Genomic DNA, 72,089 nt, shown 5'->3' with positions numbered 1-72,089 from the left:
ATCCTTAGTCCCTCCAGTTTCTTACGTTTCAGACTCATTAATTTTGCTTTTATTTGCCTCAAGTCTTTCAATCTTGTAGAAACTGCATCTGTCTGATCATAGAGTTCCCTTAGCATGCTATAGTAGAATTCTACAGTTTGTTTCCTTTCTTTGGCCATATCTATACTAAAAGATATTAAAACTTTCCTTAGCTTCGGTTTCCCCCGTCGGGTTCAGCATTCTGGCGCACTTGGAAAGATGTTCAGAGAACGGAGACACATTTCCCAAGCTCTAGTTAGGGTATCTTCTAAGTCTTTCTCTGATAATAACGATATATTTAAATTCCATTGGCTTTTTACGCCTCAGATAAGTTGTGCTGTATTTTAACATCCGACAGTATCCTATTAATGTTTAACGTGGTGATTGTATATGACTGTAACGTAGGTGAGTGAACTTTCCTTTCCCTAGTCTATCATTTCACGCCATTCCATGCCGGATCCTTCCTGAGAATCTGATGGGAGTGGGCTGCTGCACTGCTTGCCTACTGGGGCAGACACTTGTGAGATAAACTTTCGCGAAACTGGACTTTGTTTACCACTAAAAACTTCGTTCGAGTTACAAAGTATCAAAAACTAATAATGACAATGTTTCTTCACAAAAATATTACATAAAATATTAATTAAATGTATCATGACATACAAAGAACTTGTGCATGTTGGAGAAAGCAATTCCTTTATTCCCACATATATTTAGCAATAACTTAACAGTACACACATGAATGAATTGTGTAGACATGAACAGCACGGAATAACTAACAAAAGCTAAGTGAAAGAATAACTATACCACTGCACGTAAATTAACACTTCACGAAATGTTTTTGAAGCACTGTACACTTGTAGGGATCGATTGTCAGAAATAGGTCACTACATGACTCCCCCCTTTAATGCTAACGATACCGCACATTAAATTTCACACGCCGTCCAGCTCTTGTAAGTACTTCTTTCTTGAAACCGGGCGGTGCGTCACGTGTGTCAGTGGTTGTGTCAGGGAGTGGTGTAGTAGCCTTCGACGTCGGTCTTTGTGTTGCAGTGACTGGTGTTCGCTGAGCGTTGTGGTGTTCATGGGGTGCAGGAGCACATCTTGTAGCTCCTCCTGTCTTCTCTGGTTTGTGTTCAGTGGTAGCTGTGGGGTCTGATGCGTCCAGAAACGCTGGCTTGATACGGTCCACTGCAACTGTGATCGGTGTACTGTTAATCATTTTGCGGAAAGTATTGGCATCCCTGCTGACTACCTGATATGGTCCGTCATATGGTGGCTGCAGTGGTTTACGCACAGTATCATTGCGTAAGAATACATGCGTGCACTTGTCTAGCTCCGCTAAAACGAACGAGTGTCTTCCAAGCTGGTTTCTAGGCGTTGTTGGTCTCAATTGGCGTGCATGCTCTCTTAATCTTGTGGCGAATTCTGAGTCTGTGATTGTATCATCTGCCATGCTGTGCAGAAATTCTCTAGGTAGGCGTAACGTTTGTCCATACACCAGTTCTGCTACTGTTGCTTTCAGATCACTGTTGAATGACGTTCGTATACCCAAAAGTACGATAGGTAGTGTCTCTGTCCAATTCGGTGTTGCGTGACATCTCAGTGCTGCATTTAACTGTCGATGAAGACGCTCAACCATGCCATTTGATGCGGGGTGGTATGCCGTGGTGCGTATGCGTTTCGTACCTAATAACGTAGCCAATGCTTTGAAATCGTAGGCTTCAAATTGTCGTCCTTGATCAATTGTAATTCTCAGTGGAACTCCAAACCGGGCAATCCAACCACGAAAAAATGTTTGAGCTATAGCTTCTGCCGTGATGTCCTTCATTGGAAATGCCTCAGGCCACCTAGTAAATCTGTCAATCACCGCGAGGCAATAACTGTAGCCTTCCGATGTCGAGATTGGGCCGATGATGTCAACATGCCCATGGTCAAAACGCTGATTTGGTGGAAGATATGTGCCTAATGGTGCCCTGACGTGCTGTGTAATTTTATTCCTCTGGCACGCCAAGCATTGCTTCACAAATGTTTTACAGTCTATGTGCATACATGGCCATACAAATTTTTGTTTGACCAATCTGAGTGTGGCTCTTACTCCTTGGTGTGACAGATTGTGCTTTGATGCAATTGCCTGTGTTCTGAATTGCTGTGGCACAAATGGACGTATCTTTCCTCTTGCTACGTCACAGTACAGCTCAATGCTTGCTTCAGGAAATGTTCCGAGCTGTAGCTTCAATCATTTCTCTTGTTGAAATAGATCACGCAACACTATCACATTGTTGCGCATGCGCGAGGGCGTCGTAATCAATGGCCATTGTCACTGCTTCCACCTGTGCGACGTCATCTGCTACTGTGGACACTGCTTCTATGCGAGAAAGTACATCAGCTGGAACATTTAGCTTCCCTTCCACATACACAATGCTAGTCGTGAACTGGCTGATATAATCTAAGTGTCGCAGCTGCCTGGGCGATGCTTTCTCTGGCTTTACCTTAAAGGCATAGGCAAGCGGTTTACAATCTGTGTAAAACGTGAACTGTCGCTCTTCTAATGCGTGTCTGAATTTTTTTACTGCTGTATAAGCGGCGAACAGCTCACGGTCATATGTTGCCCAACGTTGCTGAGATGGTGACAACTTATGGCTATAAAATGCAATGGGCTGCCATAACTGATCAATTTGTTGCTGAGGTACGGCACCAATGGCAGTGGACGAAGCATCAACCATGAGAGCGAGTGGAGCATGCGCGACCGAGTGTGCTAATTGTGCGGCCTCTGCTATAGCTTTTTTTATAGCGTGAAACGCGGTGTCCGCCTCGATAGTCCAATGCACACTGTGGTTAGGGTTAGGTGCGCCTTTAAGTAGTTCATTCAATGGTGCAGTTATCTGTGCATGATTGCGAATAAAGCGTTGGTAGAAATTCACTACTCCAATGAATCGTGACAGGGCGGCGGTATTTGTTTATGGTCTCTACTTTACTGTGTGGCGGTCGAATACCCTGTGCATTCACCAAATATCATAGAAAATGGACGTCTTTCTCACCAAAAACACACTTGGCAGGGTTAATTGCTAGTCCATGTGTGCGTAGGCAGTCAAGCACTTGTGCCAATTGCTGTAAGTGCTCCTCTTCCGATGTCGAAATCACCAATAAATCATCTATATACACATAGAAAAAATCTAAATCTCTTGTAACCTCATCCATAAAACGTTGGAAGGTCTGGACGGCATTACATAGTCCGAATGGCATTCGGGTGAATTCAAATAGACCGAATGGTGTTGTCACCGCTGTTTTAGGAATGTCTTCTGCAGCTATAGGAATCTGATAGTAAGCTCGAACTAGATCAATGGTAGAAAATATAGTCTTAGCGTGAACATTTGCAGAAAAGTCTTCTGTATGTGGAACTGGGTATCGGTCTGGAATGGTCCATGCATTGAGTTGGCGATAGTCACCGCAGGGGCGCCATCCATTCTTCTTTTTAGGCACGATGTGAATTTGGGATGCCCAACTGCTACTAGAAACTCTGCAGACACCTTGTGACAGCATGCTGCGAAATTCCTGCTTTACCACTTTTATCTTTTCGGCCGTTAAACGTCTAGGTCGAGTGTGAGTTGGCGGCCCTGGCGTGGTCAAAATGTGGTGGACGGTTGTATGCTTGACTGGCGGGAGAGCAGGCGATTGCTGTGTGGTCTCGGGGTATCCTTTCAGTAATCGTATATATGGTGTGTCGCCTGTGACTGTGGTGTGATACAACGGACTTTTCCTGTTGTATGCAGACTAGTAGTCAAACCTATTAGTCGCTGACGTCGCAGATCTGTCAGTAAGTCGTAGAAGGACAAAAAATCTGCTCCGATAATAGGCTGTGATATATATGCCACTGTAAATTGCCACTCAAACACACGGCGTAGCCCAAAGATAAGGAATAGTGTTACTCGACCGTATGTTCTAATTTTGGAGGCACTGGCGGCGAATAGATAACAGTCGTCGCAGCTCCGGCGTGATAGGCGGTTTGCTGGATATACGGACACTTCTGCGCCTGTATCGACGAGAAACTAGTTTTGTTTCGCGGTCTGTCACAAAAAGTCGGCGAGTGTTTGTACTGGAAGTTATCGCTGCTACGGTGTCTGCTTCATGTTTCCCCTTGAAAGGTGGCGTACACTTTCGTGCATCATTACCAAGTGTCTTGTGGTACCAGCATAAGTTCTGTAGTGATGGTGATCGATTGCGAATTCGTGACCGTCGGCGGCTTGGCCGTTGGCGGTTGTGCGTTGTTTGTAATGCAGCTACCTGTGCGGTCAACTCTGCCAGTTGTGATTGTATGGAGACTAGCGTCACTGTGGGCGAGTTTTCTTGTTGTGGCGTTAATTTTGAGACACTTGATGTGGGATACATTTCAATGCGATGGAGTTGCGATGGAGTGCGATGGAGTGGGATCTCCGAGTTCTTCAGTACGCAGTAGCTTCTGTAGCCGTTTTGCCTCTGATTGTGACAAACGCGTTATTTATGCGTTTTTAATGGATGCATAACGATCGGTATCTGGTGGTGCGGCTAGGATATCTTGTACTTCTGCTGCAAGATATTCTGTAAGTGCTGCAACCACATAGCCGTACTCAGTTTCGTCCGCCGATGTTTTTGCGAGGACGAACTGGCTTTCTAACTGGGCAAACCACTATAGAGGATTATATAACCAGAAAGGTGGAGGTTTTATCGTCACCCTGTTAATTGCACTGCTGGCTTCAGGTTGAATTGAGACTGGCGAATCGGTCATTATCGTGCTGAAACTGTAAGTAGGCTGTTTAGGTTTTTATATTGGTCACGCCACGTAGCGCTCTGTATGAAAATCACTGCCTGTGCTGTGTGCTGTCTGTGGCTGGTTTGCATTGTTGTTGGCTATTGTAGTGTTGGGCAGTTGGCTGTTAACAGCGCGTAGCGTTGCGCAGTTGGAGGTGAGCCGCCAGCAGTGGTGACTGTGGAGAGTGAGATGGCGGAGTTTTGAGAGCGGATGACCTGGACAGAGACAGTAAATTTGTAAGACTGGATATCATGAACTGATATATATACATATATTATGACTTTTCAACACTATTAAGGTAAATACATTGTTTGTTCTCTATCAAAATCTTTCATTTGCTAACTATGCCTATCAGTAGTTAGTGCCTTCAGTAGTTTGAATCTTTTATTTAGCTGGCAGTAGTGGCGCTCCCTGTATTGCAGTAGCTTGAGTAACGAAGATTTATGTGAGGTAAGTGATTTGTGAAAGGTATAGGTTAATGTTAGTCAGGGCCATTCTTTTGTAGGGATTTTTTAAAGTCAGGTTGCGTTGCGCTAAAAATATTGTGTGTCAGTTTAAGCACAGTCATGTATAATTTTTCTAAGGGGACGTTTCATATGTCGACCCTTAGCCGAGGATACCTCACTGGAAGCTTCTCATTTTTTTTTCTTGTAGTTTGTGTAATTAGTGTAGCTTTTGTTTATTGCTAGCGCGTAATTGTAGAGAGAATCTCCTTTTGAGAATCTCCTTTGTAGTTGCAGTCTTTCATTGTTGTACAGTAAAACAGTTGTGGCATGCAGGTAGATTTGCACAAAGTATTTCGCAGCTGCTCTAGCAATTAACGAGATATTATTTTCAATGCTATGTTAATGTGTTTTCTTATTTTGCTCTTCAAATTGTGCTTTTCTGTGTTGTCGTGTAAAATATTGTGACAATAATGGCGTGTGAAAAACGTAATACTAGGCTCCAAAGTAAACTGAGAAATGACAGTGAAATCCTCAGGGGGTACACGCTTACTTTGTGTACCATGTGTGTGGCAAGCACAAGGAGCCCTAGCTGATATGGTATTTGCTTATACAACAGAATTACACAGCTACCTGATTATTTAACAGAGAAACAAACATTTTTTTTACTACGTCAGTGACAGATGTTTACGCAATCACACAGTTGGATAACTTCACACTTATGAAATTGTATTTTGTCTAAACTTTGTGAACTGTACATATTTTTTCGGAACCATGGTGATATTATGAGAGCTTTGAATGATGTATTTGGTATGGGGTCATGATTTTTAAAGTACGATTGAGGTAGATGACACGATTGAAATGAGCAGAGAGTTTTTTTTTAGGGTTTGAAATTATTGCAGAAACCTACGACGATTTTGAGATTTGGCTGAGGTTTTATGATGTTATTATTACGATGACAATGTGTATTATGCTGTTGAGGTATGTTTATGATCAATAAGCTGATGCTATATGAGGAATTTGATTATGCTATGTATTTATTATGATGAAATATTCAGGTGTCGACGAATATGTATATAGGTAATAAGGTAAGGAATAATGAGTAATGGTTAGGGACTCTGACTTGTGAAAAAGGGTGTTGGAAACCAAGAATCGTACTTTAAGAGTTATGAAATGTGTGTAAATGCGTGAATGTCTCACAATGCCGGCGAAAATTTTTTGGACACTGTTATATTTACAGGATTTTGTTTCTAGTCATTTCTACTGTAATTTCTCGACTTGTGAAATTTTATTTGTATCAAACTGTCACTGTAGTGGAAACTTATGTTGTAAATATTTCGGTAAGAAAGTTAAGTGAACTTCACGTAATGCATCGTGGGTGCCCAACTGTGCCACCTGCCTGGAGAAAAAGCCATTAGAAGAAAAAAAAAGGCCATTTTCCTCGCTATTGACATTTCTTTGTAGAAAGCATCGCAAATACAACACGCTCAAACTTGAAAACATATGATTACACTGTGGAGCTCTTAATTAATGATATTTACTAAAATGCCTAATGAAATGATGAGAAACATTTTACATCTATTGTCTTTCTAGTTGACAAATTTTTTGCTGCCTTTGGAGACGCTATTTGCCTAGTGAATGACGTTTAATGCCTTGCTCTATATAAGCTATATATATTTGCTCATTTCGTTTAATATCTAGTTTCTAGCTGCACTGCAGCATTGGTTAAAATAAAATTTTATAGATGTACTAATATAAATATTTTATACCTGCAGATCCAGTAAATAATAACTTTATGATGTACTTAAAAAAAACGAAGGAGCACAAAAAGACATTTCCCTTCACAGGAATTGCATACAGAATTTTCTTTCCAAGTACTTGGTAATTTCTTTTGTAGAATAAGTTGTGGTGCACCACTTTAATTACATAGACATTAAGATGTGAATATACATTTCCCTTAACTGCATTGTTGTCTTTAGTGTAATATTTTTTCTGCTTGAGCTTTGTCATGTTTAGGTTTAAGTTATAGCATTTGCTGCTGCTATTTGACAGGCATAGTGCTACTGAATCTGACTTTGCATTACTCTGTTACGCCAGTTTTACTACGGATTTATTTTTCTTGTTTGCTGCACATTCCCTTATATTAGTCGTGAAGAAGTTTCGTGATCATACTATTGTAATAGGGGGAGACTTCAATCTACCAGGTATAGAATGGGATAGTCACACAATCAGAACTGGAGCCAGGGACAGAGACTCTTGTGACATTATCCTGACTGCCTTGTCCGAGAATTACTTCGAGCAGATAGTTAGAGAACCAACTCGTGAAGCTAACGTTTTAGACCTCATAGCAACAAATAGACCGGAACTTTTCGACTCCGTGAATGTAGAAGAGGGTATCAGTGATCATAAGTCAGTGGTTGCATCAATGACTACAAGTGTAATAAGAAATGCCAAGAAAGGAAGGAAAATATATTTGCTTAACAAGAGTGATAGGGCACAAATCGCAGAATATCTGAGTGACCACCATCAAACGTTCATTTCTGAGGAAGAGGATGTGGAACAAAAATGGAAAAAATTCAGAAACATCGTCCAGTACGCCTTAGATAAGTTCGTACCGACTAAGGTCCAAAGCGAGGGGAAAGATCCACCGTGGTATAACAATCATGTACGAAAGGTACTACGGAAACAAAGAAAGCTTCATCATAGGTTTAAGAGTAGTCGAATCATAGCTGATAAGGAAAAGCTGAACGAAGCGAAAAAGAGCGTAAAGAGAGCAATGAGAGAAGCATTCAACGAATTCGAACATAAAACATTGGCAAACAATCTAAACAAGAACCCTAAAAAGTTTTGGTCATATGTAAAATCGGTAAGCGGATCTAAATCCCCTATTCAGTCACTCGTTGACCACGATGGAACCGAAACAGAGGACGACCGAAGAAAGGCAGAAATACTGAATTCAGTGTTCCGAAACTGTTTCACTGCGGAAAATCGTAACACGGTCCCTGACTTCAGCCGTCGCACGGACGCCAAAATGGAAAATATTGAAATAAACGATATCGGAATTGAAAAACAACTGCTATCACTTAGTAGCGGAAAAGCATCCGGACCAGACGAGATACCCTTAAGATTCTACAGTGATTATGCTAAAGAACTTGCCCCCTTTCTATCAGCAATTTATCGTAGATCGCTGGAAGAACGTAAAGTACCTAGCGACTGGAAGAAAGCGCAGGTCGTTCCCATTTTCAAGAAGGGTCATAAATCAGATGCGAATAATTATAGGCCTATTTCGCTTACGTCAATCTGTTGTAGAATAATGGAACATGTTTTGTGTTCTCGTATTATGACGTTCTTAGATAATACAAATCTCTTTCATCATAACCAACATGGATTCCGCAAACAGAGATCATGTGAAACTCAGCTCGCCCTATTTGCCCAAGAAATTCACAGTGCCGTAGACACTGGCGAGCAGATTGATGCCGTATTCCTGGACTTCAGGAAGGCATTTGATACGGTTCCGCACTTACGTTTAGTGAAAAAAATACGAGCTTACGGAATATCGGACCAGGTTTGTGATTGGATTCAGGATTTCCTAGAAGAAAGAACACAACATGTCATTCTTAACGGTTCAAAATCTGCAGATGTAGAGGTAATTTCGGGAGTACCGCAGGGAACCGTGATAGGACCTTTATTGTTTACAATATACATAAATGACTTAGTTGACAACATCGGTAGCTCCGTGAGGCTATTTGCAGATGACACGGTTGTCTACAAGAAAGCAGCAACATCAGAAGACTCGTACGTACTCCAGGAGGACCTGCAGAGGATTAATGCATGGTGCGACAGCTGGCAGCTTTCCCTAAACGTAGATAAATGTAATATAATGCGCATACATAGGGGCAGAAATCCATTCCAGTACGATTATGCCACAGGTGGTAAATCATTGGAAGCGGTAACGACCGTAAAATACTTAGGAGTTACTATCCGGAGCGATCTGAAGTGGAATGATCACATAAAACAAATAGTGGGAAAAGCAGGCGCCAGGTTGAGATTCATAGGAAGAATTCTAAGAAAATGTGACTCATCGACGAAAGAAGTAGCTTACAAAACGCTTGTTCGTCCGATTCTTGAGTATTGCTCATCAGTATGGGACCCTTACCAGGTTGGATTAATAGAAGAGATAGACATGATCCAGCGAAAAGCAGCGCGATTCGTCATGGGGACATTTAGTCAGCGCGAGAGCGTTACGGAGATGCTGAACAAGCTCCAGTGGCGGACACTTCAAGAAAGGCGTTACGCAATACGGAGAGGTTTATTATCGAAATTACGAGAGAGCACATTCCGGGAAGAGATGGGCAACATATTACTACCGCCCACATATATCTCGCGTAATGATCACAACGAAAAGATCCGAGAAATTAGAGCAAATACGGAGACTTACAAGCAGTCGTTCTTTCCACGCACAATTCGTGAATGGAACAGGAAAGGGGGGATCAGATAGTGGTACAATAAGTACCCTCCGCCACACACCGTAAGGTGGCTCGCGGAGTATAGATGTAGATGTAGATGTAGATGTAATATTGCAATTGCTTTGCTAATTTATATTTATTGCTGCTTGCTTTGCCAATTTGCATTTTTTTGTCATTGCTGTTTGTGTTAATTGTTTTGTGCTGCTGCATTGCCTCGTCCCTTAGTTTATGCATCTGAGCTCAGTAGATTTAAGTTAGCTTAAGATGGGGTAGGCTATATAAGAGAACGAGTTGTGATGAATTGGAAGATATGCATTGAGAACCTATAAGAAAATGGTTTGGCCAAAAAAGTATTTTAAAAGAGGATATGAACAAAAAAGTAGGGTTTAAGGACAACAGGTTTAGGTAGGATTATCTTGGTAATAGATGATGAGGTAAGATAATGGAAAATAAATAATGAGGTAAGAAGTATGTGCACATATAAATACAGACAGCATGCTTGGATAGGATTTTTTTTGGTGTAAACAAATGTTAAAATAAGAGGAAATATCTATGGAATGAAGTTTTGGGTTGGAGTGCAGTACCAAATGTCACACTGAAAACAAACCCTGTCCTTTCCTCATGTGTTATTCTGCTATGTGTTTGTGTACTCTTGTGTATTTGTGTTTTTCCTGTCTTTATGTGTTTAGCTGATAAGAGTTATGTTGTAGAATTTTTCTAATGATATGTTATTTACTTTGTAAAGATGTTTAGACATTATTTATTCTGTTTTGTTTTAATGCTCATGTGTGAAGTTGATGTTTCAAAAGTTATTCTGATCTTTTATGTATGTATTTATGTCATAATTCCTGTAACAGTGATGTAGATGTTATTTCGATTCTTTTGTAAAGTCCATATTACTAAAAATGTTATCTGTATTGCTATGTTCCTTAATGATGTACTTTGTACCTTTGTTATTGTATTCTCATGTTATAAAATTGTAATTGACACTAGTTTATCAAATTAAGTAACTTCTAAGCATTCATTTCACTGCACACATTTCTGTTGGTCATAGTATATGCACAATATGTGAAAAAAAAAAGAGGACTGTTAGTGTTTGCACTCGTGTTAATAATTCAGCAAGGGACTGGATAACAGCATTGCTGGTTCGAAGGACATTTCAAAAAAAATTTTGTGAGTGCACAAGTGGTGGTTCATGGACTTGCTATATTGTCCACAAGACTCTTCGATGGTGATTGTGCACCTGCACACTCGCAACGGATGGCTGCTAGCCATCTCTACAAGGACTACAGTGGGTCTACACCTTTGATGGCCCACCAATACCATTATTTCTACAAGGACTACAGTGGGTCTACACCTTTGATGGCCCACCAATACCATTATTTCTACAAGGACTGCACTAGGTCTGCACCTCTGGTGGCCCACCAATACCGTAATATCTAACAGGACTACAGTGGTCTGCTCTGTGATGACCTACCTACCAATATTCTTAAACTTCGACTGACTCTGCTATGGGTTTGCTCTGTTGTGGTCCATTACCTGTCTGCATGTCAAGAGTCAGCACTGTCTTTCCATTGGAAGGACAACACTACTTCTTCAAGACTGCATGGAGATCCACTACTTCCGTGTGCATTCTCTTTTACTGCTCAGACTTTGAGAGAAAAAAAAAACTGTAATTTTACTGTGATTAATGATCAGGACTGTCTTTATAGACTGTGAGAAAATTTTAGCTTTTGACCAACATTGTATCGATAAGTGTGTGCATTTTATTTCTTGGTTTTTGTAATTATGAATTTTTTTTTCAAATCTGTATTGGCCACTGCCCAAAACAATTTGTAAAATTTTTTGTGGGGAACATGGGGGATATGTAAGTAGGCTGTTTAGGTTTTTATATTGGTAATGCCACGTAGAGCTCTGTATGAAAATCACTGCCTGTGCTGTGTGCAGTCTGTGGCTGGTTTGCATTGTTGTTGGCTATTGCAGTGTTGGGCAGTTGGCTGTTAACATCGCGTAGCATTGCGCAGTTGGAGGTGAGCCGCCAGCAGTGTTGATTGAGGGGAGTGAGATGGCGGAGTTTTGAGAGCGGATGACCTGGACAGAGACAGTAAATTTGTAAGACTGGATATCATGAACTGATATATATACATATATTATGACTTTTCAACACTATTAAGGTAAATACATTGTTTGTTCTCTATCAAAATCTTTCATTTGCTAACTATGCCTATCGGTAGTTAGTGCCTCCAGTAGGTTGAATCTTTTATTTAGCTGGCAGTAGTGGCGCTCGCTGTATTGCAGTAGCTTGAGTAACGAAGATTTATGTGAGGTAAGTGATTTGTGAAAGGTATAGGTTAATGTTAGTCAGGGCCATTCTTTTGTAGGGATTTTTGAAAGTCAGATTGTGTTGCGCTAAAAATATTGTGTGTCAGTTTAAGCACAGTCATGTATAATTTTTCCAAGGGGACGTTTCAAAACGAGCGCGACACGGCTGGCGCGGAAGTTACAAACGTGAACCTTGCGGAACTACGTTAAACGCTGGGGTCACCAACTTTATTCCCACATATATTTAGTAATAACATAACACTACACACATGAATGAATTGTGTAGACATGAACAGCACGGAATAACTAACAAAAGCTAAGTCAAAGAATACCTACATCACTGCACGTAAATTAACACTTCTTGGAATGTTTATGAAGCACTGTACACTTGTAGGGATCGATTGTCAGAAATAGGTCACTACAAACTGTTATATGGGAAACTTAATATCTATGACCATTGTCATTCTTAGAACAAATGTTCTGATGGTTCTTTTGTTCTCACTTCTTCATCTTCGATTTCTGATGTGGTATCTTGAGCGTGCTGGAGGACAGACGTGATTGCAGTAAGTTTAATTTGGTAATTTCAAGCAGTAGATGAAATTTTACCTAATTTTGTACTCTCTTATTGTATTATTTGCTAACCCCACCAGCGCACGCTTTAAGAAGTGTCTGTGAATATTTTAAATAACGCGCGAGAGGTGCTGATACTGTTTATATTGTTGTCGGCCATCTTAAGACCAATAACGTTATTTCACTATATTTCTCAACTGACTTGTTTTTCTTTAAGAAATACTAATATACTCCTTCAGGATGGATAGGTATTTACTTAATTTCAAGGACTGTTACAGAAAAACATCGTGCTTGTGTGTGCCCATAGAATCTATGACAAAGACGATGTTTTATCATCATTTAAAAAAGGAAATCTTTATCGAGATAAGTTTCATATATTCAGAGATGATACATACAGTTGTTCATCCTAGGACATAATTCATGATAACTGGATATTTTATTAAAGAACTATACTTTGTATTTAATAAAAAAATTCCTGCGAGCTTACTAGCTAGAACTTATAGCTCTACCCACCAAAAGCAGTTTAATACCGTGTGGTTGTAGTTTGTGAGTGTAGGTGAGATGTATTTTCTGACCAAGCAGATGCACAAACAAGCTTTATCAGATTCGTACGATACATTTTACAACATGTGCATGTCTTTACAATACATTAATACAAATACACGATTCATACAGACAGATATTCTACATGCCATGACACGGTACACATCACACTTCTACTTGTGTTGCTGTGTGACAGTCTAAGCTGTAGGTCGTGAGTGGACGATGGGATTTAGGAATGCGTAGAAAGGTGAAATACTCATGATGTATGGAGAGTGTAGGAAGAACGCAGTTAGTTCTTGTATGATGTTTCCTGCAAGATATCCCAATAGACTTCAAACATCTCGGCAGTTATATACCAGTCTCTTCAACCAGTTGTGGGCCCACTGTGAGCGACTAAAGGTACCTAGAACAACGATTTCTCCCTCCAAGTAGGAGGTCCAAATGACGGGCTTCGCCTTAATGAATGTAGCCCACATAATACAACTGCCACGCACTTCCTTCTGCAGGGCAATTACCAGCCGCACTCTGCAGTCGCAGTAAAGACGCTCCTGCAGCCTTTTCGGTGGGAAGTCTTCGATCACCGACAACAAAGCCCTAATTGGCCTATCCTGAGCATCATCTATGTTCACATAAAACGGTGGATACGAAGACAACACTTAGGTGCAGGTTAAGCACTATAGACCAGCGTGGAGAATTATCGGAAAGCACAGGCTGCTGCCTTCTATGACGATGGTGTTGGAAATTTGGTATAACGCTCCGAAAAATGTCTAAGTCGGAGCTGCGGCTATGTAGCGAAGTACCTGGAAAGTGTAGCTAACACTTGCAAATGAAATGTTTCTGATTTTCACTGTGGTCTCGATTTAGGGATCGATCGGAACTTACTTTCTGGACAACCCTCGTATATACTTCCTGAACTATATCTGAACCACGTTATGCTGTAGCGATACTTAGTAGCATTTTCATTATGTTAATTAATAAGTGTTTAATGGTTTTTATAGTTTCCTGTTTCTGGAAATTATGGTGCATGTTGTGTTATAATTGCCCTAATTTAGTAACAAGCTCCCCTTTGGTTGGTATCAATGGCGATATGTCTTCTCTAGATTGTCAAAGTAACACTGCAGGGTGGTTAGGACTCTAATTAAGAGTCTTGGTTCATCGTCTAGGCTGAAGGAGAGATGATCAAATAAATCTACACTCAGGTGTCTTCTATGTTGCCATAAATCACTTCAATGGAACCCAGATTCTTTCCTTAGTTATGTGCATGCCACAATTGATTCGAAGGGACGCCCCCGACATTGTGAACGGTAACAATATTTTCATGCACCTCTCCTTCCTTTCATAGTACGAAGCAGCACTACTAACACATTATAATTTTTTTTCCTTTCCTTTGACAGTGTTCTACCAGAAAAGCTACAAAACTCAGCGTAAAATAAGTAACTGAGTACCGGTATGTTTAACGAATTCAGATTGTCTTTTGTGACCATTGTGAACAGAGAGACTATACAATGTATATAGAAAGATACACTATGTGATCAAAAGTATCCGGACACCACCAAAAACATACGTTTTTCATATTAAGTGCATTGTGCTGCCACCTACTGCCAGGTACTCCATATCAGCGACCTCAATAATCATTAGACATCGTGAGAGAGCAGAATGAGGACCTCCACGGACCTCACGGACTTCGAACTCGGTCAGGTGACTGGGTAGCATTTGTGTCATACGACTGTATGCGAGTTTTCCAGACCCCTAAACGTCCATAAGTCCACTGTACCCGACCGATGTGATAGTGAAGTGTGAAAGGACACGTACAGCACAAAAACCTACAGGCTGACCTCGTGTAATAGGCAGACATCTCTCCAGACCATCGCACAGGAACTCCAAACTGCATCAGGATTCACTGTAAGTACTATGACTGTTAGGTGGGAGGTGAGAAAACTTGGATTTCATGGTCGAGCGGCTTCTCATAAGCCACACATCACACCGGTAAATGCAAAACGACGCCTCTTTTGGTGAAAGGATTGGACGATTGAACAGTGGAAAAGCGTGTGGAGTGACGAACCACAGTTCAAAATGTAGCAATCCGATGTCAGGATGCGGGTACGGCGAATGTCCGGTGAACGTCACCTGCCAGCGTGTGTAATGCCAATAGCAAAATTCGTAGGTGGTGCTGTTATGGTGTGGCTGTATTTTTCATGGAGGGACCTTGCACCCCTTGTTGTTTTGCGTGGCACTACATTGATGTTTTAAGCACCCTCTTGCATCCCACTGTTGAAGAGCACTTTGGGGTTGGCGATTGCATTTTTCAACACGATCGAGCACCTGTTTATTTATTTATTTATTGTTCCGTGGGTCCAAATTAAGGAGAAGTCTCCATGGTCATGGAACGAGTCAATACATGAAATTGTAACACGGTAGTAGGAACAGATAAAATGAAATATAAGAAACGTATTCAAGCGACAATTCGTAAGTTTAAATAAGGAAACTCAATAATGTAACACCATAATTTGCTTAATTTTTCAGCTCTTCCAGGAGCTCCTCGACAGTATAGAAGGAGTGAGCCATGAGGAAACTCTTCAGTTTAGACTTAAAAGTGTTTGGGCTACTGCTAAGATTTTTGAGTTCTTGTGGTAGCTTATTGAAAATGGATGCAGCTGAATATTGCACTCCTTTCTGCACAAGAGTCAAGGAAGTGCATTCCACATGCAGATTTGATTTCTGCCTAGTATTAACTGAGTGAAAGGTGCTAACTCTTGGCAATAAGCTAATATTGCTAACAACAACCGACATTAAGGAAAATATATACTGTGAGGGCAATGTCAGAATTCCCAGACTATTGAATAGATGTCGACAAGAGGTTCTCGAACTTCCACCACATATAGCTCGAACAGCCCATTTCTGAGCCAAAAATACCCTTTTTGAATCAGTAGAATTACCCCAAAAAGTAATACCATATGACATAAGCGTATGAAAATATGCGAAGTAGACTACATTTCGTGTTGAACTGTCACTTATTTCAGATACTGTTCTAATGGTAAATAAAGCAGCAGATAGTTTCTGAACAAGATCCTGAACATGAGATTTCCACAACAGCTTACTATCTATCCGAACGCCTGGGAACTTGAACTGTTCCGTCTCGCTTATAATATGCCCATTCTGTCTGATCAAAATATCGGTTCTTGTTGAATTGTGAGTTAGAAATTGTAAAAACTGAGTCGTACTGTGATTGAGCATCAAATTATTTTCCACAAGCCATGAACTTATTTCATGAACTACATTATTTGTTACTGTTTCAGTGTTACACACAAGATCCTTCACTATCAAGCTGGTGTCATCAGCAAACAGAAATATTTTTGAATCAGCTGTAATACTAGAAGGCATATCATTTATATAAATGAGAAACAGCAGTGGCCCCAGCATCGACCCTTGGGGAACGCCCCACTTCATAGTGCCCCATTGAGACTGAACATCACTGCCACTCTCAATATTGCGGACAATTACTTTCTGCTTTCTGTTCTTAAAGTAAGAGGTGAACCAATTGTAAGCTACTCCCCTTACTCCATAATGGTCCAACTTCTGCAGTAATATTTTGTGGTCAAAACAGTCAAAAGCCTTCGTTAAATTAAAAAAAAACACCTAGCGTTCGCAACCTTTTATTTAATCCGCCCAAAACCTCACAGAAAAAAGAGAATATAGCACTTTCAGTTGTTAAACCATTTCTAAAACCAAGCAGTACATTTGACAGCAAATTATGTGAATTTAAATGCTCCAGTAACCTTTTATACACAACCTTCTCGATAACTTAAGCAAACACCGATGGCATAGAAATAGGTCTGTAATTGTCAACATTATCCCTGTCTCCCTTTTTATAAAGTGACTTCACTACCGAGTACTTTAATTGGCCAGGAAACCGACCACTCCTAAAGGAAAAGTTACAGATATGGCTAAGTACTGGGCTAACATACATAGAACAATACTTCAGTATTCTGCTAGATACCCCATCATATCATTGAGAGTTCTTGGTCTTTAGTGATTTAATTATTAACTCAATCTCCCTCTTGTCAGTATCATGGAGGAGCATTTCAGGTAACAGTCTCGGAACACTTTTTTCTACAAGTGCTATATGATTCCCTGTTGGGACTAGGTTTCTATTTAGTTCACCTGGTACATTCAGAAAGTGATTATTAAATACTGTACATATATGCGATTTATCAGTAACACGGACATTCCCACTACACACCGATTCTATATCCTCGACCTGTCTCTGCAGACCAGCCACTTCCTTTACGATTGACCATACAGTTTTCATTTTATCCTGAGACTTAGCTATTCTATCTGCATACCACATACTTTTTGCCTTCCTAATAACTTTTTTAAGCACCTTACAATACTGTTGTAATGCGCTGCTGCATTTAGATTTTGACTGTTTCTAACGTTTTGATACAATTGTTCTACAGGATATTCTTGTCCCTCTAGTCAGCCACGCAGGCTGCCTGTTTGTGCTAGTACCCTGTTTTGAACGTTCTAACGGAAAGCAACTTTCAAAGAGCAAGAGAAAAGTCGTGAGGAAAGCATTATATTTATCGTCTACTGTATCAGCACTATAAACATCTTGCCACTCTTGTTCCTTGATAAGGTTTACAAAGGTCTCTACAGCAACTGGATCAGCTTTCCTAAAAATTTGATAACTACACTCCTGGAAATTGAAATAAGAACACCGTGAATTCATTGTCCCAGGAAGGGGAAACTTTATTGACACATTCCTGGGGTCAGATACATCACATGATCACACTGACAGAACCACAGGCACATAGACACAGGCAACAGAGCATGCACAATGTCGGCACTAGTACAGTGTATATCCACCTTTCGCAGCAATGCAGGCTGCTACTCTCCCATGGAGACGATCGTAGAGATGCTGGATGTAGTCCTGTGGAACGGCTTGCCATGCCATTTCCACCTGGCGCCTCAGTTGGACCAGCGTTCGTGCTGGACGTGCAGACCGCGTGAGACGACGCTTCATCCAGCCCCAAACATGCTCAATGGGGGACAGATCCGGAGATCTTGCTGGCCAGGGTAGTTGACTTACACCTTCTAGAGCACGTTGGGTGGCACGGGATACATGCGGACGTGCATTGTCCTGTTGGAACAGCAAGTTCCCTTGCCGGTCTAGGAATGGTAGAACGATGGGTTCGATGACGGCTTGGATGTACCGTGCACTATTCAGTGTCCCCTCGACGATCACCAGTGGTGTACGGCCAGTGTAGGAGATCGCTCCCCACACCATGATGCCGGGTGTTGGCCCTGTGTGCCTCGGTCGTATGCAGTCCTGATTGTGGCGCTCACCTGCATGGCGCCAAACACGCATACGACCATCATTGGCACCAAGGCAGAAACGACTCTCATCGCTGAAGACGACACGTCTCCATTCGTCCCTCCATTCACGCCTGTCGCGACACCACTGGAGGCGGGCTGCACGATGTTGGGCCGTGAGCGGAAGACGGCCTAACGGTGTGCGGGACCGTAGCCCAGCTTCATGGAGACGGTTGCGAATGGTCCTCGCCGATACCCCAGGAGCAACGGTGTCCCTAATTTGCTGGGAAGTGGCGGTGCGGTCCCCTACGGCACTGCGTAGGATCCTACGGTCTTGGCGTGCATCCGTGCGTCGCTGCGGTCCGGTCCCAGGTCGACGGGCACGTGCACCTTCCGCCGACCACTGGCGACAACATCGATGTACTGTGGAGACCTCACGCCCCACGTGTTGAGCAATTCGGCGGTACGTCCACCCGGCCTCCCGCATGCCCACTATACGCCCTCGCTCAAAGTCCGTCAGCTGCACATACGGTTCACGTCCACGCTGTCGCGGCATGCTACCAGTGTTAAAGACTGCGATGGAGCTCCGTATGCCACGGCAAACTGGCTGACACTGACGGCGGCGGTGCACAAATGCTGCGCAGCTAGCGCCATTCGACGGCCAACACCGCGGTTCCTGGTGTTTCCGCTGTGCCGTGCGTGTGATCATTGCTTGTACAGCCCTCTCGCAGTGTCCGGAGCAAGTATGGTGGGTCTGACACACCGGTGTCAATGTGTTCTTTTTTCCATTTCCAGGAGTGTATATTTAACACGTGTTGCAGCACAAAAATCTTTTAGAGTTAAAACTTGTGCATCATGATCTGAAAGGCCATTCACCTTTTTTCTAGCAGAATGCCCTTCTAGTAATTAGGAATGAACAAAAATGTTGTCGACTTCTACTGTTACCTTGCACTCTCGTTGGAAAGAATACGGTTTGCATAAGATTATATGAATTAAGGAGGTCTACCAGCATCCTTTTCCTTGCACAATCACTTAAACAATTAATACTGAAGTCACCACATATAACTAACTTCTTGTATTTCCTACAGAGTGAACCAAGAACCTCCTCTAGCTTTAGCAAAAATCTGGGGATCTATAAATAACAACAGTTAGAAGTTTAACTCCACTAAATTTAACCACACCTGCACAACATTAAAACACCTTTTCAGTGCAGTACTTTGAAACATCAATTGAGTCAACTGGGATACCGTTTTTCACATACATGGCTACTCCCCCACACCGCAAAGAGCTCCTAGAAAAGCTGCCAGCCAACCTGTAGGCTGGTAAAGGAAGCCTCTGAATTATCTCCTCATTTAAGAAGTGTTCAGATATACCAGTAATTTCAGAGTCACTAACTTTATCTCTAATACCTTGTATATTTTGATGAAATATACTAATTCCCTCGTTACTCGGATGCCTAAGCTTTGTCGAAAGTGGTTTCTTTATTACAGAGACTTCCCTTAAGCAGGAATACCTATCAGCTGACATCAATCGAAAAAAGGTTCAGCTCTAACACCCACTAGTACAGGAATTTTCCAGTGAGTGATCCCACCACCCCCACCTATGCTGTCACCTATAAGGTTTGCAAACCTCCCCTTTCCATACCTGTTGAGGTGCAGGCCATGTCTAGTGAAACCCGTCCTGCTGATAGACTCCACCGACACCACTGAAATGTGACTCATGCCTTCTGTCATTAGCGCACCCCCAAGTCTCATGTTATTACGCCTGACGGCTGTATTAAGATGAGGCCGATCGTGACGCTGAAACAGTTACACGAAATGCACATTCGTGTTGCCAGTCTGAGTGGCTATCTTTCCCAGGTCACCATCTATGTCATACTCCCCATCCCTATCAATACTATTACCAGCCCCACCCACAATCACTACCTGTAAAATCCCTACATAGCCCCCCTATGTTAAAAGTCACCTGAGCCAATCCTGCATTAGGCTTCACAATGCTGGTGACCTGGTACTCACTCCCCAAAACTTCCTGTAACTGCTGGCCTACACCTCTACCGTGAGAACTACCTAACAGCAGAACCTTCTTCTTTCTCTTAGACTTTGCAACTGTTTTAGCCACCGTAACTGCTGAGGTCTGCTGCATACTTGCTACATCTACAGCTACTAGAGATTCCTCTCCACTAGACTCCGACAGTTGGTCATATCTATTACAAACACCAATAGTAAAACTATCTGGAAACCTCCTTCTCCTAGCAGATCTCTTGCCAACAGCCAGCTCCTATTCCCCAACCCTCTTCTCCGTCCTCATCCTATCTAGCTCCCCCTGTGCGTTTTTCAACTGCACCTGAAGGACACAGATCTTACGTTCCTGTTCCTCTATCAAATTACTCTTGCTACATAACCTGCAGTTCCGGGATAGGATCTCACCAGAATGCCCACTAGCTTCCCCACTGCATTCCCCCCAGTGAAAATACTTCGAACAAGTCTCACACCGCAATCCACTACTCACGAACCTACGGCAAAGCCCACACTTCTCACTCATGGTAAAATTTTACAGTTATTGAAACAAGAAAACTACTTTATGTAAGTTCCGCTACTACAATAAGAAGATGTTAAAAAACTGACTACAATAATCACAAACTTACTCTACAAGGGAAGTAACTACTATTATTAACAGCATTAATCAACAGCAAATGATAATATAACAAAAGAGTAACACAGAGAGAAAAACAAACGTCTAATGACACAGTAACGAAACTGAAAACAGTTCCCAAAAATTTGTTCTGAAATTATTTCACCAGAAAACACCAGGAACACCGGTCGAAGACTACAAAAGTTCCTAAATAAACCACTATACACAATCAATTAATTAGTACTTAGCTTTCGATTCGCCGCTACAGCTGCAACTGGTCAGCGCGGAATGTAAACACAGGTAAGAGGTTAGTTGCTCGATACGAAACACTCACAAATATCAGGTCACAACACAAGAAAGGCGGAGGTGAATGAAGAAGCCACTAATAAGTCACTTATATAGTAAATATTATCACAAAAACCGTTAAAATATGCATCTGAAACCTAAAAATATATGAAAACTTAGAGAGCGATCTCACACGCAGTCACGCGCTTATGACGTCACACAACACATAATGTACTGCCTGTGGCGGAGTGGTTACACGACAATAATATCCCTGTAATGTACTAGCCTGCACAGAGTCCTCACCTGAATCCTACAGCACACCTCTGGAATGTTTTGAACGCCGACTTCGTGCTAGGCCTCACCGGCCGACACCGATACCTCTCCTCAGTGCAGCACTCCGTGAAGACTGGGCTGCCATCCCGCAAGAAACTTTCCAGCACCTGATTGAACGTACGCCTGCGAGGGTGGAATCTGTCATCGAAACTAAGGGTCGGACAACACCATATTGAATTCCAGCATTAACGATGGAGGGCGCCACGAACTTTGACTTACAAGTTCGTGGCGCCCTTCATCGTTAATGCCACGATTCCGGATACTTTTGATCACATAGTGTAACAGTCCCTGACAAGCGAACAGAGACTCGCGTGATTCAAGTCGGTATACGGCTTGCTACTAGATGAGCTGACGGCGTTACCAAAGCCTGGCTAAAGGCATTTCTGCCCCTGGAAGTAACTGATCCAGTTTTCAATATTCCATTGGTATTTTTAAGATAATGTAATTTTCCTCCTCCCTGCCAACACACCGTAGGCTTGCTGAGACCCCCAGACGTACCATTCCTGTATTCCAGTGAACCGATGCACTCCTCGGCGCAGCTCAGAGCGAGTATCGGCCGTCACACCTCTGGACGCTGCCCGCGCCGACCGCCGCCGGCTCGCGTTTCCCGTCCCACGTGGGGCGGCCCGCGGAAATCATGGCGCCGCGCCGCGCCGTAGCCTGCCGGCGATTGTCCGGCGAACAATGACCGTCATCGGGCGCTGAATCGCCCACTCGTCGCCGGCCGTGCACCGCTGGCCATTCTGGCATGCCGGTCTCTGAGCAACACTCTCAGATATTTCGTCTCCACTACGAGGGACGCCCATCGTCCCAACTCCGCGTAACGCGAGTCCTGTCACGGAGGCTCATACGGCCGCTGCCCTACTGCATATTTAATTTCACCTGACCTACCACGGCGTGATCGTGCGTAAGTGAATTCCTATGGTCTACTGTCAATCGATTTACTATTTCTCCTGATATTTTTAACTGTTCGTTTAAAATGCTTTATCCGTTAATTCATTCAATTTATACCCTTATCTTTACAAATATTGGTTAGTCCATAAGTTTATAGCGTTTTTCCATAAGTTCAATAAACACAACAGATACACATAACAGACACTTAATTCATCAACAATATATTCTCCTTCGCTACTTATCACAGTCTGCCAAAGCTGTGGTAACTTTTCACTCTGCAGTTGTAAAACTCTCCCGGTTATGAGGAGCATAACTCGTCGAGCCATGTTCGAAGCGCATTTTTAGCTGGAGAGGAAGTACCTTGGAGGCTTTTCGATACAGATCGGAAAGGGTGAGAATCTGAGGGTGCAATATCAAAAGAATCCGTCTTTCTGGTCACTGTTCTTTGATTGCGTCTGCAATACATCTCAGTTGTTGACAAATGTCAGCAGTGGTGGTTACACCTTGGGGAAGCACCAGGTTCAAATGGTTCAAATGGTTCTGATCACTATGGGACTTAACTGCTGTGGTCATCAGTCTCCTAGACTTAGAACTACTGAAACCTAACTAACCTAAGCACATCACACACACATCCATGCCCGAGGCAGGATTCGAACCTCCGACCGTAGCGATCGCGCGGTTCCGGACTGTAGCGCCTAGGACCGCTCGGCCACTCCGGCCGGCCGAAGCACCAGGTACATACCACGCCAGATACATAACATTACATTTTATGGATGCGCACAGGACTTTGTTTGGGCGCTATCGCTTCCTTTTTTTTTCCTTATGTTGTGTAAGGAGTGTGTCAGAATTCTCCATTACATTGAAAACAATATAGTGAACTTAACGCTATTCTTTGCATTGCGTAAGCACTCAGATATCGATAGTAACAATCTGAGGGTGAAAGATGGGAGCCCGATTCGAAGCATTGTTATGTGACGAGGTCTGTCTGCGAGAGTGGAAATAGTAGTGTCGGTCGAGAGCTTGGAGACGGGAGACGTGTCACGCTGACCTCACGTCGGTGATGGCAGATCTTACCACACTCAAGACCTGAGTTTATTTTTTATAGCCAGGAGAGATTTAGATGGCTTATCTACGCTTGAAGATGGAATTCAAGATAAAATTCGTGAGCATAGCGCAAAAACAATTGCAGGGTTAGGCCCATGAATGTTAGTCCGAGTTTGCAATAATCCCATGTTTTGCTTGTCAATTAAAGAAGCCTTCTTACCTCCAAATAATAATAATTGTTCTCCACATCTAACTAGTATGCTGAGCTTATTAAATGTTAATGTAACTTTTAAGTTGAAAAAATTTGTTAACCCAGCACCCAGCCATTGTTGCCACCTATGTCATTGTCATGATGATTCTGAAGTTTTATATAGACTTAATTTATGAAATCCCTTCTCACAAGTTATTTAGAAGTTAGTGGGACCCAAGCAAACTCCTTTTTATTAAATTCATTCTTAGTAACAATAAGCTTTAGCCACTGCTGCTGCATGATGCTGCAAATTGTTGTAAACCACATGCAGAAAGGCAGTCATTTAAAGAGATGAGTGCAAGACTTAGGGCCAAAACAGAGACACTGACACATCACAACCCATCATGTACTCTAATCCAGTAGAGTTTCGTTGTACGAGTCAGACTATGTATCACTTGAAAATTCATTCTTACAGGTTCATTTGTTCCTGTAGTTTTTCATAATCAAATATGCAGACAGATAGCTTATCCAAATCTCAGTTTTAAGTTTTTCATGTAACGATCTGTTGGGGCTTAAGTGACAGTGAAACTGACACTCATACAACACGCACACTGATTACGTTAACTGATAACTCAGATTGCTCATCGAGTCCATTTTCACTGATGAACATAAGTATATTGGCTGTAGCTACATTACATATTTGTTGCATATATGTTACAGTTAGTGTTGTGTACATAGTTCCGTGTAGTCAGCACGTACACAACTTTTCCACTAGAGCACGCCCCGCTAAGTACAACAGCGCAGGCACAGCGCTCGTCCGTCTCCGCACTACGAGATGGCGCTGCCATAGGGACGGACCAAATTCTGTTTCCGCCGATCTGCGTATTAATATGTAACGCAGCCAATGACATTGCTGCTAACATAGAACCTTTTCTCCTCGCGGATCACACTCGCGCAGTGATACATGAACGTGCAAGGTATTATAACGAGTGTGCAGACCTCCGATTACTCAGTCTGCCTTTGTCTGCACCAGTCTGTACCAGTCTGCATTAGTCTGTGCCAGTCTGCATTTGTCTGTACCAGTCGATAGTCAAGTTTCAGTTTGCGGCTAATAAGATTACTTTTGTCAAGACACTTTTGTCAAGTATCAGAGATATATGTGAGAATAATATTAACGTACCAATACCAAAGGAATTTCAGAATGTCAATTGTAAATAGCATCCAGAACCAAGTTAAGTAATTTTTATGCTTGTTATTATGTCAATAAACGTGTGTGAAAATTAACCAAGTTCTGTTTAAAGTTGGTCACCGTCAATCTGCTACTCTAAGCGTGCAAGTGGCATTTCTATCATCTGACCTAACGGCAGAAGATTAACACGCAACGATAAGACCACGAGACATATTGCTGATACTCGCCTACTTCGTTAGAGCGGCAAGTCAAATAATCTGATGGTGTGTGTACTGAAGGTCTTACAGCATGCACACCACAGTTAGCATAAAGACAGCGATTCTCGTCACCAGTGTCGATAAAAGATAGCAATAGTCGGTGTTGTTTGCGAGCGAACTGATGACGACCAAGAAGAGATGCACATATGACCACCTGCAGAATTTTGTGGTTTTGACATAGAGCCTGCCGTACTCATACACTCAATTTTTCAAACCTTCCCCGATTGCGTGCAAATATCGCACAATGTAGGAATGATCACAATTCATCACATTTGTCAGTTTTTGAGTACGCTTATATGGATCGTTGTGGATAAATGCAAATGATCACAGTTCATCACATTTGTCAGTTTTTGAGTTCACTTATGTGGATCATTGTGGATAAATGCATTTAAACGATCTTCAACAAACTCCGAAAGTATTGCTAAACGCGAAGAGCAACTAATGTCAAAACGATCATCCTTAAAATAAAAAAACCATTTCCTTGCCGTACTTTGTCAAATGGTTTTATCCCCATAATGGCGGAAATCTTTCTGCCTACCCACGCCCCTATCAAGCCTCTACTGAACTCAAACGAAGGGTATTTAGGAATTGTTCCGATTTCTCCACTTGACACTCCATTTTGTAGCGTCTTCAGCTCCACTCACTATTTCAAATAACAAATTGGCAATATTTAAAGTCAAATAGCAACAGTGGGCTGCAAATAAAAAATGAGAATCGAAAAATAAACCAATAGCTCTTAATATTCACTGGCACAGTTGTCTCATGGTAGCTCCCTTCGCTAGAAATCATAACGTACCTGGACGCTGGTTCGAGCCCAACCATTCCTTAAACTTTGATAAAAAATCATCAGCAATGGCGGACGAACAAATTCGGCGTAACGATTCACACTCGTTGTGTTCAAAGCATGGTCGAAGAGGCCAGAAAAGTAGACAGTTTCAGAAAAACATCTTGCCCGTGGGGTCCGGAAACTGCCCCTAAAAGAACCAACAATGCTCAGTGGCCTTATGTTGTGGAAGGTAATGGAAACCTCTGTGCCAAGAAGATGTAACGTGTATCCACAGGAGACAGGGCCAGTGATATGATAAACTCTCCATTGGAAAAGTATTCAGAACGGTTCTACATTCAGATCACCAGGAGAACAGTCAGGGAGGAGGTAAACATCACAAAAAGACTGCATAAGGGTGACATTCTACGAACTGCTGCGTGAATTTCCAGATATTGAGACGAGGTGAAGAACCAGAAACTTTGAAAACGCCTCGACATACATATGGTGGTGATAAGTGAAGTGAGATGGATAGAAGAGTGGATTTCTGATCATACGAATATAGGGTATTACCAACGCCAGCAGATAATGCTAATACGGAGCAGGAATCGTTATGATTAGAAAAGTACGCGACAGATTGTGTGAACGGCTTCGTGACGGGGTTATTATCATCATAATCGGCAACAGTGCAATATAAGCAATAGTTCAGGATTATATATGCCTAGATTGCAAGACCAAGGTGAAGAGGTAGTGAAATTACATTAAGATACTGCACAGGTAAATCTGGTGGTAAAGGGAGATGAAAATGTGGGGGATTCCAACGTGGTAGCAGAGGTAGTAAGTGAAGATAGTTAAATGAGAATACAGGTTTGGTACTGGAAAATGCACAAGAGAGAGTGTGACTGAATTCTGCAATAAATTTCAGCTACTAACGGGTAATATACTGTTCAAAAGACACAAGAGGAGGAGGTATACTTCTGAAAGACCTGGAGACGTGGGAAGACACACGTTGAATACATCATGGTGAGACAGATCCTGAAATCAGGTAATTGATTGTGAGGCGTCTTCGGGAGCAGATATACATTCGTCTCACAATTTGGTAATGATGAAAGCTAGACTGAAGCTTAAGAAAATTTGGAAATTTGTGGTAAGTTCCTACGGGACCAAACCGTTGAGGTCATCGGTCCCTAGGCTTACACACTACTTTATCTAACTTCGGCTAACTTACACTAAGGACAACACACGTATCCATGCCCGAGGGAGGACTTGAACCTTCAACGGAGGGAGCCGCGTGAACCGTGGCAAGGCGTCATAGAGCGCTCGGCTACCCCGCGCGGCTGAACTTTAAGAAAATCGTTTGAAACAATTAATGTCGGAAGGTGACAGACACTGAGGTTCTGCAGAATGATGGAATGCATTTCAAGTTCTCTACCTCTGTAAACAGGTAAGGAATACCGAAGTAAGCATCTGAGATGGAGAGCAATACACATCTCTAAAAACGGCAAATGCAGAAATTGTACGGACAAACACGTACTTATAAGGAAGCTAACGACAAGGAATCTTGAGTAACGAAAGAAATACTTCAATATGCCTATGAGTACGAACATGTTCACGGAAAAGTAGGAAAACAGCAATACGGTGTCACGAAAATATGGCGCATTTGGCGGTCAACATGCGGTTCCTCATCCCGGTTCAAAAGAAAAGTGTATCTAGCGAAACCTAGTCCCGCCATTAGCTTTTAAGAGAAATGCGACTTTTAAAAAGGGAAAAAACGCGTGTCGGCAACGCTGCAGCTGCTGTACAGTGTGGACGAAAACAGGTAGCATGAACTCCGCGCTGAGCCGCAGCTGCCCCATTATCTGAGTAAGATGAGGCATTGCCGTGGGCTGTGTTTCATGCAGACTCGCCGATGTTCGAGACGCGTTCGCGCCAAACACATTTTTTAGTTACAGAATCAAACTGTGTCCAGTTTATTTCTCCATAGTGCTGTATCTTAAGTATTTCTTCCTGTTACTATTACTTTTATCAGGCCCAGATCTAGCGCGGGTGTGGAGGGCGGGGTGGGGGGTGGGGGGAAGCAAACCGGGGTACTTGCCCAGGACGGCAATTTCAGTGGGCGCCAAATTCATATTTTTGAAGAAAAAAAAACCTTGTTTCACAACGTGTCTAGCATCTAGTGCGCCTTGATCTATCGATCAGCCATATGATTTTGAAACGCATCCCTTTTGGATTTGAACATTCTTCAACACACTCTAAGTTGATGTCTAAACGAATCTGAAGTCGATTTTAGAATGTGTGCATAATGTACGTAATGTCACTACTAGGGGAATCCCTGTCGCATCTAGAAATATAAAACTTTCCAGCAGAAAGAAGGGGGCAGGACTGTACGAGCTGAGCCGAATAAACCCCGAACAGTCGAACGCCAGTCGCTGTTTGTTTATGTGATTGACTGTGTGTGCGAATGATCAGCGTTGTTACAGTTATTAGCAGAATCCATTGATCCAGACTATCAGAGTGGAAATAAACAGGAATAACAGGTGGAAATTTGTGGTGAGGTCTTACGGGACCAAACTGCTGAGGTCCCGGTCTCTAAGCCTGCACACTACTTAATCTACCTTAAACTAATTTATGCTATAGACAACACACACACCCATGCCCCAGGGAGGACTCGAACCTCCGATGGAGGGAACCGCACGGACCGTGGCAAGGTGCCTTTAGACCGCGCGGTATTACAGGTGAGAAAGATTAGTATGTAATCTCCTCAGTTTATTGAAGAAAATGAAATTTCCACAGAAAATTTTTGTCAGATAGCTTAACTACTAAGGGCCAGTTGTACAGTCCCCGGTTAGTAGCCGCATAACCTCTATTCTCAGAATAGAGCGGAAAACGCGTTGTACGAACACGTAGTGACGCCTATTAAACCGGAGAATAAACGTGGTATTCTCACAGAGTTAGGGAAGTTAACCGGAGAATAAGGTTTGACAATGGCAAGAATACTTATAAAATTACTAATGATAAGATTGTTAGAATGAAGGAGGAGAAGTGGGAACAACACACAAATTATATGGAAGAATATGACGATTCCCCTTTTATATAAGAATTTCGTACTACCAGTTTTCGATCTCATGCTTGAGAAGCTGGAGCTGTGAATGAAATATGAAACTATTTCATAACATGAAACTTTTTGCTTGTAGTAGGCCTAATGGGCATTTAATGTTGGTAATTCGTGAATTATATTCTGTCATGTTATTTAGGTAAATGAGGTAGATAAAAATAACTACTCGTGCCATTACTTCCTCGCTTATGTGGCGTGTATTACAACTGCTGCAATATTAGAAGTGTCTATTTCGTTTTATGTAGCAGACAGTGACAAAATAGACGTAATCAAATCGAGAAGCCACATCAGTCTTTGGTACGATACGTATTAACAGGTTTTTGAATATTAGACAACGACATTTTGATTTTTCGCATAGCAAAACGTTTCACCAACATCTATGGGCTAACTGATTCTGTCGCAGAAAGGAAATCACTCCGTGTAAAGCTGTAGTAAGATTAGACAGAATAAATGCTTGGGCTTAAGGACTGAATAAATGTGTACTGTCTTGCTTGTCTCTAGTCTTTACTTGTTTTATATTTCCTATATTTTATGTTGTCTCAGACAAAAGAGGCAATAAAGAGTGCAGATTTTCTGAAGAGTTCTTATTCTGTTGATTACAAATAATCCCACTCAATATTAATTGTGAGTTCTTTTAAGGGTGGCAGGATGTCAAACCGGCCGGCAGTGAGCAGAAGAGGCACAATAGGACTTCTTAATTTCGGTCGTCCTGACTAGAGGTGTGATGCCTCCCATTACAAAACAAATATGTTTGAATTCAAAGAGCGGAATACAGTGATGTAAGGTAGAAGAATGTTGTGTGAAGAGGTGTGACACTGCACTATGGCACGCTTAAGACCAAATAACATGCCTTACAGTTCCTCGAACATTTGTTTTATATATCAAACTCTTCAGAAAGTTGTACGCAACAAAACGAACATACATTTGAAAAATCGATTATTAAAATTTTTGACGTCCTATCTCAAATGATGGAGTGAAATGGGGGAGGGGGGGGGGAGGTTACGGTGGGGAACGCCACTATCAAGTTTTTCTCCCGGTTCGGAAATATCGTACAACCGGAGCTGACATTTATTGAAACATGCAAACACAAATAAGCCAACAGAAAACAACAGTGGATACAGTACATCGTCTGTATCAAAAGCGGTACAAAAAAACACAATAGTTAAACTACATCCTCCTGATTAGATGAGTGGTAACGTGCTTCCCTACCATGCAGCGGGCGCGGGTTCGATTCCTGTCCGGGTTGCAGATTTTCTCAGCTCGTGGACTGGGTGTGATGTTGTCCTCATCATCATTTCAGCCTCATCATCGGCGCGCATGGCGCCCGATGTGACGTCGACTGAAACGAGACTTACACTCGGCGGCCGAACTTCACCAGATGAGGCCTCCTGGCCAAGAATGCCACACGATCATTTCATTTCAATAGACTTGACATTACACTATGCACAATAATTCCATTCTATACATTTAAAGTCCAGTTTCATCTTCTAACAGTACTTATTCACACCAGCAACGTTCACTTCAGAGATGATCTTCAAACCGACCACCTTGTATCTGCAGACACTTCGCCACTCGCTGAATCATACTTTTCTGAACTCCATGCAACACACCTGCATCCACCATTGCGGAAGCGGCATACATGCAAGTTATTATTCGTGTACATCCATGGTAGGGATAGGAAAAACCAATGTTTTAAAACCGTTGTTTTAGTTCCGATTAACCCGTATTTTTAGGTACTTGTTTGATCTCGGTTTTAGATAGTGTTTTTATTTTTTACTAATAACCGAGTAAAAAACCGAAATATGAATTATTCATAGCAGCAGAGCCAAAATTTTTCATTTCAAATCAATATTTTTTTTAAAAAAGGGAATAGTTTTTATTCTAAAATTTGCATTGGTATGATATATTGCGTTAATTCAGAAAATGGGACAAGTGATCAGTGCCATTTTAATAACAATGCCGACAGAAACGAGCAACTAACAAGTGGCAGAAGAATGATTCAGCATTGTTGAGACAAAAATATACCGGTTGGCGCGTGTTGCGGCTTAGGTTGTGTGTGGAGGTGCAGTATGCAGGACTTGCCCCCATCTGGTCTAGTTTCCCGCTATCTTGGAACATCTGTCGTATTACAGAATGGCACCAGCCCTTGTCTGGAAATACTTTTACGGAATGACATACCAATGAAGTAGAATACTTCTTTTGGGCTGGTCCCGGCGGAGGTTCGAGTCCTCCCTCGGCATGTGTGTGTGTGTTTGTCCTTAGGATAATTTAGGTTAAGTAGTGATTAAGCTTAGGGACTGATGACTTTTGCAGTTAAGTCCCATAAGATTTCACACACATTTGAACGTTTTTGCTTCTTTTGCTTTAAAGGTTAAAGACCTGTCTGTCATTTCTATGAAATAATTAAAGAGAGAAGGAAATTATGTTAGCTATAATGAACTTAAACCCAAACAATTTGTTCGTAGTCTAGAATAAAAATAGAAAGTATCTGATCTCCTGCCTGAGTCTACATAATGTGCCTTTATCTGCTTGAAGCCTTGAAGACAGACAGGTTAACACGAAAAATAAGTTCTTCAACCGCTTTTGATTGACTATCAGCGATTACAACACAATTTTCCAGCAGAGCTTAAAAAATTAGAATCATTAGGAACAAAGTGGTGAATGACAAGTACTAATGATTATTTTTGTATTATTCGAAAACTTTATCACTTTTTGAAAAAAACGATCGGTGGAGGGACTAAGTTCTCCTTTATTTCCCTACTTAATTTAGTATTTTGATTCTATGTACCTCGAAACTGATTGTTCCGTCTTTGGCCGAATTGTGCGAATAGTACAGAAAATAAAAGGAATAAGAAACCGAAAATCGCTTATTTCAGAAAGCGGTTTTTTAAGCGGTTTTAACAGTCAGGTTAAACTGGCGTGAAAAGAAAAAGCAACCGAAAACCGGTTGTTTCAGTGATAACCGCCATCACTAGGTGTCCCCATAGAACATCCGACCTGGCAATAGATAAGGACCCAAAAGCACTCCTCCCTCGATTCTAGTCCAGAGACGTACGCCAAAGCGTACCTGAAAGTCACGTTCGTGGGAGATCTGCTGCTGGTGCTCCGACCAATAATGGTTGTTGTGGAGGCTGGAAACACCTTCAGGAGTGAATCTACATTGGTCAAATGGTTCAAATGACTCTGAGCACTATGGGACTCAACTGCGGAGGTCATTAGTCCCCTAGAACTTAGGTCACTTCATATCATGTTATTTATAAAATGTTCATCATCCACTTGGTGTAAACTGTATCGAATACGGTCTCTTGCGTGCTGGTGTTGAGTTAACGAGTAGTAACATGGATGCAGTTCTTCACTGTGCAACACTTCAACAACCATGCTTTTATAGTATTCAACAATTTCATCACCTTCTGAGAAAGGTAGCGAACAATGGACGGACTAGGTGCTTTATGGAAACCCTTAGGCAGATAGCGTTCAGAGCTGGAAAGAAAGTCAATGTGCACTCGGTATGTTTGCCAGGAGGTCTCATCCGAGATGTGGAGGCGGCCTTGGCTGCGGCTATTGAAGGTGCAGTCGTCCACAAACTTGTGCGTCGCGTCGACACCAACAACCTGTTGCGTGGGTTCTGAGGAGATTATCATTTCGTATAAATGGTTAGCGGAGGTGGTTAAGACTGCTGGATGAGCGCGCGGTGTGCAAGCAGAGCTCACAATGTGCAGCTTCGTTCCCACAGTTGATCGTGATTCTTTGATTTGGCGCCGAGTGGAGGGTCTCAACCAAAGGCTTCGTTGACTCTGATAAAATCTTGTCTGTAGATTTCCATACCTTCTGCCCTTGATAGGCCAGGATTGTACTATACAAAGGAAGCAGCTACTACGGTAGCAGAGTACTTGTGGAATGCTCATCACGATTTTTTTAGGCTAGGCGTTAGTTTGAGGTGCTACGATGAACACTTGCCAGTCAATATACAGCAAGAGAAGTCAAACGGCGTTCAGAATGAAGACTCTTCGACTGGAACAGTTTTATCAGTAAACTGTAGATGTATTCGTAATAAAGTTCCCGAATTTACTGCCCTCCAGGACAGTTCTAGCGCCCAAATTTTTCTTGGACCGAAGTTGTGTGTGACAGTGATGTTATCTGGTAACGAATAACAGGTGTAGGTGATACCAAGATAATTGCTGGATGTTTTTACCGGCTACCCGATTCCGCTGTGACATTTCCTGTCATTCAAAGAAAGTCTACTGTCAATAGCTCTTAAATACCCAGGCCATGCAATACTAGTAGGAGGCGACTTTAACCTACCGAGTATTGACTATGGGTTCATTGCGGGGGGTACAAACACACAGAAATGCGAAATACTTCTTAACACATTTTCTGAAAACTGTCTGGAGCAGCTAGCTTGGCAACCCACCTATAACGGAAATATCTTAGACCTTGAAGCTACAAATAAGTCGGACCTTATCAACAATGTCAGTATGGAAAAGGGGGTTAGCGATGATTACGAAAGTTATTAAACCAGTCAGGAAGGCTACGGGGGTATTTCTACTACGTAGAGCAGATAAGCAGTTATCAGCATCCCACTTAGTAAATGGCCATACTTAGTTCCTTACTGCATGAATTTAAAGTAATTAGGCAAAATTTAAGCAGATAGTAAATTATTGTCTGGAGAGTTACGTGCTTAATAAGTGGATAATGGTTGGAAATACCGACCACGGTTTAGTAACGAAATTCGAAGGATGCTTAGGAAGCAGGCGATGTGGCACTCGTGGTTCAAAAGGGAACACAAAAATGGCAATAAGCGAATGTTAGTAGACATTCGATGAAAAAAGCTATGCGCGAAGCGTACATCTACTACCACCGTCACGCCTTAGCCACAGATCTAGTAGAGAATCCGAGGAATTTCTCGTCTTATGTAAAATAATAAGCGGGTTTAAGGCTTCCATTCATTCCTTGTTGAATAGTCAGGTGGTAGTTGAAGATAGCAAAACGAAAGCCGAAAATTTAAATTGCACGCTCAAGAAATAGTTCACACAGGAGAATCGAACAGAGATACCGTCATTTGACCAACAGACGGACTCCGTATATACAACATAGTAGCAAGCATCCCTGGAGTAGAGAGACAACTGAAGGATTTGAAAAAAAAAAAAAAATGAATCACCAGGTCCTGATGGAGTCCCAGTTCGATTTTATACAGAGTACTCTACGGCATTGGCCCCTTACCTAGCTTACATTTATAGCGAATCTCTCACTCCGTACAAAGTCCCACGCGACTCGAGAAAATACACTCCTGGAAATTGAAATAAGAACACCGTGAATTCATTGTCCCAGGAAGGGGAAACTTTATTGACACATTCCTGGGGTCAGATACATCACATGATCACACTGACGGAACCACAGGCACATAGACACAGGCAACAGAGCATGCACGATGTCGGCACTAGTACAGTGTATATCCACCTTTCGCAGCAATGCAGGCTGCTATTCTCCCATGGAGACGATCGTAGAGATGCTGGATGTAGTCCTGTGGAACGGCTTGCCATGCTATTTCCACCTGGCGCCTCAGTTGGACCAGCGTTCGTGCTGGACGTGCAGACCGCGTGAGACGACGCTTCATCCAGTCCCAAACATGCTCAATGGCGGACAGATCCGGAGATCTTGCTGGCCAGGGTAGTTGACTTACACCTTCTAGAGCACTTTGGGTGGCACGGGATACATGCGGACGTGCATTGTCCTATTGGAACAGCAAGTTCCCTTGCCGGTCTAGGAATGGTAGAACGATGGGTTCGATGACGGTTTGAATGTACCGTGCACTATTCAGTGTCCCCTCGACGATCACCAGTGGTGTACGGCCAGTGTAGGAGATCGCTCCCCACACCATGATGCCGGGTGTTGGCCCTGTGTGCCTCGGTCGTTTGCAGTCCTGATTGTGGCGCTCACCTGCACGGCGCCAAACATGCATACGACCATCATTGGCACCAAGGCAGAAGCGACTCTCATCGCTGAAGACGACACGTCTCCATTCGTCCCTCCATTCACGCCTGTCGCGACACCACTGGAGGTGGGCTGCACGATGTTGGGGCGTGAGCGGAAGACGGCCTAACGGTGTGCGGGACCGTAGCCCAGCTTCATGGAGACGGTTGCGAATGGTCCTCGCCGATACCCCAGGAGCAACAGTGTCCCTAATTTGCTGGGAAGTGGCGGTGCGGTCCCCTACGGCACTGCGTAGGATCCTACGGTCTTGGCGTGCATCCGTGCGTCGCTGCGGTCCGGTCCCAGGTCGACGGGCACGTGCACCTTCCGCCGACCACTGGCGACAACATCGATATACTGTGGAGACCTCACGCCCCACGTGTTAAGCAATTCGGCGGTACGTCCACCCGACCTCCCGCATGCCCACTATACGCCCTCGCTCAAAGTCCGTCAACTGCACATACGGTTCACGTCCACGCTGTCGCGGCATGCTACCAGTGTTAAAGACTGCGATGGAGCTCCGTATGCCACGGCAAACTGGCTGACACTGACGGCGGCGGTGCACAAATGCTGCGCAGCTAGCGCCATTCGACGGCCAACACCGCGGTTCCTGATGTGTCCGCTGTGCCGTGCGTGTGATCATTGCTTGTACAGCCCTCTCGCAGTGTCCGGAGCAAGTATGGTGGGTCTGACACACCGGTGTCAATGTGTTCTTTTTTCCATTTCCAGGAGTGTATTATTGGACTACATGGGATATAAAATTGAAACACAAATTCATTTTCTTTGTACAATTTGTTTATTAAATATAAACTGTTACAAAAATAATACATATTGTTTTATCGTAAATCCTCAACATCCTTTTAACCTAAAATAAATGATCTACTACGATCACGATTCCTACCCTTTTTTCTCTATTTTTTGGTACATTTAAATTGCTAAAAACACGTGCAGAAGATCCAGGTAATATATCAGTGCTATACATTGCCTTAGAATCAAAACAAACACCTCTAAAATAATCTACAAATGATTTAGTAAAAGAAGTCATACACATTTCCTCAGTATGACTTAAAGTACGTGTTTGAGAATTATATTTTTCATAATTAGTACCTATAGTAATTCTAGTTGTCATCTGAATTACCATTTTAGCATTTACAAATGCATTTCCTTCTGTAGGAGTATTATTTGGCACAGGATTAATACCTAAACTGAAACTAGGTGTAACCTCCCCCTCACTTATCGACCTTAATGACAGTGAAAAATGAAACCGCGTGTACCTAATGGGAATTTTGGAAAAGCAATCGTCACCGAAGTTAACCTGTCGGTAAAGAGGGAGGAAAGGGTTACATCTAAATGAAAGGAAAAATGCAAGTGAAACTGGTGGAAATTAATTTTGAAATAGGGATAAAATTAATAAAGAAAGTAAATGTGCGGCCGTTACGTTAACAATCAACTCGCGCTAATTAGATATTTGAGATTTGGGGGAAATTACGGTCGCCAGTCCTATGGACAATTACTATAATAACTGAAAAAGAAAGGTTATTACACATATAATTAGCACTAGAAGCGTGGCAACTGAAGGTTGACACGTGTAGTGTGAAAACTGAAAGTTTGTCAGAAGTAATAAATTTCGCTACACTTAATTTAGCAAAAGAATTAATGAAACCGGAAAATCGAAAGTTAATTTAGTGACTGAAGTTAATAGTGAGCTTTCTTTCTGAAGCACATCGAAATACAGTTAGTCTTGGACTACCTCAACAATCATTTCTAAAGCTACATGAATCTACGCAATTTAGAAAGAAAAGATTTAACTTTGAACTTGAATTAAACGATTCTGAACAATTAACAATAGTAAAATTTAGTACGTACCAAGCTGAGCTGCAGTCACAGGCAAGCTAAAATACGGTAATAAAACTCGCACTCTTAATTTGTGCTTGTGTAATCTAACTATTGTAGCCAGCTAATGCTTAAATTGAACTTTGAAATTAAAGCAGTGAAATGGAATTATGCTGGCGTTTGAATTTCAACGACACTCGGGTTCATTTCGGAAAAGGAAGGGACCCTGCTTGGCAATGCAATTGGGACAATGAGCAACAAAGGTTCATGCTAAGTTGCTGTAATTTTGCGAGGCAAATGGAACAATTTGAAAAGCTGAGGTCTGCCATACAGTTCTGAAACTTTACGTGCTTTTAGTCTTCCTTGTTGGTTGATTGAAGGTTTGAAGCCGTCGATCGAGGAGGTGGCGACAGTCACTCATTGTCGGCCGTCGCTGTTGCAGAAGCTGGATGTTGGCGCGCCTTCTTCTCGATACGGTCACCAGACGAAACGGGCTCTTGATGTGCGCCAGCTAATGCTTCCCGTCCGCGACACCATGTCAGAAACTATCATCGCGAGTCGAGGGCAATTACATGCTGCCAAACCCCGAAAGCGCGGCAACTCGCGGGAGCGTCACACAACACACCTGCTCCACTCGCTACTCCCTCTGCCCGCGCTCCACGCGGCAGAGTTAACACTACCAAAGATCCTACACACTTTGATTCTTCACACGACCCATCGATGTAATCGTTCGATAGCAGTTTTCCCTAGGCAAGACCCAGCGTAAAAATACAAATAATATTTACGAAACAAACCAATTATACATCGACATGAGTGCATAAATATATATATATATATATACAAACAGTAAAACAATTACAATATATAAAGAGACAGAAATGTCATATCTTGAGGTAACAAAACAAGGAAAAAAAATAATAGTACAATAGATGGAAATAGGAGGATATGCATTTCCGGCGTTACATAGGTATTTGAGGTGCTTGATGAATTTCATTTAATTTACCTATTTCCTGACCTTTTTCAGTACATGGACTTACAGTTTGCATGACAGTTGAAATAACAGGTCTTTTTATTGAACCTAACATATATGTATCATCTGCTAAACCAATACCATGAGCACGCCGTGCTATTTTAATTATACCTATTTGTGGCTTGTACTTCCATGAAAAAAATTCTGAATTATCAACTGCACGACTTGCTATACCTTGTGAATATATTTTATTTAATAATACTGGTCCTCTTACTTCAGTTTGTATACTCCACATATTCTTTTTTCCTGAACCATTATTATCAAAGGGTATAATCCATGAATCATAATTAGGCCAATTAGGTACTACTGTTGTACAAGAAGGATAATGGTTATATCCATCTCCCCATATAATTTTTGATACATTTTTCTTTCCCTTAATACCACTAATTAACATTGGATTAGTAGATGTGCTACTTATTTCAACTATTTCATGAGCATCAGCTAAATTTCCACCTTTATTATAAATAATAAATGGTACATGTGTTACAGATCCCGATCCACTTAATGTACTACTTGTGGAAAATGAAGCTTCTAATCCAACAGGAATTAAATCAATAGATATAGATTTAACGTAAAAATAATCAGATAAACTATGAAATTGGGCTTTAAATAAAAATTGACTTAATTGATTAGAATACCACTAAGCTGCAGACGTTACATAACGTTTACCATAAATATTACCTTGAGCATCTTTAATATCTTGCCAGCTATGTCCATAGCCCCATACTTGGAACAAATGAGTATTAATAAAATGTATATCACCATTTTTAATAGCATCTACACTTTTCCACATAAAAAACTTTGATGACTCGTCCACACTATTAGTACCACCATCAGTACCATAGTCACTATTTACAGAACGAATTTGTGCAGAATATTCTTCAGCCATTTCTATTTCGTTACCTGAAGTTTCTTCACGTGGTTGCTTATGTTCTACTGAATCAGGCTGAAGATCTTCTTCAGCTTTCCGTTTTATTCCAAAATGTTTATCTGTTTCCTCAATAGGTGGAGTGTTTAATTCGCTACTATCAGACGCTTCTTGAATAACGTCTCGTGGCTCTTGTGGTTCGTTGTCTAAATTAGAAAACAAATCAACAATGGCACCAAGCACCTCATCTGTATCAGTAGCAGCATGTGTCGCAGATGTAGCTGCTCTTGAAGCATTAATTCTTCTTATTGCGGCCCACGGTAAAGAACGAGTTGCACCTGTCTTCTTGTCCTTCCATTTTTTCGACTTAGGCATTATGTTCCCATTGTCACTGCAATACAACTGAACATCTGCCGTGTACTGCAGTCCTTTTATACCTATATCTGTTTGGATAGCCTTGACTGATCACTTGCCATCAGCAACCCACGACCACGACCCCCCCCCCCTTCCCCGATGCGGTTTCTGACGTCAGCAAGTGTTCGAAGAACGCGCAAAGAATCTTAAGGAAATGTAACTCATCCACGAAAGAAGTGGCACATAAGGTGCTTGTTCGCCCGATTCTTGAGTACTGTTCATTTATCTGCGATTCCTTTCAGATAGGACTGGTAGAGCAGATAGAGAAGATCCAACGAAGAGCTGCGCGTTTCGTCACGGGATTGTTTAGCTGGCGAGAGAGCGTTACGGAGATGCTAAACAAACTCCACTGGCAGACGTTACAAGAGAGGCGTTGTGCATCACGGAGAGATTTGCTATTGAAAGTTCGGGACAGCACTTTTCAGGAGAAGTCAGACAACATATAACTTCCTCCCACACACATGAGGAGAAAATTCGAGAAATTAGAGCCAATACAGAGGCTTATCGACAGTCATTCTTGCCAAGCACTATTCGCGAGTGGAACAGGGTTGGAGGGATCAGATAGTGGTACCGAAAGTACCCTCTGCCGCACACATTAGGTGGCTTGCGGAGTTGATGTAGACAGAAGGCGCATTTGGCACAGGTCTCTGTGTAGAGAACTGTGTGCAGCAGCGATGATAGACCCAGCATCAGGAGCGGGCGAAGTGTCGAATCCCGTGGTGGCTGCGGTAGCGGGTGCAGTCGCAAGCGCAGCAGGAGGGACTACTTAGACCGCTCATCCTCAACTCTTTCCGTCTCGTTTCATCTAGAATACCTTCCCTCACCATTTCTGAAATTCAATCTGCGCGCGCTCTCCGGCTGGGGAGGAGCTGAGCAGTATTTATAGAAACGAAATTCGAGCGGCAGGAGTCAAGTCTCGGCGCCACATCCGCTGGCGCCGCCTTGCTGGGATCCCACCGGCTGCGGCTGCGGCACCGGCAGGGGCGGCGGGAGGAACGGAGAGCAGGCCAGGGCGGCGCGGCGCGGAGCAGGCCCCGGGGATTTGCGGCGAGAGGCGGCCGCCAGGCGCTGAGAAGACGGCGCTCCTTCTCACCCCTCGAGGACCCTGGACTCCTGTCCAATTTCATCACGCCTCGCTGGCTCGTGTATACCCTATTTTCCGAGTCGAGCTGTCCTTTCCCCGCGCGAGAAATTGGTTTCCTTCTTACTGGCGAAAACAAAAAAAGGGACACAAATCTTTGAACTACTTCCCACAAACGTAATGCTTTACTGCTTTTCGGACAGGCTCCTCCTAGTAGCTTTCAGTGTGTTTTGCAGACCCAGTGCGAAATACGGATACGATTTTTCCCATCCATTCTTGAAACCGAAGGCTGTAACCAAAACTCAGAAGTATCTCGTAATCCTGGAAACATGTAAGGGCTCATTTACAAGGAAGGGGAAACAGTGAGAATAGTAATTTTTCCGCAGATGTGTTTAATTACCACATTGAACACGTTTATAACGATGTCAATGAACTTCTTATAGTAATAGTAAGAATCATAAAGGATGACCGGATTACAACCTTCGATGATTATGGTGAACGGAATGTAACAAGTAACTTTAGGCTTGGCAACTTGTAACGACAACTGTACCTATAATAATTTTTTTCTTTATGAATGTAGATAAATTAATATCAGCAAGGTTTTGATTTTTTTTTTTCGGTTCGTATCGTTATGTTAAAGAGACTGTGAGCAACTTTTGAAATGAATATTATTATTTATGTTAGATTTCGAATAATGTGGTAATCAAAGGAAAGTGTATTTAATGTTAAAACTATTGTAAGATGTGAAAATTGTAATTTATACACTTGGTCCATACGTAGGTAATGCATTAGGATATGTGTAGTAGAAAACCTGTGGTGAATACCCTACCTGTAGGGGAGCGGGAAAAGGTGGAGGCAGGCGAGGCGGAAGAAAACGCACACTGGCGCGGTTCGGCACAACGGGCACAGTATAACAGTCGGAGGCGAGCAACAGTCGGAAGTACACGTACTGTACCGAGGAGGCTACCCAGGAAAAGTGGATTCCATTGAGCCTCGGGTGAACCGATTCCGACGACTACTTGGCATGGCTATATTCTGAGGCACAAAGTTGGAAAGATTACGACGCTAAGAAGATGGAAAGTGCCGATGTTGTGTGAGCCTTAGCCGTGCTCGTATGTGTGCCGTGCTGCCCGCTATCTCGCTGCCCGCCATCCGCCGCACCGACTTGCACAGGTCAAACATTTATTTCATCCTTAGAAGTGTATCTGTGTGGACCAGTGTCGAAAATGTTTCTAACTGTTCAATAATAACGTGACTTTTACCAGAATTGCATTAGCCATGACTTATCCTGATCACTGACCTATACAGGATCCTTACCTCGTATTGTGCAACCCGAGTATCCTAAACTGAAAGTTTAATGTTAGTGTTAATGAAAATTATCAGCAGATTAATCTATGCTATAAAGAAGTTCAAAATTTCTATGTGTTATTGCAAATGTTGAGAAAGAACAAAAGTGTGACTAAATTGGAAGAGAGTTTTTGTTGGATTGAGTTAGCGATGTTATTTAATTAATCTGAGACAGAAATAATGACAGTTAAATAATTCAGAAGTGAGACAAAAGAGTAGTTATCCAGAGATTGATAATTTTGAGTGTTAATTTGCTTTCAGTACTTAATAGTTTCAGTATAACGACCATCACAGTTTCAGGCCCCCCCCCCCCCCCTTCTCTTGTCCATTCTTTCAAACCTTGAAATGTGTTGATCAGATTTGACCAGTAAAGCTAAATTATATATTAATCCTAAGTGTATTAGTGTTTTTCCATCCTTAATAGTGACATAGTGTGTGTACTTTCGAGATTGCTAATGCTAGGGCAATCTATGCCCGATTTCAGTCTGACCAATATACAAAATGTAGTTCGTAGTAATCATTGCTGTGTGGTGTTGTGTATTTATAGCTCGTTCAAATTAGTACTAAAAGAGAAAACTTTAGTTCAGTGGATTTTTCTGGTTTCAAACTTTGCCAGATAACGCTTCATTACTACGAGTTACTATGCTTGTACATGCACCCACTTGTACAAGGAAAAACTCACTCATTGCCTAAGTAGGCTGGCGACCGAATTATTAATTATAGGTGACATCTACTGTGTGTACTTCTTGTCCATGCGAAACAGTAATTATACTTTACATTTGCTTGATGCATCACTGTAGTTATTGACTGAATATAAGTCCGATCTTGCTTCTATTAGGTACACGCGGTCAACTAATGTACTAAAATCCTTGTTTATAAGGTGAAGCCCGTGAACTTATTACAGTACAGGCTTTGTAGAGCTAACCTACGTCCGAGTAGGGCGGTAGCGTTACAAACTAACGAGATAGGGGAATGATTAACAGTGTTCCTAACTGGGCTCAAGTTTGTAGTTGAGAGCTCCATCCAAGATACAAATGTAGTCAAGGAATGTATTCCAAGAAAACGTTAAAATGTGTGTGAAATCTTAAGGGACTTAACTGCTAAGTTCATCAGTCCGTAAGCTTACACACTACTTAACCTAAATTATCCGAAGGACAAACACACACACACCAATGCCCGAGGGAGGACTCGAACCTGCCGGTTGGAGTGGCCGTGCAGTTCTAGGCGCTACAGTCTGGAACCGAGCGACCGCTCCGGTCGCAGGTTAGAATCCTGCCTCGGGCATGGTTCAAATGGCTCTGAGCACTATGGGACTCAACTTGTAAGGTCATCAGTCCCCTAGAACTTAGAACTACTTAAACCTAACTAACCTAAGGACGTCACACACATCCATGTCCGAGGCAGGATTCGAACCTGCGACCGTAGCGGTCGCGCGATTCCTGACTGCAGCGCCTTTAACCGCTTGGCCACCACGGCCGGCTGCCTCGGGCATGGATGTGTGTGATGTCCTTAGGTTAGTTAGGTTTAATTAGTTCTAAGTTCTAGGCGACTGATGACCTCAGAAGTTAAGTCGCATAGTGCTCAGAGCCATTTGGACCATTTGAACCAGGACTCGAACCTCCGACGGGACCAGCCGCACACTCTATGACTGCAGCGCCTTAGACCGCTCGGCTAATCCCGCCTGGCCGAATGTATTCCACTAACTATGTTTTGGTAATATTGGAATGGATCTATAGTATGCAAGATTAACATCTGCATCTACATAGTTACTCTGCAAAATGGTTCAAATGGCTCTGAGCACTATGGGACTTAACATCTGTGGTCATCAGTCCCATACAACTTAGAACTACTTAAACCTAACTAACCTAAGGACATCACACACATCCATGACCGAGGCAGGATTCGAACCGGCGACCGTAGCGGTCACGCGGTTCCAGACTGAAGCGCCTAGAACCGCACGGCCACACTGGCTGGCCACACTTAAGAGTCTGACAGGGGGTTCATCGAACCATTTACTACTTCTCCACCATTCCACTCTAGAACGGCGCGTGGGAAAAAGGAACACCTAAATCTTTCCGTTCGACCTCTGATTTCTCTCATTTTGTTATGACGATCATTCCTCCCTATGTAGGTGGGTTTCAACAAAATATTTTCGCATTCAGAAGAGAAAGTTGGTGACTGAAATTTCGTAAATAGCTCTCGCAGCAAAGAGAACCGCCTTTGTTTCCGTGAATGCCACCTCAGCTTGCGTATCATATCAGTGACTCACCCGTATTGCACGATAACACGAAACGAGCTGCCCTTCTTTGCATTTTTTCGACATCCTCCGTCAATCATACCTGGTAAGGATCCCAGACCGCGCAGCAGCATTCCAGCAGAAGACGGACAAGTGTAATGTAGGCTGTCTCTTCAGGGGGTTTGTCGCATCTTCTAAGTCTTCTGCAAACAAAGTGAAATCTTTATTTCGCCTTCCCCACAATATTATGTATGTGGTCTTTCCAATTTCAGTTGCTCGTAATTGTAATTCCTAGGTTTTTGTTGAATTGACAGCCCTTAGATTTGCACGCTTTATCGTATACCCAAAATTTTTCGGATTTCTTTTGGTACCCTGTGGGTGACCTCGCACCTTTCTTTGTTTAGTACCAATTGCCACTTTTCGCATCATACAGAAATTCTCCCTAGATCATTTTGTAATTGGAATTGATCGTCTGATGATTTTACTAGACGTTAAATTACAGCCTCATCTGCAAACAATCTAAGGGGGCTGCTCAGATTATAACCTAGATCATTTATGTAAATCAGGAACAGCAGAGGGCCTATGGCACTACCTGGCGGAACGCCAGATATCGCTTCTCTTCTGCTCGATGATTTACCGTCTATCACTACGAACTGTGACTTCTCTGAGAGGAAATCACGAATCCAGTCACACAACTGAGACGATACTCCATATGCAAGCAATTTGATTGATAGTCGCTTGTGAGGAACGGTATCAAAAGCCTTCTGGAAACCTAGGTATATGGAATTGATCTGAGACCCCTTGTCGACAACACTCATTACTTCATGGGAATAAAGAGGTAGCTGCGTTTCACAAGAACGATATTTTCTGAATCCGTGTTGGTTAAGTATCAATAAGTCATTTTCTTCCAGGTTATTCATAATGTTCGAGTACAGTATATCCTCCAAAATCCTACTGCAAACTGAGGTCAGTGACATGGGTCTGTAATTCAATGGGTTACTCATATTTCCTTTCTTGAATATTGGAGTGACCTGTGCTACTTTCCAGTCTTTAGGTTCAAAATGGCTCAGAGCACTATGGGACTTAACAGCTGAGGTCATCAGTCCCCTAGAACTTAGAACTACTTTTACCTAACTAACCTAAGGACATCACACACATCCATGCCCGAGGCAGAAATGGCGGAGAAGTAGTATACAAGCTCATGAAAGATTTTTTTTGTGAGGAAGTCCCATCGCTTTGTCCAATGAATGTAATGCATCTATGGCTCAATTTGAAAACTGCCACAAAATCGGTCTGTGTATCACATGCATCTGGATACACATTTCAGTTAGATGCCTACCATTTTGAATTCAAGTTATTTAGCGGCACTGGAGACGTAATTTTAGTACTCAGTCTAATAGCGGCAGATTTAGAATACAGCAACATGGAAACAACTACTGCATTAGCGAATACAGAGAAGGTATTTTACAATGTAAATCTGAATTAAATGTTTCTCATCTAGGAATTGTGGGGCAACGTGAACAGGGCTGGGGTGCTACACGACCAAGAGTGAGGGCCACCAGCCAACAATGATACGCTCATATACAAAAACAAAACTAATTAATAATGTAGCACGAGTGTAACTTACTGGGTGGCTAAACGGACAGCACTCTCTTTACGGGGTAGACGAATTTTGTCACTTCGTAACGTAATAAACGGAAAACGCAAGGAAGATGTAGCAGTGACTGCACAATAGGAGAGGGATTTCCTCTGTGAAGATAAAATAAAAAATAAAAGTTCTGTTCAGTGCTGATCTTGGTCAACGAGGAAGACAGAAATTAAACGTTTACAATGCTCTGAAGTGTGGCTATCTGATTTTTGTTCGCTATTTGAACGCTCAGCCAAACTGTTATTTGTGCCCAAATAATATTCCTTTCGGATGAGTGCTTCAAGTATTTTCAATATTATTAAGTCAATATATTATAATGGCAGTAGTAGTCATGAGACGAAACACTCTTAACTAATTATGCGATAAACGATGGAAGTACTATTGCTTTGTAATACTCCCCCCACTCAATAAGTTATAATTTATGTTGCTTCGAAAATCGCAGCTAGCGTCGCTTTTATTACTATACACATATATTCTAGTCAGTATCTACTGAAGCTTAAGGATTTAGATGATAAGCACTAAAAATTTTAACCTAAATGACGAAAACAACTCTAGCGTAGAGACACTACTAGCTAGGGCATAGCCACCTATGGTAAACTAACATACGCTAACAAGTGACAAACGTCGGCAAGCCCCTGCATATCAGCAACACTGACTGGTAATTACCAGCTGCTATTAGAGCCGACAAACAGGCCACAGCAGGGACACCGACAAGATCGCCCACTGACGCGCAAACAATTCGCCAACATCACCCTATACTGTGCATCCGATATATAACCTATCGGACGCAAAAAGGATAATAAACCTAACTGTTGCAGGTTGCTGACCCTGAACGAGACCTCAACCCCGTCACCCCGCGGTAGCCGCCGAGCAACACCACCGCACAACGTCAAAGGTATCGACATCCATGATACCCACTACTAACAAAGCCTACCCTTGCACGACCTATCGCAGGCAGCAATACATCCGCTACTGCTCTTACCACCATACCTAACTATCGCAGAGGTTTTTTCCCCTTGGCTCTTGTCTTGGCACTTTTTTTCCTCTGCCCTTTAAACCGCTACCCTTCGTTCGACTTCGACCCAATCTATTTCCGGATGAACGCGTATTAATGGTTAATCTTAACGAGACGTACGCAAACATCGCAGTACCCACATCGTGCGACACCTCACTTTAGTGAAAACTAACCCTTATGCAGAGATGGCAGTAGACATTTTGAGTTGGCCATCATGCCGGTGTGGGCGTGGAGGGGCTCCACATCTTTTTTTTTAAAAAAATCTACCGTAGACGTATAGATTTAATAGGCGGCGAAATTCAATACAAGTCAGAACAGAAAAAAATATATGTATTCTGTCGCGCAAAACCAACATTGTTAAATGCTGGTTACGGATTTCGCCGGTGAGCTGCTGTTTTATGATAAAATGCTTACGCAAGATTAACGGCAGTAATTTAAATTAGATATATATAACGTAATGATTAAAGGATGATTTGTCTTAGCATCATTTACTTTTTGCTAAGAATGTAATAACAGTAAAGAGAATAGTTCATCACCGTTAACGAAGGACCATAAAAATTAGCAATACTCGTCTGTGAGCAAGATGAATGGTTCATTACGGTGCATTTAAAAGAGAAAGATTGGCTTCTGTCACATTTGAAGCACATGTAAGGGATGATCAAACACTTTCCGTTCGGGGGTGTTGAAAAGTATACGCAAAGTAGCGTGACTCCGATGCGAGTATACATGCAACAACATGTAGGCAAGGGGTTAGGGTGGCATTTATGTTGACGAGCATGCGATAAACGTGGAAACGTGAACTATGGCGACATTATCACCACATGATCCAAGCAGGACCAGTGTGCAGTAATTGCTTTCTTGGTTGCCGAAAAGCGAACACTGATAGACATGCGTCGGAGATTACAGAATGTGTATGGGGCAGAATACCTGTCGAAAACGACCGTTGTGGAATGTTGCGCCTAGTTCCATGCCGCTATTTCATGATAACGCACGCCACCGTATCGTAAATGTCGTAAGGTACAAATTACGCCAAAGCCAAGTGGGAGACACTCGAGCACCTGCCTTGTAGTCCTGATCTCCTCCCCTGCGATCACACCTTCGCTCCCTTAGAAAAAGAGATGAGGGGTGGACGATTTCTTGTCGTTCGAGGCAGTGACGGACTTCTTCCCAGAGCACGATACTATGTTTTACTTAACGGGTGTCTTCGGTCTGGTATGGAAATGAAATGAGCGTTTGCCGTTATTGGCTGGGAGGCCCCTTACAGGGCAGGTCCGGTCACCTTGGTGCAGGTCTTATTACATTCGACGCCACAGTTGGCGACGTACGGGCCGGATGAGGATGATATGATGATGTAGACAACACAACACCCAGTCCCTGAGCGGAGAAAATCCCCGACCCAGCTGGGAATCGAACCGGGGCCCCTTAGGACGTCAGTCCGTCACGCTGACCATTCAGCTATCGGTGTGAACTTCAGTCTGGTGAGTCGGTGGGAAGAATGCTTCAATGTTCACTACGATTTTGCCTGGTTGATACAACGATTCTGGACTCCACGGCGTTGGAAAGGAAACTTTTTAATCCTTCTTTAAAGAAGTATTTTGTGCTCTCAGAGATAAGCGAGTCAACTTCTATAACGAAGTCACACAAGTGTCCAATGGGTATTTCTGAAGCTACTTTAGGGATGTTCTTGTGAAAAGCAGCAACATCAGCAGTAATCTAGTGTTTATATTAGAAGTTTGTGTTTTCTAATGTACGTAGTGCACACATTTAGCAACGTGCACCATGAGCTATCATGAAGACTCGATTGCTTAGCAAAGGTTGTATACTCAGGATGTTACATCTGCACTGTCAATTCTATATAGATGGAGAGATTGTAGCATATGTGTAATTTTCTTTTTAGGTTTCGTATGATGCCCTTTGAGTCGACAGCGCTACCGATTGTGGCACCGACCTTACAATCTCTGGTAAGTGATTGGCAGCTGATTTCTGTTAATCAATAAACTGTGACTAGTCATAGTGGCGTTTAACAGGACCAGTTGTAAGCGAACGCAGCTTCAGTTGACGATACATAAAATGTTTAACGACCATTTCCTTATTTATTTCCCACTCACTTTGCACTGCTCAGACCACGTTCGCTTCTTTCGCTTCTGCCTTCGTAGTACTGCAATGCAACGATGTTGTAATGTCCCTGCAATGTTCAAATAAGTACACAGAGGAATGGGTGAAGGTGGGGGGCGGGGGGTGCTTCACTACCGAGTGACGTCACACGACCCTGCTAGCACTTTCATTATTATTAATATTTGTGCAGGTTACGCGGCTGCACTGCTCACACTCTAAGCATGTCATTCTTGAGATCACATTCACATTCATTCACGGCAATCCACCAAGGCGAAGGCGGTGTGGCAATATAGTTAAGGGGAGGTTTACTGTCTTTTGGTTCAAAAAATCGATGTTTTTAAATTGCAGTTTAGGACCCATAAAAGTATTTAGAATCCACCCCTGAAACGGTTTTTCCGAATACCGAATGGAAGTGTTTGTTATTCGCGGTTGAACAAAAAAATGCACCGCCTGAAATCGGCCTTTTTCACGAACCATTTTTTTTCTTTCGGAGGACGAGTTATTGTACCCGTGCTTGGTAGGAAACACACAAAATTCAAATGAAAGTTTAAATGCGTGTAAAGTTAGGAAGGTAGGAGACGAGGTACTGGCGGAAGTAAAGCTGTGAGTACCGGACGTGAGTCGTGCTTCGGTAGCTCTGTTGGTAGAGCACTTGCCCGCGAAAGGCAAAGGTCCCGAGTTCGAGTCTCGGTCGGGCACACAGTTTTAATCTGCCAGGAAGTTTCATATCAGCGCACACTCCGCTGCAGAGTGAAAATCTCATTCTTTAAATGCGTGTGTTTGGAAGCTAGCCCCCAAGCATTTGCATTCTGGTGCAAAGATTGTGGAGATTGAGACTTTCCTGACAAAACAAATGGTTCATATGGCTCTGAGCACTATGGGACTTAACATCTGAGGTCATCAGTCCCCTAGAACTTACAACTACTTAAACCTAACTAACCTAAGGACATCACACACATCCATGCCCGAGGCAGGATTCGAACCTGCAACCGTAGCGGTCGCACGATTCCAGACTGAAGCTCCTAGAACCGCTCGGCCACAGTGGCTGGCCTTTCCTTGGAGTGAGAAGCTTCAACGAAGGGTATTCAGCAATTCTGAAGACCATGACAACGATGGAAGTCAGCCTGGGACTCTATTCGACGCAGTTTGCCAAGCATTCGGACGACCACCGGATTCAAGCGGCCGAAAACCGCTTGTCAAGGGCCGTACGAGGGGCTCTGGAGCAGCGCAGGATGGCTCAGATCGAGCAGAGCGCCCTCTATGAGGAAGAGGAAGGACTATTTTATGGACCCGGAATTGCAGATTGAACGTAAGTTGCATAATATTGTATTTATATGTGGTCACAACGTCAAACGCGTTTTTCTCGAAATTACTTCTTTTTTTAACGACCGGTATGGTAACTTCAAATCTACTGAACCGATTGGCATGATTCTTTATTTCCGACGAAGCTAACTAAATTGTCTAGGAGTTGTACCATTTTTATTCCGATCCATCAACAATAAATATTTGTACTTGGCCGACGAAGTCGAAACATCGATGAAAAAAACCTTTTTTTCAAATGGCTGCCATTTTGTTTCCTATGGTCCAAATAACTTAAGCGAGGTACAACTGCTAAAGAATCTTATATACTTCGCTAACGTCAACCCAATTTTGATTTCAGACGACCCGGCTGACCTGTGACATACTGCGCGTGGAAGTCTGCATCGGAATTTTGTTTCGTTCCGACAGCACTTCCATCTTTGCTCTTCGACATTTCCGGTCGAAAAAATTCCTTTTTCTAGAGGAGATATCAATAAACATTTTGACCATATTTGACATTGATATCTGTAACAAATCTCGAGAAAAAAAATCTCAAAGAACATGCTTTTTACGGACCAAAGATAGTAAACCTCCACTTAATCAAATTCTGACGTGGCGCGGCGCGGGAGATGCGCAGGAACATCCAATCGTATTTCTCGCGGTTGATTCAATTCACTCATTTCGCGAACAACCGTAACCTTCGCGTGGTACGCACGGACGATTGCGCATCGTTGATTACACTTTTGTCACAAATCTTACAACATTTTTGCGACTCAAGATTTCCGCGTGATGCGCACGGGCGATTGCACATCGATGATTATACTTTTGTCACAAATCTTACTAACCATTAGCAAAACATGTCAAACAAACGCGAAACCAATAGCACCACCGCACTACCGATAGCAGCGATGCTAGTGGATACAAGCTTACATTCCAACACGACAAGTCGTTTCGGAACTCAGAAGTAAGTTAGAAAACGGAAGACCTCTCGGTGTGGATTGTTAAGAACAGAACAGTACAGGTGGGAAAGGAGCTAGGAGGTAGGAGTTTACTCAAGAGAAAAAAAATTAACAATTTAGAAAAGTAATAAGAATGGGAAAGAATTTCCTCTAACGTCGTGTGATGTGCTAATCCACAATTCGGTGGCAATACTCGTTCTTCCATTCACTCAAAACTAGTAAAGCTGCTGCTGAAAGTATAAGAAACTTGTATATGAAACAAACATTGCTTACCAAATTGCTCGCTACAGTGCTAACAAATTATAAGAACTTAGTAAAAATACAAATTTGACCTGTAACATCAAAGAGAAGAAGCAATTACAGTCTGTAACGAAAGCAATGAAATCAAGAAAATTTATGTTGTATAACAGAGCTACCATATGCAGTCAGTTTATCAGAAACACTGTAAGACGCCGTGGTCTCCTGACCTTCATTGCTTACATATTTCGACCTCACAATCATATTCTGCACATCAAGACGCTTCATTCGAAACCAAACTCTATAAGACAAAGTCATAATTGTATGAATTCATGTAAACGATATGCAAATAACAAGTAAGTACACCGTGGTTGAAATACTCGAGGCTGGCGTACACACATACATTCCAGACACGACGGTCACAGGAGCTTTTAGTTTGGGAGAGAAACCGCACAACAGGATGCCGGTCCGTTTAGAGGACGACCCAGCCTATGTTGGCCGGTGACTGCCTGTGGAGCGGACAGCATGGGCCCGAGTGAAAAGGGGGAATGACCCCGTGTTCGGCTTAAAAGCAAATTCCGCTACATTGTGTGGGAGTGGCCAGCCTATGCATTCTTTACACATAGCATGAAGTTTCAGAGATTTTCACAGGGAGACAGCAAACGCCAAACGCCAGTGCTACAGGTTTCTTGATTGGTCACCTTAAACGAAACGTCATTCTCCCGTTTTAGAAGAGCAATGCTGATTGGCAGATGATATTTCTGACGCCTTGAGCCGAAGGAGTAATGGAGGAGACCGAAAGATATACCCCTTCACGTCTGGCATGGAGAGGCGATGTTCCGTTGTCGCTCTTGGAGTGAGGAACAAGTCTGTCCTCAGTACTTCACTGGGAGAGCACCTCTGTCGAAATCGAATCGAAGTGCGACTCTCTATATTGAGTCCTTGCGATTAAGCATTGTTCACTGTGTTGGCCAACACACTTATTGTGCAGTGTGAATGGACAAAGTTATAGTTAAACGCCTGCAGGCGAATTTTTGAATAGCATCGTGGTGGACTGGTTATCTGACCGGTGTACCACGCCAGTAGTTAGACTAGGGGTGAATAGGAATCCTTGACTTCATCAAGGCATATGGAGAGTTTGATTGGCGAAGGTCAATCCAGATAGAACGAGAGTTATCTTATTTGGCAGCAGCGAGTGGCACAGACAGCAGTCATCGCAGATTACGGTATTGTGCACCACAGCTATTGCGAGCTCCATATTTCCTCCACAACAGTACACTTCACTGCATTTCACATGCGACAGCCTCAGCTGTACCTAGCAACATTCTAAAGGATAATTATTCAAGTTGAGTAGGCGCGCCTCTCACCCATTCTGCCAAGTCAACAACCATCTTAAACTATGTATAGAAATTTCATTAGCGAGTCCTATCCTTGAGAGGTAACTTCACATTCCGAAAAGAACCCTGATATAACTTGTTCAATTCATAACTAAAAGTGCCATTGTGATTTCTCACGATTTTTGCAAAATAAACAATAATTTTCGTTAGTTTCATGTTTTTCTAACACTAACTAGCACTACTCCAGTACCCAAGTATCCCACTAGTTACATAAGAAATTTTGTGAATTTTTGTGTCATTTCCTTACAGCAGACGACTCCAGAAGATATTTATTGCTGAAAGCTTTCCAGGCATTTCTCTTTAGAACGTAAGGAGCATCTGTCTGACTTCTGTAGTAGTGTGAGGGTGGAAATTGCATCTTGCAAGAGCCACAGGGTAAAGGGTACATCTCAGATTAATCAGTCGCGCAAATAAAATGGCGACCCTGCCAGGATAGGTAAAATAGGTAACCTACCAGGATAGGAAAGTGTCAGGATAGTTAAGTACGGCAGGTCGCAGCAGTAGCACTTTGAAGAACTTTCTTTCATGTATTAAATAGCTATTTGCAAAGATTGGGATCAGAATAGATGCAGGTAGTGAAGAAAGCAGAATTGTGGGGAAAAGGGCATGTGTTATTGTGTAGGAAAATTTTGCATTTTTTACTATTTTTGTGAAGCTTTTAGGGCATAGGATTTTCAGGTGATAGGCACAGATGCAGAGTGACACAGAGATGCAGTGTGACGCAGCATCATATAAATTAGAATTTCTCCCTTTGCAAGCGCACAGGTGGAAATTGGAGATTGTAGCAGAGCAGACAGAACATGAACCGATAAGTCACGACGTTGTTGTGGTTGTTGGTTCAACCAACTGGTAAGTGGTCGTACAGTTTTGTAGATAGGGTTGTGGTGTGTTGAAAGAATTTCCATGTTAACGAGAGCACATGCCAAAAGGTTACATGAGATACAGCAAGTAGACTAGATGGGGGAGAATCAACCAGATAGACATCAAGTAAACGAGCTTATTGAGAATAGGACAGAAGGTGAACCTGAAAATAGGACAGACGGTGAATCAGAGTCGGGGAGCTGCAGAATCAGCAGGCTCAGTTAGACTGGGATAAAATTGAGACAGATCAGACAGATGGGAATCGAAGGGACGAGAACATCGAATTTCCAGAATATGAAATTCCAGGTAGGGCACATTCTGATCCAGAAATAGACAGCCCACGTAGGAAATGGAAAAGATTAGAAGCGAAACGAGCACAGGCAACTGGTTGTTTTCGGCGCATATTCAGGGACAGAATACGCGTCAATACAGTCAATGAACCGGCTGTTAACTAACGTTCAAAGAGAAGTAGACAGTGAGGAAGAGGGGGAACATCTGGAATACGTCGAATCTATCGTACACATTCTAAATATGCCCCAACAGCAGATACAAAAGTTACGGAGTTACGAGCGCCACGAAAAGGTTCCGTAACGGACGCAACTGTACCTGCAAACACAAGACATACAGAATAGAGAGGGCAGAATGCGGAGTTGTTTGCGCCATGTAATGGTTCAATGACAAACACAACTAGTCCTCAACACAGACAGCACGGGTTATTGCAGTTATCAAACTTAGAAACGCCACAGCATAGCCCGGTAAACGACGTGACTGACCGAGTAGAAAACAATAGATCGAGAATACACAGCTCAGCAGAAGGTAGTGTTACAGGACAGGACGCGTTACAAAAAATGAACGCTAGTATGACGAAACAGAATCAGGATATTAATACACAGATAACGAAACAGAATACACAGATGACAAAACAGTATCAGGAATTGAAACAGGATATTCAGGAATTGAAACAGGATAATCAGAACTTGGGGCAAGAGATTAAGACACAGATCCAACAGGTTAAAATCCAGATGGAAGAAGGGATCGCCAGAATTGATAGTCAGATTACTCAGATAAACAAAGATGCGAAAAAATCTAGAGAAAGAATTCAGGTACTAACACAAGGTCAGCAGCAATTACGCACTGACGTAGACAAGGTCCAACTGGACATCGTAAGCGTTGACAAAAAGGTGGAACGTTTTACGAAAAAAGCCACTCGAACAGCAATAAAAATTTCGGAAGAACAAGCAATTCAAAGCAAGGTCGCAAAGGTTGCACTGAAAACATATGATCAGCGGATCAATAAAATAGAACTTAAAAACAAAGATCAGTTTGAAAAGCTTCGAACAGAGTTGATACAAACTATCGAAGAAAAGATCGAGACCGATTACACCTGTAGCGAAACAACTGACGCGTCAAGCATTAATTCAGTACAAGAACACGCGCCGTCTAAGAAAGTTCAAGTAGAACCAAGGCTAGACGTAACACTCGCGCAGAAATCGAAACAGAAAACCCCGATCAAAGTAACACATGACATGCCACAAGACCAGGCACAGTACCTAGAAAAACGGAACACATACATTCAACCGATACCAATCGAAAGACAGGCAACTGAACCAGTAAATTCAATGACGCAACATACTAGCAGCACAGGTACTATACCACGAACGACGAGAGTAGAAACACACGAACAACACTTTTGTTCACCAATGATACGGTATGACGCGGATATGAGTCAGGAAATTGAGAATAGCCAGACAGGCAGTAGATTGCCAGAGAATAAACACGACGACACAAGCAGTGGCAGATTATTTGAGTCTATGAATCAGCCACAAACCGGATTTATGAGTAAATATGATACAGACCACTTCCTTACAGTTAGAAAATTTCAACATTTCAAGGAAGAAGGCGGTAGCTTGCATGTACGCACATTCATCGACCAGTTTCAAGTAGGCTTACCAAACCACTGGAGAGTAGCTCACAAACTTGACTTCATTTGTGTACACATGTCAGGGACAGTAGCAGAGGTGATGCAAAAGATCGCGGCTACCTGTACGTCTTACTTACAGTTCAGAACAGCATTTCTCGAAAGATATTGGTTCAAGGAGGCGCAAAACAAAATTAAATACGAGTTACTTAAGATGACACCATATGAAAACTCAGGAGAGAAAAGCGTGGTACAATTCTTTGATGCAATGGACAAAAAGAATCAATGCCTAGACAAACCATACAGTAACAGAGAGCTGATACGTCTGTGTAGAATGAAATTACCGGAAAAGTATCAACAGGCGACATTAGGAAAAAATGAAAATACCGAAGAATTCAAGGAGGTTTTAAGGGAACTTGAATTTATGTTTCAAGAAGACGAGGTGAAAGAAAAAAGAAAGGAAAGGGAACAGCAAAAGGAGAGGACTAGGAACGAATATTCTAATAATAATAATAATCGTAATCCTAACACCAATAATTTCGGGCAATTTAACAGGCAAGGACAGTGGCACAATGGAGACAATTGGCATACGAGTAGAAACGATAACCAGAATAATTGGTACCGAAATAGGAACGGTAATGGACACTCATACAGTGGCGGATATGGATTTAGGAATCAAAATGCCAACGGTCAAGGGTACTTTGAAAGAGGTCACGATGTTAGAAACAGCAACTGGCCAGACCAGGGCGCGAATAATTACCGAAGAAATTATGGTCCACAAAGACAAGAACAACACAGCAAAGAGAAACCAGATGTAGAAGTTAGGCGTCTGAACACTGCAAAACGTAAAGATTGAATTGAAAAATGCTGAAGAGGTTAGGCAAACTAACGTCCACTCTATATTAGACTAACCACTACATAAAAGTTAAATTAGTAGATCAACAAAATAAAACATTAATTAAAATAAAAAGAGACAAAATACACACTAACAATCTCTTGTAGTATCAAGTACACTACAATATGCACACAAACAATGAATGGTACGCAACAGTTAACAGAATGAAGAAGTGGTAGGACATAATTAGAATAAAAAAAAGAAATCATATACATACAATAATTTTTGCCACTATCAGAAAATTTTTTCCTTATATTAAATCAGAGTAGTTTTTTGTAAATAACAAATACATGTAAAAAAAATTGTAAATAGTTCTACGCATCAGATGGACATCGCCACCAACACCAATCACCAGCTCTCTTAACACCAGATGCTTCGAGATAGCGACAGAGAGGGTACAGGCACTTAGGACAATAACAACAACATGAAGACCAACGCCACACTGGAAATGCAGGTTGCAACCAGGTTGGCTTCGGGAGGACAACGCGCAGCATGGACATTTCATATGTCACGACACTGCTACACAACGGAAGAGCGTGGGGAGAATCATAATACGACGAGACGACAATGAAGGTACAAAAAATTACTAAGATCTACAAACTCATCAAGTAACAGTTGGAAAGGCAGTCAGATCCTACAAATCCTATATCACTCCAACACTAAAATTCACATATTCCTAGCCCAAGAAGAACAGAAGAATTCAAGAAAGGAAAGAAGAACAGAAGATGCAAGATGAAGTAGGGCAGAAGACAGCAAGATACCTTTCTCTCCTATCCTACAAAGCAAATTGCTACAAACGTCTTTCCATGAACTTTGAGGCATAGCAACTACTACAACCACCTCTCCAAAAATAAACCTTGAATAGTTAAACAGATAAAAGCGAACGGCAAACGGAATATTAAGTAGTACCAACCAACATAATCTAGAAATAGATACAGCAAAATGAACAGTACTCTCCCTACTACATCATCCAATTGCCATACCGAACCAGGTGTGAAGTACCATGACGTCACAGCACAATACTGGGTGACGATCGTCGGTAGTCAACTACAATCATCGAACTGCCATACCATCCCAGGTGTGACAGCAAAGGAGTACCAAGACATCACTGTTTATGCAATAAACCACAGTCATCATCATCGGTTAAAAGTACCACTCCATGATGACAATGTCAACAACTAAGACCCGGCATCGCATGCTAGAGTGCTTCTCTCGTGATTTGTGACACCCATACAAATGATCGTCGAGCACAGAAACTGACACACAAAAAAAAGGAAAAGACTGATATAACACAAATGTAGAGTTAAGAAAATGATATATTTGTAAAAATATTTTTTTCTTTTTTATGTAAAAGTTATTATTTTATTATGCATGTAAAGTCCATAATTTATAGATACCTTAAAACCCTTTGTAAAGAAACTTAGTTAGTATAGTTATATAATCTCTCAAACTCATGGAAAGTCTGTTTGTGCAGGATTTTTCTTCTTTAAGTAACATTCAAAAACACCTAGATTCACACGATCCAAGCATTTTATCTTCACCTAGTTTCTTTAATTGTTCTGCAATAAGCTGAATCCGTCTCCTCACACTGTCGTTAGAGCTTTTAAGTGTTTTCTTGCCTCCTTATGGCGTCGTTTGCATTCTAGACCTTGCTGATTAATAACTGACTGTACTACATCCATCTCCTTTTTGTCATTTTCTTCCTCCTTCTGGATCTCTTCCTTAAGTTCCTCTGTCACTTCATCCACCTTTTCTTAAAGCCTATCATCGAACTGTTTCATGAGAGCTTCTTGAGCCTTTTAATTTGTTTTATCTCTTCCCTAACCTCCTTCTTCATTTACGTAATATCTCTTTTTATATTTTCTTCAGATATATTCAGACTCTCTTCTAATTTTTTTCTCTGGTTCTGGTCAGTGTTGTATTCTAAAAGCTGCTTTATGATAGCAAGTAATTCTAGGCTCTGTTTCCTTTCTTCTAATTTAACAAAAGCGTAAGATGAGGAAAACTCATACCCAAACTTTCTTTATCATTGGCAATGGAGGTATTACCCAAACTGTCATCATGTGACACCTTCCTGTCAACCATCTCAGTTACACACTTACACATTGCCTCAAATTTCGAGTCCTTTAAACCCTCATAGTCTACTACTTCCGTCTTTTACATCATCAAATCTACTTCTCCAACGTCCTGCTTAACAGATAATGCTGAGCTAGGATAGCTTAAAGCCTCATCGTCAACCATTTCTCTCTTTACTTTCCTTAGATCTACCACCTCAGCTTCGCAGTTAAGTAACTTGCTACGCTGTCCACATCTGTATTCACATCTGTAGTTCCCATTACAGGATTACTTATTTTTATACTTAGCACTAATTGCAGTTAGGGAACCTATCCCTCATTGAAAAACAGTAATATTAATCAACAGCACTTCACACTGACAACGCCGGAACCTAACACCAAAATATACTAATTCATTAATGCATAGAAGTGAGCGCTAGCAGCAACCTTTAATACTCGTTAGTTGCTCAGACGTACTTGACATGTGCAAAATTACATTTGCTTTGGAAGAACAACAATTAATTTGTTTCGTTATACAATATGATACAATGTTAATACAACACAGGGTGCGCTACTGTCGTTAATTTGTTACCCAAGTTCCGCGACACTTAACGTGTGCTAAATGATACAGTACGCTGGATGCGTGTTGATGTGTGATGTCAACTCTGCTGCCATTCTATGGGGTGGGGACTAGATGGAGACGGATATGGATCTCGATGCTCCGTTGTCTAGATGTCAGCTCTACTGCTGCGCTGCAGCGTTGACCTAAGTTAAGCTGATACGATCTTCAGATGTCACACCCTAGCTTCCGTCAGTGATGAGGAGATGATACAGCTCACGATGCTCTATTGTCTTCGGGTCAGCTCTTCGGTGGCACTACAATATCAATCATTGCCAATGGCTCCAATCGTCACCTGTGTTATGGTTGGAAGCCGTTACAGTACTATTTCCACTTCTTTAGTCACAAGTTCTTTGCATGCACTGACCCAGCTACTGTTTCAACTAGAATTACCGGAGACCTTAGGTACTTTGTCTATCACACACACGCTTTTTTTTTTGACGTCACATGACCTTGAGTCTAATTTCACAGTCGCTGCAGTCGGCACTTCTGGCCCGAAAATTACAAGCCCTAACACATGGTCACCATGTAAGCGAAAGTATTTGTGGTTGGAATGAGGGGATAAACAGTCGAACCTCTCTTAACAAGCACCTCCTACAATGTGCAACTGGCATAACGAGCAAAAGCCGGCCGCAGTGACCGAGCGGTTCTAGGCGCGTCAGTCTGGAATCGCGCGACCGCTACGGTCGCAGGTTCGAATCCTGCCTCGGGCATGGATGCGTGTGATGTCCTTAGGTTAGTTAGGTGTAAGTAGTTCTAAGTTCTAGGGGACTGATGACCTCCGATGTTAAGTCCCATAGTGCTCAGAGCCATTTGAACCATAACGAGCAAAACTAACTGTATAAAAATGGCTCACTTAACGAACGATATATCGCACGACGAGTGATGATTATTTAGTCTGACATCACCAGCAGCTGGCGGGCGTTGGTGGAACGTGCAGCACTGTGGACACGTTTCATTGTCACCACTAGCATGTGAACAACGTCTTTAGTATTATACGTACTGCAGTGTGCGTTTAGCGCTTTTCCTGCTACCAACATGGTGCAGCTTGTGATCACACATTTTTCTAAACTTGGGTTAACATATTGTTTGTGTGTGTGTGTATGTGTGTGTGTGTGAGAGAGAGAGAGAGAGAGAGAGAGAGAAAATTGCAATAGCATTCGTAAAATGTCCCCGAAGAGAAAGCCAAAAGAAGAGGACCGTAAGACAGAAAAAAAAACATTAGAAATCAAACACAAAAATCATTGAAAAACACGAATGTGAGGTGAGCGTTGCTGATTTAGGACGCACATACAACTGCTTACGTCAACTATTTACACTATTCTCAATAACAAGGACAAGACAGGAGATAGATGCTTCAAACGGAGTGACAATACCATCGAAACAACGATTTCGTACACTGGACGATGTTGAAAGGTTACTCCTTATGTGGATAAATAAAAAGCAACTGCAAGGCGACACTATTAACGAGAACATCATTTATGAGAAGGCGAGACTTCGTTAAAAAGCCGCCAGGATCATCAGCGGCCAAAGAAGTGTTTAAGGGAAATCGTGGGTGACACGAGAAGTTTAAGAGAAGAATCGCCATCCACAGCGTTGTGAGGCATGGTGAAGCAGCCTGCTCTGACATAAAGGCAGAAGAGAATTTCATCAGAAACTTCAGGATGCTTGTAGAATCTGGGAGTTATCTGCAACTGCAGGTTTCTAATTATGACGTGGCTGGTCTATTCTGGAAAAAGATGCCGAAGCGTACCTTTATAATAGCAGACAAGAATGCACTGGCCGGTCACAAACCAATGAAAGACGGTCTCACAGTGCTGTTCTGTGCCAATGCAAGAGGCGACTTGAAAATAATACCGCTGCTTGTTTGCCATTCAGAAACTCCAAGAGCCTTCAAGAAGTGTGAAGTACGGAAAGAAGATTAAATGAGATGCGGGAGATCTACACTAAAGAACTCTTCGAGCATTGCTCTGAGTTGACTGAATCTACCAATCTCACTCTAAGAAAGTTTCCTTCGTCAAGATGATCGATAAGGCGTGGGAAGTGGTTGCCAAGAGAATTCTCACTTCTGCTTGGTAGAAGCTTTGGGCGAATGCGACTCTGAGGCATTTGAGTCGGTACAAGCGGAGCCTGTAGGCAAGGAGATTGTGTCTTTTGCCACCAGAATGGGACTGCATCTACATATACATCTACATCCATACTCCGCAAGCCACCTGACGGTGTGTGGCGGAGGGTACCTTGAGTACCTCTATCGGTTCTCCCTTCTATTCCAGTCTCGTATTGTTCGTGGAAAGAAGTATTGTCGGTATGCCTCTGTGTGGGCTCTAATCTCTCTGATTTTATCCTCATGGTCTCTTCGCGAGATATACGTAGGAGGGAGCAATATACTGCTTGACTCTTCGGTGAAGGTATGTTCTCGTAACTTTGACAAAAGCCCGTACCGAGCTACTGAGCGTCTCTCCTGCAGAGTCTTCCACTGGAGTTTATCTATCATCTCCGTAACGCTTTCGCGATTACTAAATGATCCTGTAACGAAGCGCGCTGCTCTCCGTTGGATCTTCTCTATCTCTTCTATCAACCCTAGCTGGTACGGATCCCACACTGCTGAACAGTATTCAAGCAGTGGGCGAAGAAGCGTACTGTAACCTACTTCCTTTGTTTTCGGATTGCATTTCCTTAGGATTCTTCCAATGAATCTCAGTCTGGCATCTGCTTTACCGACGATCAACATTATATGATCATTCCATTTTAAATCACTCCTAATGCGTACTCCCAGATAATTTATGGTATTAACTGCTTCCAGTTGCTGACCTGCTATTTTGTAGCTAAATGATAAAGGATCTATCTTTCTGTGTATTCGCAGCACATTACACTTGTTTACATTGAGATTCAATTGCCATTCCCTGCACCATGCGTCAATTCGCTGCAGATCCTCCTGCATTTCAGTCCAATTTTCCATTGTTACAACCTCTCGATACACCACAGCATCATCTGCAAAAAGCCTCAGTGAACTTCCGATGTCATCCACAAGGTCATTTATGTATATTGTGAATAGCAACGGTCCTATGACACTCCCCTGCGGCACACCTGAAATCACTCTTACTTCGGAAGACTTCTCTCCATTGAGAATGACATGCTGCGTCCTGTTATCTAGGAACTCCTCAATCCAATCACACAATTGGTCTGATAGTCCATCTGCTCTTACTTTGTTCATTAAACGACTGTGGGGAACTGTATCGAACGCCTTGCGGAAGTCAAGAAACACGGCATCTACCTGTGAACCCGTGTCTAAGGCCCTCTGAGTCTCGTGGACGAATAGCGCGAGCTGGGTTTCACATGACCGTCTTTTTCGAAACCCATGCTGATTCCTACAGAGTAGATTTCTAGTCTCCAGAAAAGTCATTATACTCGAACACAATACGTGTTCCAAAATTCTACAACTGATCGACGTTAGAGATATAGGTCTATAGTTCTGCACATCTGCTCGACGTCCCTTCTTGAAAACGTGGATGACCTGTGCCCTTTTCCAATCCTTTGGAACGCTACGCTCTTCTAGAGACCTACGGTACACCGCTGCAAGAAGGGGGGCAAGTTCCTTCGCGTACTCTGTGTAAAATTGAACTGGTATCCCATCAGGTCCAGAGGCCTTTCCTCTTTTGAGCGATTTTAATTGTTTCTCTAGCCCTCTGTCGTCTATTTCGATATCTACCATTTTGTCATCTGTGCGACAATCTAGAGAAGGAACTACAGTGCAATCTTCCTCTGTGAAACAACTTTGGAAAAAGACATTTAGTATTTCGGCCTCTAGTCTGTCATCCTCTGTTTCAGTACCATTTCGGTCACAAAATGTCTGGACATTTTGTTTTGATCCACCTACCGCTTTGACATAAGACCAAAATTTCTTAGGATTTTCTGCCAAGTCAATACATAGAACTTTACTTTCGAATTCATTGAACGCCTCTCGCATAGCCCTCCTCAAACTACATTTCGCTTCGCGCAATTTTTGTTTGTCTGCAAGGCTTTGGCTATGTTTATGTTTGCTGTGAAGTTCCCTTTGCTTTCGCAGCAGTTTTCTAACTCGGTTGTTGTACCACGGTGGCTATTTTCCATCTCTTACGATCTTGCTTGGCACATACTCATCTAACGCATTATGTACGACGGTTTTGAACTTTGTCCACTGATCCTCAACACTATCTGTACTTGAGACAAAACTTTTGTGTTGAGCCAACAGGTACTCTGAAATCTGCTTTTTGTCACTTTTTCTAAACAGAAAAATCTTCCTACCCTTTTTAATATTCCTATTTACTGCTGAAATCATCGATGCCGTAACCGCTTTATGATCGCTGATTCCCTGTTCTGCGTTAACTTTTTCAAATAGTTCGGGTCTGTTTGTCACCAGAAGGTCTAATATGTTATCGCCACGAGTCGGTTCTCTGTTTAACTGCTCAAGGTAGTTTTCAGATAAAGCACTTAAAAAAATTTCACTGGATTCTTTGTCCCTGCCACCCGTTATGAACGTATGAGTCTCCCAGTCTATATCCGGCAAATCAAAATCTCCACCCAGAACTCTAACATGGTGGGGAAATCTACTCGAAATATTTTCCAAATTATCCTTCAGGTATTCAGCCACAACAGCTGCTGAGCCAGGGGGCCTATAGAGACATCCAGTTACCATGTCTGAGCCTGCTTTAACCGTGACCTTCACGCAAATCATTTCACATTTCGGATCTCCGTCAATTTCCTTCGATACTATTGCACTTCTTATCGCTATAAACACGCCTCCCCCTTCACTGTCCAGCCTGTCTCTGCGGTATACATTCCAATCTGAGTTTAGGATTTCATTACTATTCACGTCTGGTTTCAGCCAACTTTCTGTCCCTAGTAGTATATGAGCGTTGTGACCGTTTATTAATGAGAGCAGTTCTGGGACCTTTCTGTAGACGCTCCTGCAGTTTACTATTAGCACATTAATATTGTTATTCCCTGTTGCATTTTGCCTACTCCTACCTTGCTGCGTCTCAGGAAGCGTCTTGTCGGGCCTAGGGAGGGGATTCTCTAACCTAAAAAACCCCCATGTGCACTCCACACGTACTCCGCTACCCTTGTAGCCGCTTCCGGCGTGTAGTGCACGCCTGACCTATTCAGGGGGACCCTACATTTCTCCACCCGATAGCGGAGGTCGAGAAATTTGCACCCCAGATCTCCGTAGAATCATCTGAGCCTCTGGTTTAAGCCTTCCACTCGGCTCCAAACCAGAGGAACTCGATCGGTTCTGGGAACGATACTACAAATAGTTAGCTCTGATTTCACCCCGCGAGCGAGGCTTTCCGCCTTCACCAATTCCGCCAACCGCCTGTACGAACTGAGGATGACCTCTGAACCCAGACGGCAGGAGTCATTGGTGCCGACATGAGCAACAATTTGCAGTCGGGTGCACCCAGTGCTCTCTATCGCCGCCGGTTGGGCCTCCTCCACATCTCGGATGAGACCCCCCGGCAAGCAGACAGAGTGAACACTGGCCTTCTTCCCCGACCATCCCGCTATTTCCCTAAGGGGCTCCATCACCCGCCTAACGTTGGAGCTCCCAATAACTAATAAACTCCTCCCCCCGTGTGCGTGCTCGGACCTTGCTGAAGGAGCAGCCACATGTACACTCACAGGCAGAGCGGGCGATGCCACACGGCCAGCCTCCACATTGACCCTCCGCCTCGTGCGCCGCGAACGCCGCTGAACCCGCCACTCCCCTTGGGGAGAGGGTGGCCCAACCGCGCCCAATACACGCGAAGATGTCTCGACAGCAGGGACAGTGGGTGAAGCATGTAACACCTGGGGTGTACCTTGCGACGCACCAGACTCCCCACTGCCGCTACACTCCGAGGCAGCAGCCTGAAGACGGCTGACCGCGGCCATCAACACGCTCAGCTGTTCGCGAACAGTGGCCAGCTCCTCCTGCGTCCGTACACAGCAGTCACACATCCTATCCATCCTAAGGAATCAATTTACTGAAGAGAGTTAATCAACCTTTAACTAGACTGCTAATTCACTAAAGGCGGCTGTTTATTCACTAAACTGTGGTTGCTAGGCACTTCTTGTAGAAAACAATGAAAATAGCACTATCTGTCTCTGGACTGTATTGCAAACAAACACTAGCACTACTGGCACTATGGTTTACTAAAGGGACTCTCTCTGACTGTATTCAAAGCAAACACGAAATCTATGGAACTATTAATAGCACTCGACAATTAAAGCTTCCTAAAAGCAAATACACACGGAAGAAGAAGTGACAAGTAAGAAAAACACAGTTAATACTTAAATTAAGGTAGCTCGCTGCACAGCAGACGTGAAGCAGACGGCAGTTACGACGACACTAGAAGTGGATAACAACGTTATCAATGAGCCTGTAGAAGATCACAGTCAAGAAATGACCACCGCAGACCTTATGGAGTTGCAGTGTGTTTCACAGCAGGAAGCTGTGGACAGGAGTTCAGAGGAGGAGGAGAAGGCGCCCGCTACAAATTTACTTTACGATAATGCTGTGTCGCATTTTCGCCAAGTGTTGAAGCGCTGTCAGAAACAAATGACTAAGGATAGCTTCCTAGCAAAAAAGAATTAGTTACGTACCGTGAATGATAAATCACATAATACTGTACGTATAACTTTCTTTGAATAAATGGCATGAATAAAATAAAATTTTTAGTACTTGCCCTGTATGGAACGCTTTATCGTATTTTACATTAACTTAATTTTGATACATTGTTTTGCTTAACGAGTGTTTCACACTGAGAGTACGATTCTGGAACGAATTATGCTCGCTATGTGAGGTTCGAATGCTTATGATGTTTAACGACCGTATGCTTATTTAATTCCCATTCACTATGCACTCTTCCGAACACATTTGCTTCTTTCCTCGTAGCAGTACAATTCAACAATGCTTGAACGCCCTAGCAATGTTCCATTAAGAACAGAGAGTTATTGCTGGGAAAGGGGGGGAAAGGGAGGGGGGTTATTCACTATCGAGTGACGTCACATGTCTGGTAGAATTCTGATAGTTTTTAATATTTATGCACATTACAGGGCTGCACTGCTCACACTCTAAACATGTCATTCTTGAGGTCATATTCACGCCATTCACTGCAGTCCACGTGGGTGACGTTTGTGGCAATGTAATTAATCCAGTTCTGACGTCGCACGGCATGGGAGATGCACGGAACATCAAATTGTATTTCTTGTGTTTTACTCATTTCACGAACTACTGCTGCCTTTAGTGACTGAAAATTTCCGCGTATCCGGCGAGTTAGACAGCCAACCGCACGTTACTTATCACTTGGCGCCAAACGTTAGCAAAATGCGCCAAAAAAATGCAGCGATGCTAGTGGATATAAGATTACTCGTTGCCTACGAACGTTATAGAATGGTATGTACGAGAGCCTTTCAATAACTAGTGGAACTGGATTTTTTTTTCTGAAAGAAGCTTGGTTTTATTCACCGTACCAATAAAGTATATTATTCCCCACTCTTTCCGCTGCAAAAGCTTATTTTTTTAACGTAGCCTCCATTCAGTGAGACGGCCTTACACCACCTTACTGGAAGGGCCTGTAAACCCACGCGGCACCACTCCTAAGGTCAACGTCGGACCAAAGACTCAGTGCATCAGTCACATCTCTGTCATCCAAGTACTACTTCCCAAGGATTGCATCCGTCATTGGGCCAGACAGATAAGAGTCTGAAGGTGCGAGATCCGGGCTGTAGTTTGGATAGGGAAGAGCAGTTTTCTGAACTCCACTCGTATGCGGAGACTTGTGCGAGGCCTTGCCTCGTCATCGGAAAGGAGAAGTTCGTTTAATTGTTTCTTCAGTATCCTGAGAGCAGAGCAGTATACTTCAGAATTGATCGTAGCATAGGGTGACCAAATTATTTTCGGTGAAATCCGGGACACATTCACCCGGGTGCCAATGGACACCTCATTCCACATGTACCCAGGTTTCTTAATTTTAAATATTAATGTTTTGTTGATACATTTTGTTAACCCGATTATTATAACTAATAAGAGGATGCAAAAGATTGATATAATCTAGATTATCTGTATAATTAATGACATTTAATAAGCATATACAGTAATAAAGAAATATATTACGATTTTACAAAATTTTACAGCCATTCAACTTTTAATCAATTAATTTTAACGTGAGCTTTAATATTACTAAGCACTTGTAGATGGAATTGACTGTCCTTGGAGAAAAGGGTATTTTTCACTGCCTCCAGCCTTCTTGATCATGTCTTTGTTCTTTGAGTCACAGTGATAAAACTCGCCACAATCCATTTTGTAGTTGTACAGGATCTGCAGGGTTGCTTCAAGAGAGTCCACCTCCATTCTGTTTCTTTCATCAGTCCACTGGATATGCATGAACGAAAATATTCTTTCCACATTGGCATTATGGGCTGGGATTGCAAATAAATACCTTGCAATTATTACCAACTCAGAGTAATGCTGAAGACAGTCACAGCTTTTTAAAAAAACTCACCCACTTCTCATGACATTCCAATGGTGTTTTTTTTTTCATCATTCCACTTGTGAAGACTTTCTTCAACAAAGTTTTTCAGCATGCCGAACTGATGAAAGAGAATGGAATCATAGATTTCAATCTCTTTACTCTTCAAATAAGAAACTGTCTCTTCAACACTTTGCCATTTTGGCACTCTCTTCAGTAACATCCAATCAAACACCGGCGATGAGAGTAAATATGAGGCGCTCCACTTGCTGAGATATTCTACACAACTTAACTTCTTCTCTAAAACTCCTTTCCGCTGCTTCTGATACTTCTGCTCTTTTAAGGACAGATTTAACATTAAAAGAAATGAACTGCTGTTCTTTCCTCTCCAGAGTATTTTTCAAAACATCATTTACTTCTATTACACTTTTCGTGTTTCCCTCAATTTCCTTTATCCCATGCTGCGAAGTGCTAAGCTGACTGTGAATGAACCATAAGTAGGCTTCACTTAAAGGGTCACTGAAAAACTGAACCAATATTTTGGGGGCTTTGTCTTCATTTCGGAAAATATATTTTAACGGTTCACACAGGCGGATTACTCTTTCAACTGCTGGAAACAGTGATAACCAGCGAGTTTTCGAGTGACACATTACATTCATATATTCAGTTCTCACATAATCACAGAACTCCGTAAGCCTCTCTGTTCTAACAGTATATATGTAAAAGTGTGACTATACCTTCATGGCGATAGTTTCAGCATCACAACTTAAACTGCCAGCAGATGTCTGCACGCTATTGTGTAAAACATGTGAACATGTGCAGGCCACCCTATGCCTTCAATGTTTTCATACAATGGTGCCTTTAATTTGGTAAATACGTTGCATTTGCCTTGTCTTTTTAAACCACCAAAGTTTGTGTTGGTGTTGTCTCCACAAAATTCCACACATTTATTTTTCTCAAGATCAAACATTTCGATAGTATTCATCAAAACCTTGAAATTTCGTCAGATGTTTCATTAGGTAGGGAACTCACCTTCAAAAGTTTGGTCTGAATTCCCTGATTAATATCGAAAAACTGAACAACTAACGGAAATATTTTAGTGGCCTTATGATTGCTGGCTTCAGTGGATATCCCGTAGGAAGAAGACTTTTTGACGTATTCAAGGCTTTCCTTTACACTCTGGGGAGCAATAACTCCTTTCACTAAGGCTGACACTTTAGTTCTTGCTGAATTAAACTTTTCTGGAATGGAAGAATCATCAAACATAATGCTGTTAAGCTTATTAGTACAATCACTAGATCTATAAGTTTGGCGATGTTTTACCGTGTGATAGACTAGTGTAAGCTCGGCTGCTCGAACTTTCGTCTCTTCACTTGACTGACGTTTCACAAAATAATTTTGTAGAGTTTTACTGCAGCTCGGTGCACTGTATCTGTTAATGTGTTTCTTTGACCTGATGTGATCAACTATGTGGGAACGTCCACCATGACTTATACTAATAAAACAGTTACATACGGAACACTCTGCTTCGTAATCAAAACGAGCTTTCTTGATGAAATTCCATTCCTTGGAATAGCAATCACTGAACTTGCAGGGACGTTTCGGCATTGCTTTTCACAGTACTGCAGCAATAATACCACTAATATGAGAAAAAACTATTGCACTTTGTCTGACAAAACGTCAACTTCTACACTGTTCTGACAATGTGTGTGTGAGTAAGTGGCGCGACAATCGGACGGTTTCACAGCTCAGTTACAATAAGACAACTTACTACTTGTTGGCCAAAGTACCGCTCAAAGTAAATTATTGCCTGAGTGCATCAATACTGATACTGTGATTACTAGTATGGGACAATGGAGGTTTTAGACAAATAAGCTGTTGTTGTTGTGGTCTTCAGTCCTGAGACTGGTTTGATGCAGCTCTCCATGCTACTCTATCCTGTGCAAGCTTTTTCATCTCCCAGTACCTACTGCAACCTACATCCTTCTGAATCTGCTTAGTGTATTCATCTCTTGGTCTCCCTCTACGATTTTTACCCTCCACGCTGCCCTCCAATACTAAATTGGTGATCCCTAGATGCCTCAGAACATGTCCTACCAATCGATCCCTTCTTCTAGTCAAGTTGTGCCACAAACTTCTCTCCTCCCCAATCCTATTCAATACCTCCTCATTAGTTATGTGATCTACCCATCTACTCTTCAGCATTCTTCTGTAGCACCACATTTCGAAAGCTTCTATTCTCTTCTTGTCCAAACTATTTATCGTCCATGTTTCACTTCCATACATGGCTACACTCCATACGAATACTTTCAGAAATGACTTCCTGACATTTAAATCAATACTGGATGTTAACAAATTTCTCTTCTTCAGAAACCCTTTCCTTGCCATTGCCAGCCTACGTTTTATATCCTCTCTACTTCGACCATCATCAGTTATTTTGCTCCCCAAATAGCAAAACTCCTTTACTACTTTAAGTGCCTCATTTCCTAATCTAATTCCCTCAGCATCACCCGACTTAATTAGACTACATTCCATTATCCTTGTTTTGCTTTTGTTGATGTTCATCTTATATCCTCCTTTCAAGACACTGTCCATTCCATTCAACTGCTCTTCCAAGTCCTTTGCTAACTCTGACAGAATTACAATGTCATCGGCGAACCTCAAAGATTTTATTTCTTCTCCATGAATTTTAATACCTACCCCGAATTTTTCTTTTGTTTCCTTTACTGCTTGCTCAATATACAGATTGAACAACATCGGGGAGAGGCTACAACCCTGTCTTACTCCCTTCCCAACCACTGCTTCCCTTTCATGTCCCTCGACTCTTATAACTGCCATCTGGTTTCTGTACAAATTGTAAATAGCCTTTCGCTCCCTGTATTTTACCCCTGCCACCTTTAGAATTTGAAAGAGAGTAATCCAGTCAACATTGTCAAAAGCTTTCTCTAAGTCTACAAATGCTAGAAACGTAGGTTTGCCTTTCCTTAATCTTTCTTCTAAGATAAGTCGTAAGGTCAGTATTGCCTCACGTGTTCCAGTGTTTCTACGGAATCCAAACTGATCTTCCACGAGGTTGGCTTCTACTAGTTTTTCCATTCGCCTGTAAAGAATTCGTGTTAGTATTTTGCAGCTGTGACTTATTAAGCTGATAGTTCGGTAATTTTCACATCTGTCAACACCTGCTTTCTTTGGGATTGGAATTATTATATTCTTCTTGAAGTCTGAGGGTATTTCGCCTGTTTCATACATCTTGCTCACCAGATGGTAGAGTTTTGTCAGGACTGGCTCTCCCACGGCCGTCAGTAGTTCCAATGGAATATTGTCTACTCCGGGGGCCTTGTTTCGACTCAGGTCTTTCAGTGCTCTGTCAAACTCTTCACGCAGTATCGTATCTCCCATTTCATCTTCATCTACATCCTCTTCCATTTCCATAATATTGTCCTCAAGTACATCGCCCTTGTATAGACCCTCTATATACTCCTTCCACCTTTCTGCTTTCCCTTCTTTGCTTAGAACTGGGTTTCCATCTGAGCTCTTGATATTCATACAAGTCGTTCTCTTATCTCCAAAGGTCTCTTTAATTTTCCTGTAGGCGGTATCTATCTTACCCCTAGTGAGATAGGCCTCTACATCCTTACATTTGTCCTCTAGCCATCCCTGTTTAGCCATTTTGCACTTCCTGTCGATCTCATTTTTGAGACTTTTGTATTCCTTCTTGCCTCCTTCATTTACTGCATTTTTATATTTTCTCCATTCATCAATTAAATTCAATATTTCTTCTATTACCCAAGGATTTCTACTAGCCCTCGTCTTTTTACCTACTTGATCCTCTGCTGCCTTCACTACTTCATCCCTCAAAGCTACCCATTCTTCTTCTACTGTATTTATTTCCCCCATTCCTGTCAATTGCTCCCTTATGCTCTCCCTGAATCTCTGTACAACCTCTGGTTCTTTTAGTTTATCCAGGTCCCATCTCCTTAAATTCCCGCCTTTTTGCAGTTTCTTCAGTTTTAATCTACAGGTCATAACCAATAGATTGTGGTCAGAGTCCACATCTGCCCCTGGAAATGTCTTACAATTTAAAACCTGGTTCCTAAATCTCTGTCTTACCATTATATAATCTATCTGATACCTTTCAGTAAGCTAAAATATATTAATTTCTTGTGTTGTATTTCCTTTCATATAGCGAAATCCCAAAATTTGAGAAAGTTTCACGAAATACATTTAAAAACTGACTTCCGGGACTTTTGAGCGTCCCGAAACAAATTTTCGGGACACCGGAACACAGGGATGAAAACCAGGACAATCCCGGTTTTCCGGGACGTTTGGTCACCCTATCGTAGCAGCATGAGGGAGGACGTCAAACAGAATAGCCCCTTCTGAGTCCCAGAAGACCGTCGCCCTGAATTTCTCAGCTGATATTGCGCCTTTGAAGTTTTTCTGTGGAGGATAAGTGGTGTGGCGCCACTCCATGTATGGCTGTTTTGTGTGCGGTTCGAGGTGATCAGCCCACGTTTCATGGCCTGGGATGACATTCGCCAGAAAAGTTTCACGATCGGCCCGTAAGGCGCAAGCAACTCAGCACAGATGCTCTTTATGGTCTTCTGTTAGGCGGCGAGGAACACAGTAACACAGTGAGCCT

Source organism: Schistocerca serialis, chromosome 1 (genome assembly GCF_023864345.2).
Source record: "Schistocerca serialis cubense isolate TAMUIC-IGC-003099 chromosome 1, iqSchSeri2.2, whole genome shotgun sequence".
NCBI lineage: Eukaryota > Metazoa > Arthropoda > Insecta > Orthoptera > Acrididae > Schistocerca > Schistocerca serialis.
This window is presented reverse-complemented; position numbering follows the sequence as displayed.